Raw genomic sequence first — 72,089 nt, 5'->3', positions numbered from 1 at the left:
TGCTTATTAGCAACACAGTATATGGTTAAACTAACTACATTTTCTTTTTTTAAACAGTTCTGGCTTCAAAAATTACTCATCTAGAACTTATTTAGACTTAATTACAAAGTACTGTTACCTTATTCTTTTTGCTCATGTGATAGTTGGGATTAGGTCAGCTATGACAAATAAATATTAAAAATCTATTCTAGATAAAGGAGTAGGGTGATCCTTAAAATGTATGTGATAGAAAGATCATTTGAAGAATATATCTACAATACTATTACAGCCAGTGTACAAATTAATACATATGTTCATCCTTATCAAAATGTAGTATTATTCTACCACCTCACAAATATTAGTTGTGCCTTTCCCAGACAATTCCAATAGGCCACCTCTACATCACTCCTTTCCACAATTCTGATTTAAACTATACGCTAGAATGCTTTGTTCTAGAATTTTTTAAGATTTATTAAGATATAATTGACATACAATAAACTGCATATATTTGAAGTGTACATTTGAAAAATTTTGGAGTATGTTTACATTCATGCCCCACCACCACAATCAACATAATGAATATATCTATCACCCCCAAAAGATTCCTCATGTTTCTTTGTAATCTCTTTCACATTCTTTCCAGCCCATAGGCAATAATGGAATGATATTCTTGACGTCACTATACACTAGTTTTCTTATCCCAGAATTTTAGATAAATGGGAAATCATACCATATGTGCTATTTTGTTTGGCTTCTTTCACTTAAAATAATTATTTAGAGATTCATACAGCCCTGGCTGGTTTGCTCAGCGGTTGGAGCATCGGCCTGCGGTACAGAGAGACCCGGGTTTGGTTCCCCCTAAGGGCATGTACCTCGGTTGCAGTTTGTTCCCGGCCCTGGTTGGTCGTGTGGGTGGCAGCCACTCGATGTGTCCCTTCACATCGATGTTTCTCTCTCTCTCTCTCCCTCCCGCTCTATCTGAACAAAAAATAAAAATGGAAAAATGTCCTCGGGTGAGGATAAAAAAAAAAAAAAAAATAGAGATTCATACATGTTACAGGATGCACTGATAGTTCATATTTTTCTCATTAATATGTCAGTGTAGTATGCCAGTCCTGCCTTAATTGTTCTCAGATCATTTCTTACACTATCCTTGCTCTGCTGTCTAGTGTTCAGGAGATAACTTCTGCAGGCTACAATTCCTAGGTTTTCCAATATTTGGATGCTGTCATGGTTCAGGCAACAAAGGCACTAGCTGATTATAGCTCAAGCGGACAGGAATAGCCACAATTTTCTTCCTCTTCCCCATTTGCATCATGTGGCTTCTCAGTCAATGGCTATATCTTCATGGTTCTAGACCCCATCATTTTGGTTAACTATGGTTCATGATCCTGTTGACCCCAACTCCAAGTCTCCAGAAACATTACCTCCTCTTCTTGTCCCTCATCCCTAGAGATGAGCGTGAGTTCCTCAAGTTGTTAAGTATTGGTATGCCTGACTGTACCTTATTTGGCTTCTTCATCACTTGAGTACCAATTTCTTGCATTAAATTCTGAATTATAGATTAAGAGTAGTTACTGTTTTCCTGAATAATCTCTGACACTTGCACTTAGCTAATTATGTTGTTTGATTTTCTAATGTGGAACTGTTTTCATCTCTATGAAAACCTTAACTCAATCACAAGCCATTAAATGTGCTCAAGTCCCTTATGTCAAATATAACCAAAATAAAACACCCCTGAAAGTCTGAAACTACCTCTAAATAATTCCGTTTTTGTCCTCCTTTAAACATTCTCCTCATAAATAACGTTTTGCATTCACTAGTATTTGAGTGTTTATGTATATTCAAATATTCTAAGACAGTAAGTGATGCAGAGACATAATCAGCTTGTAAAACATTTGAGCACTACATATAAAGCTCTGAAGCATATGTGAGAAACAGCCAAGTAGTACTTAGAGGAATATTTATAGCCTTAAATAAAGTGATTTTAAAAATAGCTCAACCACTATGAAAAACAGTATGGATGTCCCACAAAATATTAAAAATAAAATTACCACCTAATCCAGTATTTCTTTTTCTGGGTATTTACACACAACCAGAATAACACACGCAATAATACAAACATGAAAAGAGATATGCACTCCCATGTTCATTGCAGCATTTACAATAGACAAGACATGGAAATAACCTAACTGCCTTTTGATGAATGAAGAAATAAAGAAAATGTTATAGCTCAGCCGGTATGACTCAGTGGATTGAGCATTGTCCCATGGACTGAGAAGTCCTGGTTTGATTCCCAGTCAGGGCACATGCCCCGGTTGCAGATTTGATCCCCAGTAGGGAACGTGCAGGAGGCAGCTGATAGATGTTTCTCTCTTACATTGGTGTTTCTATCTCTCTCTCTTCCTTCCTCTCTCTCTAAAAAAATCAATAAAAACACATTAAAAAAAAAAAAAAAAGAAAATGTGAGATAGACATTATTCAGCAATAAGAAGAAGGAAATCTTGCCATTTGCAACAACATGGATGGACATTGAGGGCATTATGCTGGGTGAAATAAGTCAGACAGAGAAAGAAAAATACTGTAATTCCCACTTATATGTAGTGTCTTAAAAAAAATAGAACATAGATAAAATAAATTGATTAGTAGTGGTTGCCAGAAGCAGGGGCTGGGGAGTTGGCAACATGGGTAAAGGTGGTCAAAGGTACAAACTTTCATTTAGAAATAAATTAAGTCCTGGGGATGTAATGTACAGCATGGTTACTCTGGTTCCTGACAGTTCCTCCAGAGCTATGTTGAGAGAAGCCTTCCAGTGATGGAGAGAGAGAGCAAAACCATATTTCCATGTCAACAGGCATCTCCCCTTATATGGAGGTGACGTGTGTCCACTCTCACAAGCACAGTGTTTCCAATAGGTAACACAAATGCAGAACAGATGAGACCAGCTGTCTACTTTGAAAGCCTAAGAGTCCTCTGACAGCAATGTGGTCTGGACAATACAAAGGAAGAGCACTAACATCTGTTGACCTCTCTGCTGTCCATACCAGCAGTTACTACCGTTGCCTCCTCCATATACAAAGTGCACAGCAAGCTCTCTCACCTCTGGTGACATGGAACCAACACCAGCATTTAGACCTGAATTCTAACTAGATACACTCTTCAGGAACCATAACTACACCCTCCTTATCCACAGCTAACATTGATGATTTGAAAAAAATGCTGGAGAAAGTAACTCTAAAAAGAACAACAAACAAAGCCCAAAGTGAGTAGAAGGAGGGAAATGATAAATATCAGCATGGAAATAAATGAAATAGAGGCTAAAGACAAACACAATTAATCCAAAATATCAATGAAACCAAGAGCTGGTTCTTTGAAAAGGTAGACAAAATTGATAAACCTTTAACCAGACTCATCAAGAAAAAAAGAAAGAGGAGCCAACTATATAAAATCTGAAATGAAAGAGTAGAAGTAATGACTGACACTACAGAAATATTAAATATTGTAAGAAAATATTAAGAATATCTATATGCCAACAAATTGGACAATCTGAAAGAAATGGATAAATTCCTGTAAATATATAATCTTCCAAAAGCAAATAAAAAATAAACAGATAATCTGAACAGACCTATTACAATTAATGAAATTAAAGCAGTAAGCAGAAAACTCCCAGCAAACAAAAGTCCTGGACTAGATAAGTTCACAAGTGAATTTTACCAAACATTCAAAGGAGAGCTTACACCTATCCTTCTCAAATTATTCCAAAAAGTTCAAGAGGAGGGAAGGCACACAAGCTCATTTTATGAGGCCAACATTATCCTAATTCCAAAGCCAGATAAAGACACTAGAAAGAAAGTAAATGATAAGCCAATATTCTTGTTGAATATAGATGCTAAAATTCTCAACAAAATATTAGCAAACAGGATCCAGCAATACATTAAAAAGATCATACATCCTGGACTTCCGGTCAAGATGGTGGCATAGGTAAATGCGGTATTGCGTCCTCCCAAACCACATCAGAGTTACAACTAAACTACAGAACAACCATCATTCAAAACTGCCTGAAATCACACTGAATGGAAGTCCTACAACTATGGAATTAAAGAAGCAGTCACATCGAGACTGGTAGGAGGGGCGGAGGCAGACAGGCTGGTCTCACACCCACGTGTGGCAGATAGGAATCAGGAGGACAGCTCAGCTAAGAGGGCCCTCCCTGAGGACTCAGGGGTCCCTGGACCACACCAGGCGCCCTGCTCAGGGTTCCAGCGCCAGGAAGAGAAGTCCCCATAACTTCTGGCTGGAAAAACCAGCGGGAACTGAGGGTCAGAGGGGCTGATGCGGCTGGAGCCCCAGGCAGCTCCATAAAGGGCCCGCGCATGGACTTATCGGACTCACTCCCTCTAAGCTTGGAGGGGAGGCAGCTCGAGGGGCGCCAGAGACATACAGGGAAGAACTAAGCTGTTTGGCACTGGAGCAAAGGCTGGAGAGGGGGCTTTCTCCGGGACAGGTGTGCTGTCAGAGGCCTTTGTTCCCCTGGGGCGGTCGACAGCTGCCATATCTGGGACTCCAGCAACCTGGCTCACACTGGTAGCCCCGCCCTGTTAATTCCCTGATGCCCCACCCCACCCAACTTTCAGGCCCACCCAAGCTGTTGCCAGTTGCTTAACCATAGGATTAGCCTGTCTTGGATCCTGCTTCAGGTTTTCCTAAATTCTTTCAAACAAGCAGCATCTGGTCTCAGCTAGCCCCATACCGCTTGTTAAGTAATACATAGAAACATACTCAGGGAGGCAGTCAAAATGAGGAGACAAAGAAACAGGTCCCAAATGAAAGAACAGAACAGAGCCCCAACAAAAGAACTAAGCGAAATGGAGATAAGCAACCTAACAGATGCTTATAAGGATGCTCAATAAACTTAATGAGGGCCTCAAGAGCGTAAAAAAGGACCAGTCAGAAATGATGGATGCACAGTCAGAAATGAAGGAAGCATTAACTGAAATAAAGAATAATTTACACAGATTCAATAGTATAGTACGTAAATCCAAGAAGCAAACCATCGATTTGGAATATAAGGAAGCAAAAAACACCCAATCAGAACAGCATAAAGAAAAAAGAATCCAAAAAAATGAGGATAGTGTAAGGAATTTCTGGGACAACATCAAGTGTGCCAACATTTGCATCTTGGGGGTGCCAGAAGAAGAGAGAGAACAAGTAATTGAAAACCCGTTTGAAACAATAATGGCAGAAAACTTTCCTAACTTGGTGAAGGAAACAGACATACAAGTCCAGGAAGCACATAGAGTCCCAAACAAGATGAACCCCAAGAGGCCCACACCAAGACACATCATCATCAAAATGCAAAAGGTTCAAGACAAAGAGAGAATCTTAAAGCAGCAAGAGAAAAGCAGTTAGTTACCTACAAGGGAGTTCCCATAAGGCTGTCAGCTGATTTCTCAAGAGAAACTTTGCAGGCCAGAAGGGAGTGGCAAGAAATATTCAGAGTGATGAAAAACAAGAACCTGCAACCAAGATTACTCTATCCTGCAAAGCTGTCATTTAGAATCGATGGGCATGTAAAGACTTTCCCAGACAACAAAAAGTTAAAGTAGTTCATCACTACCAAACCATTATTATATAAAATGATGAAGGGTCTTTTTGAAGAAAAAGATATAATATATGAACAAACAAAATGGCAATGAATACATATCTGTCGACAATGGAGTCTACAAACAAAATGAACAGGCAGAGCAGAAACATTCTCATAGATACAGAGAACATTTTGTTGGTTGCCAGATGGGAGTGGGGTTGGGGGAATGGGTGAAAAAGGTGAGGGGATTAAGAAGTACAAATTCATTGGTAGACTGACAAACCTCAAAGGGAAAGGGGTTGGGGGGTGGGAAGAAAGGGAGGTGGGAAGAAATAAACCAAAGAACTTATATGCGTAACCAATGGACACAGACAATAGTGTAGGAAAAGGCGGGAGGGGGGCAGGAGGGGGGAGAAGGGGGTCAATGGGGGAAAAATGAGGAACATCTGTAATACATTCAACAATAAAGATTTAAAAAATAATAATAATAAAATGAGTTTTACCATGAAAAAAAAAAAAAAAAGATCATACACTCTGACCAATTGGGAGTTATTGTGGGGATGCAAGGCTGGTACAATATCTGTAAATTAATTAACATGACATACCACATAAACAAAATGAAGAATAAAAATAATATGATCATATCAATAGATGCAGAAAAGCATTTGACAAAATTCAATACCTATTTATGACAAAAATCTCTCAGCAAATTGGGACTAGAGAGAACATACCTCAACATAATGAAAGCCATATATGATAAAACCATAGCCAACATCATACTCATAGAGAAAAACTAAAAGAACTTCCCTTAAGATCAGGACCAAGACGGGGATGTCCACTTTCACCACTCTTATTCACCATAGAACTTGAAGTCCTAGCCACAGCAATCAGTCAAGAAGTAAAAACATAAGACATCTAAACTGGAAAGGAATTTAGTAAAGTAGCAGGATACAAAATTAGTATTTATGAATCACTTGCATTTTTATACACCAACAATGAACTATCAGAAAAAGAAACTAAGAAAACAATTCCATTTACAATTGCATAAAAAACAAACAAACAAACAAACAAAAAAAACCTAAGAATGAATGTGACTGAGGAGGTAAAAGACCTGTACTCAGAAAATGATAAGATATTGAAGAAGAAATCAAAGAAGATACCAATAAATGCAAACATATACTGTGTTCATCTATGGGAAGAATTAATATGAATAAAATCTTAATACTACCCAAAGCAATCTAAACATTCATCACAATTCCTACCAAGATCCCAGTGGCATATTTCACAGGACTAGAATAATCCAAAAATTTATGTAAAAACACAAAAGACCAAAAATAGTGACAGAAATCTTGAAAAGAAAAAACAAAGTGAGAGGTATCACAGTACCTAATGTCAACATGTACTACAAGGCTATCATAATTAAAATAGCACTGTACTGGCATAAAAAAAAAAAACAGATACATAGATCAATGGAACAAAATTGAGAGCCCAGAGATAACTCCATGCCTATATGATCAACTAATCTATGACAAAGGGATCAAGAACATACAGTGGGGTAAAGACAATCTCTTCAATAAATGATGTTGGGGAAATTAGACAGATACATGCATAAAAAATGAAACTAGAACACATTCTTACACCATATGCAAGAATAAACTCAAAATGTATTAAAGACTTAAATGTAAGACCTAAAACCATGAAACTCCTAGAAGAAAACATACGCAGTAAAATCTCAAACATTTCTCTTAGCAATATTTTTTTAACATATCATTTTGGACAAAGGAAACAAAAGAAAACAATTAAATGGGAATATATCAAACTAAAAAGTGTTTGCACAGCGAGGAAAACCATCAACAAAATGAAAAGACAACCCACTGAATGGGAGAACATATTTTCCAGTGATACATCTGGTAAGTGGTCAATATCTATATTTTATAAAGAACCCAGACAACTCAACACCAGAAAAAGAAACAGCCTAAATTAAAAAGTGGGCAGAAGACCTGAATAGATACTTCTCCAAAGAAGACATACAGATGGCCAACAGACATGAAAAGTTGTTCAACATCACTAATCATCAGAGAAATGCAAATCAAAACTACAATAAAATACTACTTCACACCTCTCAGGTTGTCTATCATCAACAAATCAACAAAGAAACAAAAAGTGCTGGTGAGGATGTGGAGAAAATGGAATCTTACTGCACTGTTGGTGGGAATGTAGTATGGTGCAACCACTATGGAAGACAGTGTGAAGGTACCTCAAAAAATTAAAAATGAACCCTGGCTGGTTTGGCTCAGCAGTTAGAGCGTTGGCCTACGGACCAGAGAGACCTGGGTCTGGTTCCCGCTAAGAGCACATACCTTGGTTATGGTTTGTACCCCGGCCCTGGTGGGTGCGACCACTCGATGTGTCCCTCTCACATCAATGTTTCTCTCTCTCTTCCTCCCTCTCTCCCTCCTGCTCTATCTGAAGATAAATGCAAAAATGTCCTCGGGTGAGGATAAAAAAAAAAAAAAATTAAAAATGAAACTGCCTTATGGCCCAGGGATTCCACTTCTGGGTATATATACAACAACACTAATTTGAAATAACATTGAACCCCCACTCATGATGTATATTGAAGCATTATTTACAATAGTTGAGATATGGAAGCAATCCAAGTGCCCATCAATAGATAAGTAGCTAATAAAGTTGTGGTACTTATACACAATGGAATATTGTTTGTCCATAAAAAGAAACAAAATCTTACCTTTTATGACAGCATGGATGAACCTAGAGGGTATTATGCTAAGTAAAATAAATCAGAGAAAGGCATCTACTTAACATTAATATCATAGTAATTATACATAGGACCAAGTGCGTACTTGAAATATTGAGGGGATCACTCTGGAAAGTATGTGACTATCTAACCACTATGTGGTGTGTATGAAGCTAATAGAGAACAATATTGAATGTAAACTGTAATTGAGAGAGTCAAGAGCAGTCGCAAATGAGACTGCCCCACTCCTGACATCCTGTAACTTCAAATTAGCAAATTAGAGTCCTCATGTTTTAAAGTGGCCTCCTGGCCCTGGCCGGTTTGGCTCAGTGGTTGGAGCGTCAGCCTGCGGTCCCAAGAGACCCGGGTTCGGTTCCCGCTAAGGGCATGTACCTCGGTTGCAGTTTGTCCCCGGCCCTGGTTGGTCATGCGGGTGGCAGCCACTTGATGTGTCGATGTTTCTCTTTCTCTCTCTCTCTCTCTCTCTCTCTCTCTCTCTCTCTCTCTCTCTCCCCTTCCTGCTCTAAAATAAAATAATAATAAAGTGGCCTCCTAGGTAGGCCTAGTATGCACAAACTGGTTGAATGTATCCTACCATGGAAATGGGGAGGAGTTGTTGTGGCACAAGTATTTGTACATACTGTGCTTCTCCATCAACACCTGCCTGTCTAGAAGATTGTGTTCTAGTTTAGTGTACAAACTTGTGAACAGCTGCCTCCTCTCAGCTCAGACTAATTTTCATATCCTTTTTCTTTTGTTTTATTTTTAATTGCTCATCTGGAAAATGTTCCTAATCTTCCCTAGCTTTTAACTGTGAGAAACTCTTTACTGGAGTTTCCTTTGAATTTGTGAGCTCTTCTCCTTCTAGCCCTGAAGAGTAGGTCACTGTATTCTGCATAAATGCAATGGTATGGTACAACTAATTTAAGAGTCCTTTATAAAGAAAGTTTGCATTAACTAAAAAAAAATAATAATAATAGCATTGTATTTTTGAAAGTTGCTGAAAAGGTAGATCATAAAAGTTCTCATCACAAGAAAAATAATTTATGTGTGATGATGGATATTAACTAGATTTACTATGGTAATCAGTTATATATACAAAATCATTATGAAACCAATATAATGTTATGTATCAATTATATCTCAATTTAAAAATCCATTAAAGAGACAAGAAAACATAGAGACCATAAGAACAAGAAATTAGGAAAAATAACTGGCTAATTTGAAAACTAACTTAAATACTATCTAGAAATAAAAATATAGTTGTTAAAATTAGAATGTCAATGGACAAAACAAAATATTTAAAACAGGCAAATTTCTCAAGAAATTGGAGAAAGAATACTATACTGAACCCAAAGAAATAGAACATAGGAAACAATGAAGAAAAATACAGAAAGGATGAATTAGAAGACAATGGAGCCAACTAAGAAAAGCATATTCTTTGAAAAGATTGATATAACTGACAGTTGTACAGGTATCATCACTTACAAAAGAAACAGAAGTGACATTAGTTAAACAATTTTGTACAAAATATAGGTGCAGAAGATTTTGAATATTATAAGAGAACACTCTAAATATCATTACCAAATGGTTGGTTTTTGCATGAAGATACAATTCATCTAATAAATTCACAAGAAATAATAGAAATAGAAAATTAATGCTGTGTAACCCTAAATTAATTAATGGATAAATATGCTAATCTTCTAACACTGCAAACATTAAACAGAAAGGGAGACAGATATGTTCTTCATAAAAAAAGTTCACAGTATCACCTATGGAGTAGTCTTGACAAACAAAAAAAGAAGTAAGACAAAAGTTAAACCTCAATCGGATCAAACTTCTGCTGATTTAAAGAAATACAAGCAACCCTGGCCAGTTTGACTCAGTGGATAGAGCATTGGCTCATGGACTGAAGGGTCTCGGGTTTGATTTCCGGTTAAGTGCACATACCTGGGTTGCAGGCTCAATCCTCACTTTGATGTCTCTCTCTCTCTCTCTCTCTCTCTCTCTCTCTCTCTCTCTCTCTCTCTCTCTCTCTCTCTCTCCCCTCCTCTCCTCTCTCCCTCTCTCCTCTCTTCCTCCCTCACTTCCCACTTTTTTTTTTTTGCTAAAAAAAGCAAAAAAAGAAAGAAATCCAGGCGGAGAAGGACCCCAGTGTTGCACTCAGCAAAATCCAGGCTATGTGAAATGAGACAGAGCATAAGATGTGCAAATTAAAGGACATAAAAAGCAATGAAAATGAATAGACTGTATTTGACCATAATTCAAGGAAAAAAAACATTTAAAAATATGTCATTCCAAAAAATTTAATTTAAAAAATCTGTCAACCAGGTAAATGTGAAAAATAGGACATCTGGACATTTGATAACATTAGGAGTTAATTTATTAAGGTAGGATATATGCTGTTTGTTTATACTTCATAAAGACTACTTACATTTGTCTGGCTGGTGTGGCTCAGTGATTCAGCATCAACCCATGCACCAAGAGGTCACCAGTTCGATTCCCGGTCAGGGCACATGCCTAGGTTGTGGGCCCGATCCCCAATGGGGGGCATGCAGGAGGAGGCCAATCAATGTTCTCTCTCACTGATGTTTCTATCTCTCTCTCCCTCTCACTTCCTCTCTCTGTAAAATCAATAAAAGAAAACAAAAAAGAATACTTTTATTTTAGAAATAGATACTGAAATATTTAAAGTTGAAATGGTACATTATCTAGGATTTGTGTCTCATCATTTCAGTGGCAAGAGATCAGGGTAGGTATGCATATAAATGGAACCCTATTGGCCATGTGTTAACGATTGATTCTTGTTTCTGATGTCAGGTATATTGGTTTTATTGTACTGTTTTCTCTACTGTTGTATATGTTTCAGAATGTGTACAATAGATAAAATATGTATGTAGCCATTAAATTGGAAACCTCAAGTAAAAATGGACCATCATTTAGAAAAAACTAATTACCAAATTGGGCCAAACAGAAATACAAAACTGTAATTGAGAAATACAAATTGAAACTATCCTCAAAACTCCAGACACTTTCAAATGTTTCTGGACAAGGCAGTTGAAGGCTAGTTGTATCAAATCATAAGCAAAAATAAAACACCATATTATGTAAACACACTCCAAAAGTATACCAAAGATGGGAAAGTTTTCAACTCATTTTCCCAAGCTAGCTCTTTTTGATAAGAAAATCAAATGAGGACATCCTGAAAACAGAACTCTCAATCCAAGCTCGCTCACATAAAGGCAAATATCCTAAAGAAATTCCTAGAAGGCTCAATACAGCAGTGAATTAAAGGGGGAAAAGAGGCTGAATTAAAAAAAAAAAAAAAAAGTAAATAAGATATAATGTCAGAAAAAAATCTGTCTAAAATATTACCACAACTTTTGAAGAAAAGTTCAACATGAAAGCATGATAATGCCATTTATCAAACCAACATAAGAGAGAAATGTCCATTTCTTAAAATGCATAGCAATCTCCAATGTGAAATGTTAGTAGTATCCCCATTAATGAAAGGAATGAGACACTGCAGTATGCTACCAACTCTACTGTTCAAAATTGTACCAGAAGGCATAGCCTGTGGATAAAAATACAAAAATAAATAAAAGCTAGGAATATTTTTAAAAGATTGAAAATATTTGTCATAAACACGATCATCATTTAAGAAAAACACCACGGATTATGCAAATGGATATGTAACTAAACACTTACAGACAATGATAATAAAATCAAGAGCCTTGCCTTACAATGTACTAATTATTTAGCAAATGTATATATTTGTTATGAATGAGAGTCAAAATGAATTTCACCACTACACTCTGCAATGTTATTTAAGATCAAATGATGTGAGTCTCACAATTGTGCCAAACGGTTTCTTCCCTGTACAAAGCAGATCTTTTTGAATAGAAAGTTGCCAAAGTCTCCATCTGAATAGTGACGAGATCCCATCATCACTGTTCATTTTCTCTAACAGCTCGGAACCTTTCCTGGCCTGCTTAGCTTACGCTGCAGCTCCTCGATCTCACATCATGCCTGGGATGCGGACGCATTGTCTGCAGGGGTTTAGTTGAGAAACTGTCCAGAGCTTACAGGGAGATGATATTTCCCAAGCAGCCTTTAGTTTAAGAACCAAGAGACACATGACAACCTGGCTCTGAAGGGAGAAATTTGGGTACCACCCACACCATAAGACAGGGTATATCACGGCATTAAGCTCCCGGGGCCAGGAGAAGCCAACTCATGGTGCATTTACTTCCATCTCTGGCGTTTATAGTAGGTGAGACCACATGTGAGAAGGAACACGTTCATTCTCTGCCACAGGTAAGGCGGGGATACAGAGTAAGGTGTGAAGGAATCCCCTATCCCAAGAGACAGAAAGCCCCACTGCTCTGCCCCACCGCCCCTCAGTCCTATAAGGTTCCAGAAAGGTATGGCCTGATCCATTGCCTTCAGAATTCTCTTTCTGGAAACTCTGAAAAGTGATAGCATTGGACCATTGGGTCAGCATCAAGTCAGCAGCGAAGATTCCGGCTCCCTTGGGCAGTCCATGAGGACCCTAAGGCAATATGGCGGCAGAGCTCCCCTCCCCCACAGCAGAGTCATCGCCGGGGGAGCCTGGCCTCTGCCTTTAGCTCTGGGATACTCTGGGGGGTGGGGGCTGAAAGTGGCACACCTGACTTCCCTGGCTGGTGACTCCAGAAGGTGAGGAGAATATTGACCAAGGTGTCTGCCTTGGGCCAGGCTCTGCCCATGCTCTGCCCCTCCCCCATAGTAGAATAAGGGCCTTAGAGCCGGGCCCCTGCCGTCAGCCCTGGAAGACCCCACGCAGGGATACAACCCACACCGCCAGACAGGGGGCACCAGAGCATTACGCTCCCAGGGTGGCCGGAGCAGGAAGAGTCGGATGTGTGGTGAATCTACTTCCATCTCTGGAATCTGTGGTAGGTGAGAGCACTGTGAGAAGGGGAGCATCTGGTAACCGGAGAGAGGAATCCGTCTGCGCCTACTGAGTAAGGGTTGAGGGAATCCCCTACCCCGAGACAGAAGGCCCCACTGCCCTGCCCCCGCCATCAGCCCTAGAAAGTTATAGGCACGGAAGGCCCAAACCATTGCCCTCAGAATTCTGGGATCTCAGAGAATTAGGGGGTCAGCCGACAGCAGCGAAGACTCCGGCTCCCTTGGGCAGTCCATGAGGACCCTAAGCAATATGGCGGCAGAGCTCCCCTCCCCCACAGCAGAGTCATCGCCTGGGGAGCCTGGCCTCTGCCTTTAGCTCTGGAATACTCTGGGGGGTGGGGGCTGAAAGTGGCACACCTGACTTCACTGGCTGGTGACTCCAGAAGGTGTGGAGAGTATTGACCAAGGTGTCTGCCTCGGGCCAGGCTCTGCCCCTCCCCCATAGTAGAATAAGGGCCTTAGAGCCGGGCCCCTGCCGTCAGCCCTGGAAGACCCCATGCAGGGATACAACCCACACCGCCAGACAGGGGGCACCAGAGCATTATGCTCCCAGGATGGCCATGGGGGAGGGGGGGGCGTAGGCGTAGGAGTCGGATGTGTGGTGCATCTACTTCCATCTCTGGAATCTGTTGTAGGTGAGAGCACTGTGAGAAGGCGAGTGTCTGGTCACCAGAGAGAGGAATCCGTCTCTGCCAAGGGTAAGGTAAGGATACTAAGGGTTGAGGGAATCCCCTACCCTGAGACAGAAGGCCCCACTCTCCTGCCCCGCCATCAGCCCTAGAAAGTTATAGGCACAGAAGGCCCGAGCCATGGCCCTCAGACTTCTGGGATCTCAGAGAATTGGGGAGTCGGCAGTCAGCAGCGAAGATTCTGGCTTCCTTTGGCAGTCCATGGAGGCAATATGGCGGCATAAGGCAATATGGTACCCCACGCAGGTGTAACCACCCACACCATCCGACAGAGGCCACCAGAGCCTTATGCTCCCAGGGTGGCTGGGGCAGGAGGAGCCGGTGTGTGGCACATTTTTTTGTGTCTTTATTGTGTGTAGTAGGTGAGTGTACTGTGAGAAAGAACGTGTCCAGTATTTGTCATGGGTAAGGTAAGGATGCTGATTAAACTTTAAAGGAACCCCATATAAAAAGAGACAAAATGCCCCACAACCTCACCCCAAAGTCAGCTTTAGAAGGTTCCAGGCAGGGATGGTCCAATCCATTACCCTCAGAATTATCCTTCTGGGAACTCCAAGAATGAATAACATTGGATCAGCAGGCAGGAGTCCAGCTCCTTTTGGGAGTCCATGAAGGATCTTATGGAAATTTGCTGGGCAGAATTCCCCTCCCACATAACGGAGGATGTGCCAAAAAGCTCAGCCTCTGATTTCAGTTCTAGGGGACCCCAGGCAGGGGTGATTGGAAGTAGCACACCTGACTTACCCACTGGCTGCTCCAGGGCCTGAGAAAGATTTTCCCCAGGGTATCTGCCTTGGGCCAGGCTCTGCCAGGAATCAGTGAATGCTCCTATTTGCATTCTGAGGGAAATACCTCTCCCCAACACAGTGAAGGCCCTACAGACTCACTTCATCTATTGGTCTGGGCGAATGTGTTTGGGGAAGATGAGTGCATAAAAACCTTGGTCTAAGGCTAGACAATTCAGGTTAGCAGAGGGAGGAGTCCTGTGGGTGGCTTTGAGTTTAGTTCAGAACCTTGAGCTAGGACCGAGGTGAATTCCACCTTCAGGACCAGGGAGCCCCATAAAGCAGGACCCCTACTATATGCCCTGGTATCTCCTCAGCAGGGTTGCCAGGGTAAGATGCCCCTAACTTTATCCTCAGTAGTCACAGGGAGATGAGGATTCAATTAAAAGGAGGTTACTCAGGCCCTTCTAGATATTGAAGCGAGGATGGGTGCACATAGTGTCAGGCCCTTTCTCTGTGGTAAGCCCTGGGAAGCCTTGGGGAGATGTGCTATTCTGACCCCCACCCCCACATGCATATTCCAGAATATCAGGTAGATGACCACCTTGATTTGAGTGCTCTACGCCTCTAGTCTGTAGAAGGGAAGATACCAGGCAGTCAAGGGAAGGAGCCACATAAGCAATCTATTTCAGAGCCCTATATGTGATATCATCCCTGCCAGGATCCCTGGGGAAGATATGTAAAACTGAGGCCTTCTTAAACTCCTTTTCTGGACTTTGAGGAATATGAAGGCCTAACTACAAGGGGATAAGTCTAAGATCAGCTTAGGGAACAGTTCAAGGTCCTGCAAGAAAACAAGGTGAGAACTCTGAATGAGAAATGAGAGCCCTATTTATCCCAGGACGGAGAGGGTCCCACAGAGCTCTACCATTGCTATCATCCCAGGGTATCCTCAGGCAGGTGTGCTCAGATGAGGTTCCTCCTCAGTTCCTCACCCAAGGGTGTCAGGGAGGTAAGGGCTTTAAAAAGCGTGTCAGGGAGGTAAGGGCTTTAAAAAAGGGTGTCAGGGAGGTAAGGGCTTTAAAAAGGGTGTCAGGGAGGTAAGGGCTTTAAAAAGGGTGTCAGGGAGGTAAGGGCTTTAAAAAGGGTGTCAGGGAGGTAAGGGCTTTGGAATGAGGGGTCAGGCACTTCAGTTGAGAGAGCACCACAGATCCTGCCATAAGTGGAGGCAATGGCCCTGAATGTGAATGAGAGAAACACCTAGTGCTCTAGAACTTGGGAAGCTCCACAAGGCCTGAACTTGTCAGACCCTGTGTTGGCTCCAGTAAGACCTAGGTAGGGATAGAAGGCTGAACCCTAAGACAAACTCTAGTTACCCTCAGGGTCCTCAAAAGAAAGGCTGCTCAGAGAAGAGCAGCCTCAAGGGTTTCTAGAACAGTGCCCTCAAGTGAACCTGCAGAGATAGCTAGCTGTCGATAAAGCCCCAGGTGATATCTCCCTGCTAAGGTTATCACACCATTTCATCCTCTTTCCTTCAGGTCACCTTTTCCACACTCCTGCTTGCTGTCCCTGACCAGAGTCATCATGCCTCGGGGACAGAAGAGTAAAGTTCGTGCCCGTGAGAAACGTCGCCAGGCCCGAGACGAGATCAGGGATCCAGTGGGTGCTCAGGCCACTATACCAGATGAAGAGTCCCCTTCTCCCCCATCTCCTGGTTTCAAAGATCCTCAGAATTCACCTGTCACTGGAACACCCAGCAATCCTCAAGTGCCTGGGGCAGCCTGCTCCACCACCGCTAGTGCTGCGGCTGTTTCAAGCACAAGATATGACGAAGATGCTAATAATCAAATGCAGGAAATGCTAATTGCCTTACATGTCAGTGATATCACTGAGCCCTGGTGTAGAGGCCCTCTGGATGAAAAGGTGGTTGTGTTGGTGCACTACCTGCTGGACAAATATCAAAGGAAAGAGCCTATTACCAAGGTAGATATGCTGAGAAATGTAATCCAGGTGTACAAGCATCATTTCCATGAGATCCTCAGGAGAGCTTCTGAGCATTTGGAGCTGGTCTTTGGCCTTGATATTAAGGAAATGGATCCCAACAGGAATACTTATGTTCTCATCAACAAACTAGAACTAAGCTGTGATACGGGAGAACACAGAGGTGTGCCCAGGACTGGTGTGCTGATGACTGTCCTGGGCGTGATTTTCATGGAGGGCAACTGCGCCACTGAAGAGGAAGTCTGGAAAGTGCTGAATATGATGGGGTTACATGCTGGGAGGAAGCACTTCATCTTTGGGGATCCCAAGAAGCTCATCACAGAAGAGTTGGTGAAAAAAAAATACCTGGTGTACCGCCAGGTGCCCGACAGTGATCCTCCATGCCACGAATTCCTGTGGGGCCCAAGAGCCCATGCTGAAACCAGCAAGATGAAAGTCCTGGAGTTTGTGGCCAAGATTAATCATACCATCCCCAGTGCCTTCCCATGCCATTATGAAGAGGCTTTGAGAGATGAGGAAGAGAGAGCCCAAGCCAGATCTACAGCCAAGGCTCGTATTGCTGCCGTGGCCAGTGCACGCACCAAGGCCGTACCCAGAAGCTTTTTCTGCCCCAAGTGAATGCTGAGGAAGGTTCTATACCATGTGTTTGAGGAGAACAGCTAAGGTTTTCATTAGTAGAAGGTTGGGGTAGGTCTAGAGACAAGATAGTTTAACATGTTCGTGTTTCTTTTTCTGTGTAATAACGTATGTTTGTCTAAATGTTTTTTTCTTTTAATAGAAGGTTTAACTAACTTCAGAATCTGAATTAACTTCTGATATGTCACACATTTATTTATGTTTATGAGCTTTAAGACTGTGAGTTTTACTATTTTAGTATGTCAAGTATAATTTTAAATTTTAACAAAATGAAAAAAGTTAAACCTATTTTTCATTTGGGAAAGGATATTACAATTTAGAATTTTTTTCAGTAGCTCATGCATCTAATAATTAGCTTAATAAAATTATATGTTGAAATTTTTTTTTAATCCTCACCCGATGACATTTTCCCATTTTTTGTTCAGATAGAATGGGAAGGAGAGAGAGAGAGAGAGACAAACATCGACGTGAAAGGGACACATCAAGTAGTTGCCACCCACACGACCCCAACCAGGGCTGGGGACAAACTGCAACCGAGGTACGTGCCCTTAGCGGGAACCGAACCCGGGTCTCTCTGGACCACAGGCCAGTGCTCCAACCGCTGAGCCAAACCAGCCAGGGCTGTTGAATTTTTTTTAAGTTTTGTTATTTTATGAAGAAATGGGAAAATTTTCTTTGTTTAGTTATTTGGGACAAGATAACAGTGGTGTATTGATTGGGCATGTCCTTGGAGATGTTAAAGAGCTCAGCAGTATAATAGTTGGGATGAAGAAGAACAGAAATAAAGAAAAAGATGATAAAGTTTTGCATTCACTTACCAATTTTAATCTGTTCTGTAACATTAAGAGATATGTTCTTGGTTGTGCTTAGATTATTTAAGAATGAGGACTGAATTTTATCATAATAAATTAGATCTTTTGCACACTTTTTCATTTATTTCTCAAACATTTCTTGAGCATCTGCTCTTTGGGAAGCCCCATGCTACTTCTGGGGATGTCAAAATCAACGAAGTCCACCATGGCCAGACAATATTTGAGTCTAGGAGTAGCTTTCAAGTCGGGAAGATGGTGATATACACCATAAGAACTAAGGACAAGTCCAGAGAAGGAGCGAAGATATGGGAGGATCTAGATGTGAGCAATCAAGTGTAAATGTCCTGAAGCAAGCAGGTTTGGGGCCTTGGGAAACTAAATCTTTTGGTATGAGTCAATTTTATGTTAAGCTGGGTGGTGGTTCAGATGAGGAGGCTGTGGAAGTGGCAGGCAGTGGCCAGTCCCTCTGAAGGCGTGTCCAGAGTTGAGAGACTAAACCCTGCTTATAGCAGTCACTTCAAGATCTAAAATTAACCAGCGAGATATTTCCACCTGAGGTGGGAATGGGATTTGTCTTGTTCTTTTGTCCCAGTGCAGGTGAAAGTACATAAATTACCTATTTTAGATACATTTTCTATACAGAGCCTCTGAGAAATAATGGTGATACTGCCTTAACATGTGGTGGTCAAAGGCCACCCTGCTGGCACTTTTGGCCTCAGGCTGGAAAAGACAGCTCACTGTTTATAGGGTGTTTAAATTAGATTATCTTGAGTATAAATTGCCAAACTAAATGAGGGATGGATGTTTTGATGAGAGTAAACCAGTTAGCCCTTGACTCATTTTACAGGAGCCTTGTATGTATCCATTGGGACGTTTTTCTTAATTGCTTATAAACTATTCTAAAATGTTCCTTAGCAAGTTATTTAATTTTCTTGGCAAGAAGCATTTTGGCTGCGTTGATGTAGTATGTCCTACAGGGATGTACATTGTGATATCTTCAGGATAAAAATAACTTAAAAAATTTCAAGATTCGAGATTGGTGGTGTTTGAGGTCAGAAATGTAATACTAGTAATTGCAATTATCAAAGACCCAATACATACCTGGACCAGGTGCCTTACATAAATTAATTACATTCCAGCATCCAACTTCACAAGGTATACATGAGCCAAGGAGCAAGATGACTGCATCAAGCCCATTTCAGATGAGGAACCTGAGGCACATGTAGCTTTGCAATTTTCATGAGTTCACATTGCTCCTAAGAGACGAGCCTCAGAATGAAACCCTGGTCTGATACTTCTAGAGCCCACTTGGTTCCACTCCTCCCAGCCTAAGGCAGACCTTGTCTCTATTAATTCATTCCTCTTCTCACTATTCCATGATGTTTTTCAGGCAGTGAGAAGCAAAAGCCTGTGGCTAAAGTACTGAGAACAGGCCTAAAGAAGGAAGGGGAAAATGGGAATCAAACATGATTTGGGAATTGTCTGAGAGCTTCATTTACCCAGGGTCCTCCTGCCTCAGCCCCACCCCAGGGTTCCTTGAAAGCTGACTCTGCCCTGGTCTCAGCACAGGTGCCCATTCCCAGGGCCCTTTGCTGCATTACAGCGCCCGTCCCCTGCGTCTTTCCCAGTGTGTCTCCTGTCCAGAGTGGAACCTGTCCTGCCAGCCAGCTCTTCTTTGCATCCTCCTCTGCAGGCTGCACCCCTGTTCCCCGTGGAACACACAACCCATACCCCCTGCCATCCCCAAAGTAGAGCATCCAACTCCTGCAGATCCCATCCTTCACTGTGGACCCTCTGATAGCAGCAGCCCCTTCCATGCAGTCACTCATTCAGACAGTGAAGTTTAGACACCACTTCATCCCCTCTGGGTACCTCCACCAAACTCAGAGTTTTTTCCCAAATCAGTTGGTAGGTAGACACTGGTTTGGCATGAAATCTGTAGTGCCTTAGTTTATAACCTTGAGGCTAGAGAGGACTTTTAAAAACAACAGTGATAATTGCTACAGAATTTTTAAAATTGTTTTCTACTTTTTTCAATCACAGTTTATATTCAGTATTACTTGGTACTAGTTTCAGGTGTACAGCATAGTGGTTAGACAATTATATACTTCACAGCATTTCCCTGATATTTCCATTACCCACTATAGAGAGTTTTGATTGGGATTGCATGAAATCTATAAACCAAGTTAGAAATAAATGACATCTTAATAATAGTGTCTTTACTAATTATAAACAGAATATTTTTCCATTTAGTTCGGTCCTCTTAGGCAAGTATTTTGGAGTTTTCCACAAATGAATCTGGTATATATTTTCTTAGGTTTATATCTAACAATTATTGTGCGTTTGTAAGTATTTTTGCTTTTTAAAATGTCTAACTCTTATTTTTATACTGAAAGTATATAGTAAAGCAACTATACTCAGTTATTATTTCCGAGAGGTTTCCTTCATAGAGTCTTAGAGATTTCCACATAGACAATCATTTCCTCTACAAAGCATATATTTTTTTTTATCCCTTCAGTATTTGTATACCTTGTATTTATTTGTTACGGCTTGTCTTGCACAAGATAGGACTTCCATATGACACTGAATAGGAGTAATGAGAGGACATCCTTGTTATGTTTTCAATCTTAGGAGGAAAGTATTCACTCTCTCATTATGAGGTATAATGTTAGCTATGGGTTTTCTTACATACCATTAACCAGATTAAGAAAGTTCCCTTCTAATGCTAATTTAAAAAATTTTTGATATGAATAGGTAATACAATTTCAAAATTATTTTTCTACATTAGTTGATGTGATTATTTTAAAATTCAGTCTGTTATATGATGAAGTACACGAATTAATTTATAAATGTTGAATTAGGCCTGAATTCAGGAAATTAGCACCACCACATAATGAAGTATTATTCTTTTTGCATATTGCTAAATTTTGCTTGCTATTGTTTTGTTAAAGATATTTTAAATCTATATGCATGAGGCATATCTGTTTATAATTTTCTTTTCCAGTAATGTATTTATTTGGCTTTGGGCTTAGGGTGATCCTGGCCTCATTCAAAGAATTAAGAATGCTTCCCTCTTTGATCTTCTGAAAAAGATTGCAGACTATGTATATTATTTCATCCTCAAATGTTTCCTTACTGTTGAGTTTAAAGGCAGGTGTGCTCACCTTGAGACAAAGACCAGATAAACTTACTGACTCCCCCTCCCCAAATTGCTCTAGCCAAACACAGTCACTTAGAAGCATCTACCCTAAATAAATTCATAGCATCTCAAGTATACCAGTGAACAAATAGGTTAAGTTAAAGAAATCCAAATATATCACAACATCAGTAAAATAACTGTCAATTGGTATGTCTCTATAGTAATAGATTACAAGATAAAATGCATTTGATCATGTCCAGGGGTGCAGCAATTCATGGTAAAAATTTTTTTAGCAAAATAAGAAGTGATGTCTTGAAAATATTATTTTCCTCATGAATAAAAATAGTGTATTCCTGTATTTATTTGGGACTTCTTTCCCTAAGTCTGTCACTCTATCAGAGATTTCCATTTCTTAAAACCTCCAGCAAACTCACATAAATGTGAAATGTTACCAACATTCCCACTAAAGTCAAGATAAAGACACAGATGTTATGGTACAATATCTACTGTTTAAAAGCAGACTGTAATACATTAAAAGAGGAATAAAAGTATCGAAATAAATAAGAGCAAGGAATATTAAAAGGACAGATAGTAAGTGGTGACAATATGATCCTCTAATTAGAATTCCAAAGGAACCATTGCACAAACTATTCAAATGAATAAGAGACCCCAAAAGCTACTGAAGAGAAGACGACTGTGCCAAAATCAGGAACCTAGACATACAAAAGCAGTAGCTAATTAAGATAATTAATAGAAAATATCCCAAGAACAAAAAGAAACCTAACAAAAATGTACACTGTCTTTTTGGAGGTAGCTATAAAAATGTATTGATACACCTAGGGAAAGAAGTCCCAAGTACATACAGGAGTGCACTATTTTTATTCATGAGGAAAATAATATTTTCAAGATGTCAGTTCTCCTTATTTATAGATTCATTACCTGCTCTAGATGGAATTTTGCCCCACCCCTCATTCATATGTTGAGCCCTAATCCTCAATGTGACTGTATTTGGAGATAGGGGTCTTTAAGGAGGTAGTTAAGGCTAACTGAAGGCATATAAGAGTGGAGCCCTAATCCAATAGGGCTGATGACCCTGTAAGAAAAGGAAGATGCCAAAGATCACTCTCTTTTTTATCTGTGCATTTACGGAGAAGAGTCCATGTGAGGACACAGCAAGAAGGTGCCCATGTGCAAAGCCAAGAAGAGAGAGCTCTCAACAGAATGTGAATGTGCCAGTGCCTCTGTCTGGGACTACTAGCCTCTAGAACTGTGAGGGGGAAAATATCTATTGTTAAGATTCCCTGACTGTAGTATTTTGTTATTCCTTTGCCCGCGGTGATGAATACCTTGCCTCATAGGTATGTAGCTTGCAAGGTGGCCACTAGACTCGGGCTGCTATTTCCTGGAATCAACCCCGAGAAACTGTAAAAGGGGAAATGAAAGAGTAACACCAGCCACAAAACATAAAAAGAGAAACCCCTAGAAGAGACTGTATGTACTGAACTAGCACCTGTGTGTGGACATGACCTGGAGTTGAGACAGGTCTGTAGCCCGGGAGAGGGTCAGATGACAGAATTGGTTGGAGGAAAGATTTTAAAGTTCAGCCCTTGTTTCTTCCACTCTGCCCTGACACAATGCATTTCTCCTGCTTCACTGAAGAACCCAGAGCAGCTCCTCAGAGCCCGTGTGCCAAGATCATGGGTAATATCAGCATGGCGCCAACATTTGGGGTTGTTTGGAACAGTGTGAGTCCAGAAACTGTGCAGTAACCACCTGAGACCTCCTTACAGGGCGAGGACAGGCCTTTTAAAAAAGTTACATTATTCTCAAACATAAGGAATTACCAAGATATACATCCTCCCATGAAAACACACACACACACGTTAGAGATGTGAATATATTTCTTACTATGAATGAGGGGAAAAAAATAAAATAAACATCCCTGCACAGGACTGAGCAATGTGAGATAATGTCAAAAGATCTGGGTCTCACAAAATCACGCAGCTCAGCCTCTTCCCCTTAGAAAGGAGATGATTTACAGTAGAAGGTTTCTCAAGTTTGGCTGGGGAACAAATACTGTGGGTCAGCGAGTTTCCCTTACAGCCCACCAGCCTTAATGAGACCCTGCCTTGCACTGTGACTTCCCCATCTCATATCTAGCCTGGGGCTCTTACCCATTTTCTGCATAAGGTCTGCAGTAGGGAAACAGCTCAGAGCTTTCAGAGTAGGTATTTCCCAGGAGCCTTTAAAGGAGCAGCCCAGAGACACCCTCTTCCCTGCATTCCAGCAGAGAACTAACAGGACAAGCCACACAGAACAGAAGGCCATCCCAGAGCCCCTCCTCTGCTTTCAGACCTGGGAAGCCCTGGACAGAGCTGTCTGCAGAAGGGGCTCCCAGCTGACTTCCACCTGCAGGGTCCCAGGTCCTGGATAGGCTGTCAGCAGCACAGAAACGTGACCCCCGCCCCTCCCGCCCTCCGGACGAAGGAGCTCTCGCAGACAGAACGCCGCGTGGACCCAGGCACGCTCACCATGACCCACCCCGTGCGCGAGCTAAGAGGCCTGGAGCTCTCGCAGACAGAAGGCCACGTGGACCCGGCCCGCGCGCACCATGACCCACCCCGCGCGCGAGCTAAGAGGCCCGAGGCGTGACTGTTAACGCCAACGACCTACCGCTAAGTTCTGACTGGATGTTCCCGGAAATGAACACTTTGATCTGAATCTGGTAGACTCAGATCAAAGAGAGAAAACCCCCAGGCTTTATTCGGAGGCCAGGAGTCAAGGAGAAGACCCTGAGTAAGGACTGGGGGTACCCTCAACCCCGCACAGACCCCTGCCCCCACGGTCTACCTTGGGAGCCACCTGGCAGGGCTGTCAAACTGGGGTGGGGGTGGGTCGGGGCGGTCTTTGGTCTCACGGGGGTGGCCACAGGACTGAGTACTGTAAACCGTAATTATTCAGGGCATGGGGGATCCCGTAAGACCCTGCTCCTGTAGTCAGCTCTGGAAGGCCCCAGCAGGGTGGGGAGATAAGGCTCTCCCTCGTTTCCTCCCCAGGCCTCTCAGGAAGCTAAGGCCATTGGTGTAAGGAGTTGAGCCTCACAGTCGCAGAGGGGAGGATGCTGGGCCCTGCCCACAGTGGTTGACAGGATGATCCTACATGTGAAGGAGGAGAGGATTCTCCACCTCAGAGCACAGGGGACCCCACAGCCCCTGCTCTCAGCCTAGGGCACACTCTAACTTCCTCTGTGGGTTGTCCGGGCAGAATCTGATTGGAACAGGAGCCCTGTGGGTTCCCAGAGTGCTGCCCTCAGACCCTGCAGAGATGGCCTTGGTTAAAGCCAAGGTACAATGTCCCTGCTGAGGGTGCACACACCATGTCATTCCCCCTCCTCCAGGTGCCCTCTTTGCCTGCCCTCCTGCCTGCTTGTGCCTGCTGTCCCTGACCAGTGTCATCATGCCTCGGGGGCGGAAGAGTAAGCGCAGAGCCCGTGAGAGACGCCGCCGGGCCCAAAGGCAGGCTCAGAGGCTCCAGGGTGCTCAGGCCCCTGCGGCAGAGGTGGAAGAGTCCCCCTCCTCTGCTGCTTCGGAAAGTTCTTCCCTGAGCTCCCCTTCTCCTGGCCCATTCCAGGAGCCTCAGGGAGCCACAGCCACTTGCTCTCCTGAGGCAGATGTCTCATGCCCAAGGTCTGGTGATGGTGCCAAGAGCCAAGATGAGGAAAGTGCAAGTGCCTCCGGGGCGGCGCCCAGCACTTCCAGTCCCCGCAGGAGCCCTCTAGATCAGAAGGCATTTCTGTTGGTGCAATTCATGCTGCGCAAGTATAACCTGAAGGAGCCCATAACAAAGGAAGACATGATGAAGCATGTCATCAAACAGCACCAGCACTACTTCCATGAGATCCTCAAGAAAGCCTCCGAGCTAATGGTGCTGGCCTTTGGCATTGATGTAAAGGAAGTCGACCCTGCCAGGCACTGCTATGGCCTGGTCAACAAGTTGCGCCACGCTGGCGATGAGAGCCTGAGGGGAGAGATCATGCCCAAGATGGGCCTCCTGATGACCATCCTCTGTGTGATCTTCATGAAGGGCAACTGTGCCAGTGAGCAGGAGATCTGGGATGTCCTGAATGCGATGGGTGTACATGCTGGAGAGGAGCACTTCGTCCACGGGGAGCCCATGAAGCTCATCACAGAAGACCTGGTGCAAGAAGGTTACCTGGTGTACCGCCAGGTGGCTGGCAGCAATCCTCCACACTACCAGTTCCTGTGGGGCCCACGGGCCCATGCCGAGATAACCAAGATGGAAGTCCTGAAGTTCTTAGCCAAGCTGCACGATACCCACCCCGGTGCCTTCCCAGTCTGGTACGAGGAGGCGCTGAGAGATGAAGAAGAGAGAACCCGAGCCAGATTTGCAGCTATGGCTCGCACCGGGGCCCCGGCCAGTGTGCCTTCCAGGGCCAATTTCAACAGGTTCTCCCACATGTATTGAAATCTGAAGCACTCTCTTCACTTTGTGCTTCAAGTAGTGGGGGGGGGGGTGTGGAGGGGCTTAGGTGGTGCTGGAGGGAACACAGTGCACATCATCTCTGTGTTCTATGTTAGTAACTCGTAGCTTTATCTTGTTGTTGCTGAATGTTTTCAAATGTCGTTCTATAAAAAGAAAAAAAAAGTTTAGCTTTAGAACCTAAGTGTATGAATGATATTGGTTACATATTTAACTTTGTTTATGAGGCTTAAGAGTAAGAGTTTTGCTATTTTACTAAACAAATTGGGTAACCTTCCATCTCATTTAGTGATCTGGAACAAGAAGACATGCCATTGAAAAGGCATTTGGTTAGAAATGTGAAAGGAATTAGTGGTAAGAGTTGAGATCAAAAACTAGAGAACAAAGTAAAAGATGGTCAATTGTTGGTTCCCCTTATTCTTTGTATTCTGCCGTTCTGTGAAATAAAAGTTATAGACCTGCACTTGCTTCATTTATTCAAGTACATAGGAGAAATTAAATCATAATGAACTGCTTCCTGCCTTTTTTTACTCCTCAAACATTAATTGAGCATCTACTCTTGGGAAGGCTCCATGGTGGTAGGGGGGATGGTAAGAAAAAGAAGACAGAGCCACTGCCCCTAGAATGATCAAGGCGGGAACCAGCTACCATAAAAGGAAGATGGTGAGATACCCTCTAAGACAAAAATACAAGTGGAAAGAAGTATGAGGAGGGGAGGAGGGAGGGTCCTGATGAGGGCAGTCAAGTGTAAATGTCCTGAGGCAAGATAATCTGAGGCCTTGGTAAACCTCAATTCCTTCAATGGCAGGCAATTTGCAGTTAAGGTGGGTGGTGCCTCAGAGGAGGGTGTGAGGGTGGTGCCTCAGAAGGGGGTGTGAGGGGGGTGCCTCAGAGGGGGGTGCCTCAGAGGGGGGGTGTGAGGGGGGTGCCTCACAGGGGGGTGTGAGGGGGGTGCCTCAGAGGGGGGTGTGAGGGTGGTGAGCAAGAGCCAGACCCTTGGGTGGTGGGTCTCAGACTTGAGAGGCTGAGACCCTAATGGAGAACTGCTTTTAGCAGTGACTTTGGGGTCATGGATAAAGCAGAGAGAACTTTCTGCCAGGGGCAGGGATGTAAGGTGCCCTGAGCTTTTGTCCCAGTGCAGAAAAACGCAGTCCACAGAATAGGTATTTTATCCCCATCATCTCCAGGGAATTTCTGAGAAATCAGGGTAATACTTCCTCGAGGTGGGATCCAAGCAGCCACTGTGCTGGCACTCATTCCTGGGCTGGGAGAAGCAGTGTGTGCTCCATAAAAAGGGCATTTTAGCTAGCTATCTGGAGTAAAAATTGGCAAACTCTAAGGGAGGGCTTGATTTCGGTAGAGGTAAATGAATGAAAATAGGTGATTTGGATCAAAGGGCATTTGGAAGAGGGGAAAGGGAGTTGTTTTATGACACACATGTTAGGTAGGAGCTTTGGGTTATATCCAGAGGAGTGGGATTCCCCAACATCGAAATTACATACTATTTCCTCTAAGAGGAATGATTTGCTAAGGTATTTTTCTTGCTAAACAGAATTTTTGGCAAAGTTATCCACTGTTCTTCAGCACTGCATATTCTCAGACATATCCTGGATTAACATAATAATACAAAACAAATCCCCCCAAAATAAAAATCTCAACGGGAGAGTGGGTCATATCTGGGGTTCAAACAAAATCATAGCAATAATTGCCATTCTCAATGCACACTGTTCACTGTGCCAGGTGCTTCACATTCGTTACACTCATCCAGCAGTCCTAGAAGGAAGGATGCACCAAACCCACTCCATGGATGTAGAATCTGAGGCTCAGGGAGTTTGCTGAGGTGCTGAATTCACAAGGCCGGTGAATGATAGAGCTCTAGTTTGAATTTGTTAAGTACTCACACTACTCCACTCCTCCCAGCCTTGTGTATTAATTCATTCCTCTTCTCACTATTCCATGATGTTTCTCAGGCAGTGAGACGCAAAAGCCTGTGGCTAAAGTACTGAGGACAGGCCTAAGGAAGGAAGGGGAACATGGGAATCAAACACAATTTGGAAACTGTCTGGGAGCTTCATTTAGCCTGGGTCCTCCTGCCCCAACCCCACCCCAGGGTTCCTTGAGAGCTGACTCTGTACTGGTCCCAGCTCAAGTACCCATTCCCAGCCCTTGGGTCCATTACAGTGCCCTTCCCCTGCGTCTTCCCCACAGTGTCTCCTGCCCACACTGGAACCTGTCCTGTCTTGCCGGTTCTTCTCTGCATCCTCCTCTGCAGGCTGCACTCCTGCTCCCTGTGGAACATACAGCCCACATCTCCAGCCATCCCCAAAGTAGAGCATCCAACTCCTGCAGATCCCGTCCTTCACTATGGACCCTCTGATAGCAGCAGCCCCTTCCATGCAGTCACTCATTCAGACAGTGAATTTTAGACACCACTTCAACCCTATTGCTACCTCCACCAAATTTATTTTTTGCCAGATAAGCTGGTAGATAGACACTGATTTGGCATGAAATCTGCAGGGCCTTGGTTTATCATCATGAGGCTAAAGTATACTTTTTGAAACAACCTTGATAAATGCAGTAAAATTCTGTATTTTTTTTTTTACTTTACATTTTATTCAATTATAATTTATATTCAGTATTTTTTTTTAGGTTCATTTGTACAGCATAGTGATTACACAATGGTATAGTTTACAATGTGTTCCTCTGATATTTTCAGTTCGACAAGGCACCTTACATAGTTATTACAGTATATTGACTGTATTTCCTTCTGTAGAATGTTAATGGAGTATCTTATTTGGAACAGACCACTAATTCTGTACAATGATTTGTGAGCTTAACTAAGTGACCAAGAAGCAAAGCCTCCCTCCTAATTGGGAGATGGGGTCGACCGAGGAACCATCAGCAGGGTCTGGATCCTAACATACCCTGTAGTCTTCTCAGGAAGTTACAGTAGTTTTCTATGGCTGCTGTAACAAATTACCAGAAATTTAGTGGTTTACAACAGCACACATTATTAACTTGGTAGGTATTATTATCTACATTTCTGTAGGGATAAAGGCTGGGATGGTTCTGCTAGAGTCTGTGCTTGGATTTTTACAGGTCCAAGTTAAGCTTTCAGTTGGTGGGCCTCTCAGTTATGAACTCTGGGAAGGCTCTCCTTCTAATATTATTCAGGTTGGTGGCAGAATCCAGGTCTTTGTGGTAGTAAGACTAAGGCCCTGTGTCCTTGCTGACAGTTTCACCTGGCCTCTCTCCAGTCCTTGCAGGCAGGTCCATACATTCTGAGTTAGCAATTAAATGTTGAATTCTTCTCACACTTGGCTTCTCTCTAACTTTCCTTCTGCTGCATCTCTCTTCTGCCGCTAGTCAGAGAATCTTCTCTGCTGATAAGGGCTCATGTCATATATTGGGCCCTCCCAGATAATCCAGTGTATCTTTATTTCAAAGTTGGTTTCATGCATTTTCTACAGCTGCAAAGTACCTTTGGCCATATAACATAACATGTTTACAAGTTTCAGGGATAATATACAGGCATTTCCGTGCAGCAATTATTCAGTCTACCACCAAGGTAGAAAAAGCCTCCAAATGATCAATATTCTCCTGATTCTTTTCTGTATCTGCCCCAGGGGAAAACCCAGACTTTTCAGTGTGCATAAAGACATCTGCACAAGTGGTCAGGCATGTTCTTCAGGTGGTGGGTAGCAGAAACTCACAAGTGGTGATTTTGACCATGCAGCAAGAGGAAGAAGAGGATTCTCATTGTATTAGGACTAGAGAGGTTATTGAAAAGGTCAGTGCAGAAAGGTGCCATAGAGTGGAGAAGAGTGACCCCTCCCTGCTGAGATTTACATTGTCTTTAGAAAATGGGGTGATTCTAAACTTGAAAACACTGGTCACATAGTAGGCACGAGAAAAATTTGGAGTGTTGCAAGGCAATTTGGGCCTTCTCAGAAACTCCTCCAACAATGCAGAGGACTTTTCTGCAAAGATTATAAGTGCTGGACTTTACTCATCGCCTGCTTTGTAATTGTTGATGGGGAGACAGCAAGTGCTCATGCGAGCTGTGTCTTGCTTTTTCTCCTTCCTGGGCACATGGGGAGACTATATTGTCCAGTCCACTCACATTAAGAAGGGTTCTAGGATACCCTTGGCCATTGGAATATAAACAGAAGCAAAGTTTATCATTTCAAGACCAAGGCATTGAGAGTCAGTGTGCCACTTTCTGCTTTCTGTTCAATTCAGCAGCAAACACTGAGGGCCTGTGTTGAGGTGTGGAGTCACATGAATGGAGAAGCCTTCATCCCTGGGCCACTTGCCAGTGTAGATCCCACCTCCCCATGTTAGATTTAATGTGCATAAAAACAACTTTTACAGTGTTAGTTCATCCAGATTCCAGGCTTCTTCCCTTTCATTGATAGCTATTTATCGCAATAACACACAGCCACTATTTCCGTTGTTAGTCTTGCTTAAATAAACTCATTACAATAGAAATAGTACATATATTATTGATTCTAAAAAAATTCTAAAAATACAAAATAATCACAATCCTGCCTCCTTTTTATGGTCCTGTAAAATTTAGGCCCTACTAAGTAACCACAAATGAAAACCCTGTGTGTATAATTTTAAGTTCATTCTAGACTTTTTGTTACATATATGTGTTTGAATAATACACTTTTGATAATTCCCTTTCAAAACATCTCCAGTGAGTAGGGAGACAAACTCTTGAGGGATCACAGTAGGGTGGGAACCCCATTATTACTGAAGCTTACCATACATTTTTTTAATCTATATTGCTTCTACAATATACCTCACTTGTGAATAATAGGTTTTATCACTCCTTCCCGATCAGAAGTTCTTGAGGATTCATGTTGGCATCTCTCTACTCTTCTCCATATTCACTCTCAATATGTTACATATATATAGTCTATGAACTGAGGTGTGACTGATGGTGTAAGGTGTGGCGCTCAGACAGTGGAGAAGGAATGTTCAGTTGAGAAGCAAAAGCAAAGTTTCTCTCACTGTAGAACGTGAACCACAGGCTTCTCAGTGATCGACCTTAGAAGCATGGGACACACAGCATAAGCATGAACATCTTCCTGAAATATTATCATTAACATAAATTTATGTAACATGTACAGGAGTGGGGAAAAAAGTCGGTTTACAGTTGTGAGTATGTGAAACACAGAGTTGATAAAGTTTTTGTGATAATCATAACCTGAATGTCTTTTTTCATAGGAACAACTGTAAACCTACTTTTGCCAACCTCTGTTTTGAGTGCTTACTAGATACCAGAGCCTTTTCTCTGACCTCTCTTTTCTAATCCTTTTCTGATGTCCTACTAAGTAAGGACAGTCATTAATATGTATTTTTCAGATGAGGAAATTGAGATACATAGAACATGTCCAAACTGAAAGGGCAGAATTTAAAAAAAGAAATTAAAAAAAGGAAAAAGACACCGTGAGTTTGTATACATATGTAACAATGTACATCACATTCTGCCTCTTGCCCTTGTCACTTAATAAAATAAATGCAGGATCTTTCTGTGAGAGCACATATAGACCACCTCACTCTTTTAACTACTCCCTAGAACTCTAAGGTGTATGTGTTGTAGATAATGTACCCATTCTCCTCCTAATGGACAAATAAGTTGTTTCTCATTTGTTACTATGATTAATAGAACTGATATCAACATCATTGAATGTGGTTGTTGGTAAAATGTGGGTGTTTTCTGACAGGAAACAGATAGAAATAAACCAGTTGGATTGAAGTAAAAGTAGTTTGATGAGTGTAAATATTTTAAATATTTCTGAAATTGTATTCCAATGTTGCTTTACTAGTTCATATTCTCCCAAATTAATTTATGTGAATAACCAGCATTCTCAAAGGCATTTAATATTATGAATGTTAAATTTGGAGCAAAATTTTTGCCATAATTATATTTTCTCAGTTTTAATTTGTATTTCCCTATTTTGTAATTAACTAGCAGAAAATTAACATAATCTCTCATTCATATGAAGCAGAATTTCTACGGCAATGTCTTGAGTACCAGAATGCCTCTGGGTACATGCTCTCAGAATTCTGATATGCCATTTAAACATTTCCCTTTATTTTGAGAAGCAAAGATTTGTCAGAATGACCAAGTGCCAGTACTTGAGCCTGGGCAAGAAAACACCAATAACTGAGGTTAAGAAGAGCAATTTCTAGAGAGATCATATATTAAAACAAATCCAGAGAGCTTAGGGCAGCTGGTAGTCAGGGATCTGTATGCAGACTTCATCAAAAGGTAGAAAAGTTACCGGGAGGAGAGAAGGTAGAGAGTCTTGTGGAAGGTACCAGATAACTTATATGGATAATATAGGGAATATTGAATGATCATTACCAGCCTCAATTTGTAAAGTGATCTGTGTGGGTAGATTTATTGGATGGAAGTACCAGAGGCAGGCTTGATATTCCTTTCTACCTTAGAACACTCTCTTGCCCACTGTCAGGCAGAGGTTAGTTAAATCCCCGGTGTCACCAACCAAGTGATGTTACTGATGGAATCTGGGAGAGCTACATGTCTTTACTACTCTGGGGATTCTGTGCAACCTCGCCAGTGTAGCAGGACTGAGAGCCGTCTTGTTGCCAAGTAAAGAATGTGATTTTTTCCTGTGTGTATGTGGCATTCCTGCTCCTGAGATTGAGGCTGTGCAAGTGGGTGGGATTGGTTGGTGATTCAGGAGAGTTAAAATAGGGCAAGTATTACCAATGAGTAGTGGAAGGGGATGTGCTGCTGCAAGGAGGGAAATATTGAATGGGGAAACCCCTAAGGCTAATTACCTCAGTGGCTCTGGGAATAAAGGGATGAGTGTGAACATGTCTTTGAAAAACAATCCAGGTGTTATTCTAGCTCAGATTGCCTCCCATGGTTCCTGAATTATTTGCACAGCAGAGAAAGATGTACTTTGGCTGTGTTTGGTGGTCTATGTTGCTACCAGGTACTGACTAGAGTAGGGGGCTGGCCTATGATGCAAACATTTACAAGGTGAATGGAGAGCCATTGTGGTCAGTGTAGTTCCTTGTTACATTGCCTGGGGGTGACAGATATATGTGGCGTTTGAAGCTTTTTTTTTTTATTATAATAACTTTAACTTGATTAAATTAAAATAAAATATTAGATCTGTGCTAGCCATTCCCAAAGTCATCACAGTATTTGTAGTAAATATAGTAAAATCTAAAACTTTGAAGTAAGGACAATGGACTAGCCTGTCAGACACCATCAGCAGATGGAGGAAGCCCAAGTCCTAACAGAAGTAAAGGTGAAGAATCTGGATAATGTCAGAGGGAGCCTAGTAAGGTTCTTGGTTGAGTTTGAGGGACCCTCCACCCCAGAAGAGAGTGGACCCCACAGAGTCTAGTCCTTGTTTTAAGTTCTATCAGGCTCTGTGTAAGGATTACCTGCAGTAGTGCCCTCTGAATTTCCCTTCTGGGGATTCAGGATTTGAAGGGTTTGAATCTGGGGTTGGCCTCAGGACCACAGAAAATGGGGTCCCAGGCACTAATATGAGTAAAGCAAATGACTCTGTGACTCTGTTTAATTTTTGAGGGCCCATCAACCCCAGAGGAGGTGGGCAGCACAGTAGCCTTCCCCTCCTGTAAATTCTGGGAGGCCCTGGTATGGCTGTGAGGCTCATATGCCCTTCACTTCATGCCTTAGAAACTGGAGAGTAACATGGGAAGGGCCTTAGTTTAAGACTTGTTAACCAGAAAGACGATACCCAGGGCCAGCTTAGAGGGGCAAAAAAAGCCCCTATGTGAGTTCCAAGGGACTTCCCCATCCCTAGACTAAAGTCAACCTCATAGAACCCTGCTCCCGTGTCAGCACTGTCAAAGTTGGCTTTAAGTGGTGTTCTCTGATATGTGACTCTGGGTCTCAGCTAAGCAAAAGCATTGATCTGTGCCGAGTGGTGTCACATACACTGAGGGAGGAGCTCTGGGTTCTGGTCAGAATTAAGGTAAAGATCCTGAGTTAGGTGTGAGGGTACTACCCATCCCAGACCAGAAAGGCTCCCAGAGAGTGTTTCTTCTGCTCTCAGAGTACTCTTAGAGTGCGACCCTTGCTGTCTACCTTGGGCGGCACCAAAGGTGGTTTAAGGATGTGATGCACCCTGACTTTTGTTTCTGGTGTATGAGCAAAATCATAGCTTTGCTCTGAGGAGGGCAGCATAGGGCAGGAGACAGAGGAGCTCCAGGCTCTGCCTGGAATTAATGTAAAGACCCTGGTTTACATGTGATAGGGGTTTCCAGAGAGTTCCTGCTATCAGCCCTGATAGAATTCAGACAGTAATTGTCTGACATGGCAACCTCCTAGAACATTCTGAATTTCCCCTGAGAGGACTGAAGCGGGTGAGGGCATCAGACCAGGGTGTCAGTTTTAGGCCAGCATAGGGACAGGTCCTAGGCCCCAACAGGAGTAAGGCAAGACCCCTGAGTAAGGTCTGAGGAAACCGTATACCCCAGAACATACGGGGCCTCACACAACTGCACCCATACTTTCTGTCAGAGAGGCTGCAGTTTAGGTGAGATTGACGTAAGCCAGACATACTTCTGTTTTTGGAGTCTCAGTGGCACTGAGTACCTTCAAATGGGAGGAAGATGATGTCAGGCCAGGATAGGGAGGAATTTTCAAGCCCTACTGCACTTATCACAGATAGGAAACTGAATGAGGTCTCAGGGAAACACCCACTTCAAACAAAGGGGACCTCACAAAGTCCCACCAATGCTCTCAGCTGTGGGAGGCCTTAGTTAAGGGTGTGATGCTGAAGCACCCTCTTATATTTTCCTTGGGCTATCTCAGGAAGATAAGTCTGGTCTAAGAGGGCAGATTTATTGTCATTAAAGGGAGGGAACCCAAGAATTTCCAGCAGTTAATGTGAGGACCCTGAGTGAGGACTGAGGGGACCAACTATCTCAGAACAGTGGGAATCAGAGTCCTATCCACACCATTAGTACCAAGGATACCTCTGTGCCCATGAGAAATGCAGCCCGGGAAGGTATGTCAGACTGAGATCTCCATAACTTTGTCCTCTGGACATTCAAGTATTGGAGGGCTTTACTCTGAGGATATAGCTCTTAGCTCAGCAGAGGGGAGGAGTCCCAGACCCTACCAAAAGTAAAAGTGAGGGCACTGAGTGAGAACTGAGCCCCCTAAGTACACTAAGATAGAGAGGTTACCATAGAGTTCTACTTGCACTTTCTTCCCTGTGCATCTCTTGGCAGGTGTGATAAGATGAAGTTCCCTTAGTTCCCCCTGTGGGGCCTCAGTGTGATGATGGCTTTGAAATGAGTGGTCAGCATTGGAACAGTAGAGCACAGGAAACTTAGGTCCTGCAAAAAGTGGAAGGATGGCCCTTAATATGAAATAAAATACTCCCTAACTCAGAACAGTGCCACTGCTCTAAGCCCTAGTGAGCCCCAAGAAGATCTGATAGGTTGAAGCTAAGGCACACCTGAGTTATTTCCATGGGGTCCTTAGGGTGGAGGCAAATCAGGGAATAGCCTGTGGGTTCCTAGAGCAGTGCTCTCAAGGAAACCTGCAGAGGTAGCTGTCAATAAGGCCAAAGTTTTGTCTCCCTGGTGAAGTTGTCCAAAAAAATCTCATCCTCTCTTCTTAAGGTCACCGAGTCACCTGCCCACTAACCTGCTGCCCTTGTTGAAAGTCACCATGCCTCAGGGTCAGAGGGTAAGCTCTGTGCCCATAAAAAGTGACACTAGGCCCAAGAAGAGCCTGAGAATCCAGTAGTTGTTCAGGTCACAAGGTTGAATTAAGGTACCAACTACCAGAAGGAAGAGAGGCTAAGATCCTTCCACGCCCCTCCTACAACTGAGCCCTTCCACAGAGACACTCTAAATGACAAGGTGAGTATTTTGGTGTATTATCTTCTGTACAAGTATCAAATCAAAGAGCATATTATCAAGGGAGAGATGCTTATATATGTAATCTAAATGTACAGAAATCACTTCCTTGAGATCTTCAAGAGAGCCTCTCAGCACCTGGAAATGGTCTTTGGCCTTGACATGAAGGAAGTGGATCCCTACTGGCACATCCATATCGTCATCAACCACTGGAACCAGGCTATGATGCAATGCTTAGTGATGACAGAGGGGTTCCAAAGACTGGATTTCTGGTGACTGTTCTGGTTGTGATTTTCATGAATGACAATTGTGTCACTGAAAAGCAAGTCACCTAGAATACCACCAAGTGCCTGACAGTGATCCTCCATGCTACAAGTTCCTGTGGGGTCCAAGAGTCCAGGCTAAAATCACCAAGATGAAAGTGCTGGAATTTTTTTACCAAGGTCCATGATACCATCCCCACTCCCTTCCCATACCTTTGTGAGGAGGCTTTAAGAGATGAGGAGGAGAGAGCCCAAGACCAAGCTGCAGCCAGGGCTAATAAGGCTTCCATGGCCAGGGCTCACTCCAGGGCCAAGGTCACCAGCTCCTCCCATCCCTCATAAAGTTTGAGAAAGATTCTTCACTTTGTTGTTAAAAAGAGAATTCCACCTTCTAAGAAGTAAAATGTTAGAGTGGTGCTGAAGACAACACAGTATATAACCTATTTGTTTCTGTTCTGTATAGTAAAAGATAACTTTTAAAATATTTTTCCTTTTAATTGAAGGTTTAAATAGCTTCATAATCCAAATTTATGTAGGCTATGTTCCAACATTTTTTGCTGTGAATGGGATCTAAGAGTAAGAGTTTTATTATTTTGTGACACAAATTGGAAAAGTTTCATTTTATTTAGTGATTTGGAACAAGACAATGTGGCAGTAGATGAGGCATTTCCTTGCAAATGTGAAACAACACAACAATGTAATGGGTGGGATCAGGAAATAGAGAAATAAAAGATAAAAAATTCTTGCTATTATTTATGACTTTTAGTCTGTTGTTTTGTTTATATATATATATGAACATCTATGGATATATTTAGCTTATTCAAGAATGTAAGAGAAATTAGATTGTAATAAGTTAGACCTCTTTCTCAGTGGCCCATTTTTTTTCTCCAACATTAATTGAGCATCTACTCTGCAAACTCTGTGTTAGTACTGAGAATGCTAAGATGTACAAGAACCATCCGTGCGCATAGAATTTTAAAGTCTTAGAGTAGCTGTGATGTGAGGAATATTTAAGACACTCCCTGTGGCCAAAATGACAAGTCAAAATGGTGTGAGGACTTGGGGCTTTTTGGTGTGAACAGTGAAGTGTAAATGCCTGGGCAAGGGGGTTTCAGGCTTTGGGAAACTGTGAGTCCTTTGGTGTGAGGTAATGTTTAAAAAATATTTTCATCGATTTTTTAGAGAGGGGAAGGAAAAGGGAGGGACAGAGAGAGAGAGAGAGCTCAGAGAGAGAGAGAGAGAGAGATGAGAAAGAGAGAGAGAGAGATCAATATGAGAGCAAAATATCAATTGGTTGCCTCCTGCACATCCCCTACCAGGGGACTAAACCCATAACCTGGGCATGTGCCCTGACTGAAAATTGAAACGGCAACCTTTTTGTGCATGGGACCATGCCCAACCAACTGAGCCACACTGGCCAGGGCAGTGTGAGGTAATTTTAATTAAATTGAGTGGTGAGTTAGATAAGTTTGTATGAGTGGTGGCCAGGGGCTAAAATCTCAGAAAATGTGTCTTAGATAAAAAGACAAGTCTGGAGCCCTGGCAGGTTTGGCTCAGCGGTTAAAGCGTCGGCCTGCGGTCCAGAGAGACCCGGGTTCGGTTCCCACAAAGGGCGCGAGCCTCGGTTGCCGCTCGATGTGTCCCTTTCACGTCGATGTTTCTCTCTCTCCCTCCCTCCCACTCTATCTGAACAAAAAATAAAAATATTTCCTCCAGTGAGGATTAAAAAAAAAAAAAAATACAAGTCTGGAATGGAAAACTGCTTCTAGGATTGACTTTAAGATTATGGATAAAGCAGAGAGAAATCTTAACCTGGGACAGAAATGGAAGAGGTCCTGTGCTCTTGTCCCAGTGAAAGAGAATGAAGTCCACAAAATAGATGATTTGTGCACATTATAATAAGGCAGTGTCTGAGAAAGAGGGTAAGACTCACATGAGACAGGATGCTCAGAAGCCACTGTGCTGGCACTCTTTGCCCTAGGCTGGAACAGGTATATCCCATCTAGTAAATGGCAATTTTAATTAGGTTACCTGGAATGTAATTTGGTAAACTCTAAGCTAGAACTTGATTTTGTGATGTAGGTGAAATAATTGCAAACACAAGTGTTTTGGATGGAAGGGCAGATGTAAGGAAGGGATGGAAACAGGCATTGACACAAATTTTAGGAGTTTTGAGTTGCATCAACCTGGAGTAGATTCCTCCACCCAACAATAAATAACATATGCTCAAAAAATTTATGCAGCAAGTAACTTAGTTTAACTTGTTAAGCAACATATTGGCTGCTTTCTGGTGCCATATTCCAGAGCAATATGCATTTTCTGATAATTATTAGATTAAAAGAGAATCCAGAGGAGAGATTGGTAGGTTTTAGGGTGAAGATAATACTAGTAATAATTAAAATTTATCAAAACACAATACATGCCAGACACTGTGTCCTCCTGCCCCTATCCACAGGTTATTTTAGAGTTGACTTCTTGGTGCTGGGACCACGCAGCACTTTCTGAATTACATCACTCTTCTCCTAGGTCTTCCCCAGTGTAGCTTCATGTCCGAATCTGGATCCTAACCTGCTGTCCAGCTCTCCCCTGCTTCCTTTCATAAGTCTGCACTCTGCCCCCAATGGAACAGAGAGTCCACAATCATTCCCCTTTCCCCTGACTTAGAGCCCTCCAACTCCCTGCAGAAGTCTGCTATCCTGTACCTGACCACGGAACCCCTCTGAGAACAACAGTCCTGTCCATGTGGTTATTTACTTTGGCACTGAAGTTTAGATGTCTGCTCATGTGTTCTGGGTGCTTCCACCACACTTCCAAAGTTTTGTTTGTTTGTTTGTTTTAATCTAAATTGGCTGTGAGTAGAATCTGATTTGGAACAGCATGAGAGGAGATTTCAGAAAGCAGATGAGGTAATAAAGAAAAGATAATTTAATTTGGTGACTTATTTGAGACAGGCCATTGAATCTGTGCACTGATAGTGAGCTTAAGTAAGTGGCAAAGAACCAAAGCCTCCCTCCTAAGTGGTAGTAGATGGGAAGGCCTGAGGAAACCACTATGTAGCAACAAACCAATAGAGGCTGTATTCTAACACACCTTGTAGTTCTTTCGGGAGGTTGTAGTAGTATTCCACAGTTGCCATAACAAATTAGTAAAAATTTAGCAGTTTACAACACACATGAATTAGCTCACATGTCTGTGGGTGAGAAATCCAAATTGCTTCTTCTGATTTCTCTGTTCTGGCTTTCACAAGGCCCAAGTCAAGCTTTCAGTTGGCGGGCCTCTTGATCACAAGCTCTGGGAAGAATCTCCTTCCAAGATTGTTCAGGTTAATGGCAGAATTCAGTTCTTTGTGGTAGTAAGACTGAAGCCCTGTTTCCTTGCTGACAGTTTCTCCTGGCCTTTCTCTAGTCCTTACAAGTGGACCCATATATTTTGAGTTAGCAATTAAATGTTGAATCCTTCTCACACATGACATCTCTCTAACATTTTCTCTGCTGCATCTCTCTTCTGCCTCCAGCCAGAGAACCTTCTCTGCTAGTAATGGCTCATGTCATTATATTGGCCCACTCAGATAATCCAGTGTATCTTTATTTCAAAGTTGGTTTTATACCCATTGTACATCTGAAGAGTGCCTTTGGCCATGTAACATAACATGTTCACAGGTTTCAGGGATAAGGTATGGGCATCTCTGTGCAGCAATTATTCAGTCCACCACCAAGGTAAGAAATGTCTTCCTGGCAGACAAACCAGCTTTGATAAGAAAAAACAAATGACCACCATTCTCCTGACACTTGTCTATACCTTCCCCAGGGGAAAACCCAGGCTTTTCAGTGTACCTAAAGACATCTGCACAAGTGGTCAGGCATGCTCTTCAGGTGGTGGGTAGCAGAGACTCACAAGTGGTGATTTTGACTATGCAGCAAGAGGAAGAAGAGCATTCTCAGTATATTGGGACCATAGAGGTTATTGAAGAGGTCAGTGCAGAAAAGTGCCATAGAGTGCAGAAAGTTGACCCCTCCTTGCTGAGAATTACATTGTCTTTAGAAAATTGGGGTGATCTCAATACCAGATATCAGGTTATAGTACAAAGCGACTGTAACCAAAACAGCCTGGTACTGGCACAAGAACAGGCATATAGACCAGTGGAACAGAACTGAAAACCCAGAAATGGACCCAAGGCAATACGCTCAATTAATATTTGACAAAGGGTGCAAGAGCATACAGTGGAGTAAAGACAGCCTCTTTAATAAATGGTGTTGGGAAAATTGGACAGCTACATGCAAAAAAATGAAACTAGACCATCAACATACACCATACACAAAAATAAACTCAAAATGGATAAAAGACTTAAATGTGACCCGTGAATCCATAAAAATTCTAGAAGAAAATGTAGGCAACAAAATTTCGGACATCATACGGAGCAGAATTTTCACTGATACATCACCTAAGGCAACAGAAATAAAGGAGAAAATGAACACATGGGACTACATCAAACTCAAAAGCTTCTGCACAGCAAAAGAAACAATCATCAAAATGGAAAGGCAACCCACTGTATGGGAGAACATCATTGCCAATGATGTATCAGATAAGGGGTTAATTTCCAATATATATAGAGTGCTCATACAAAAGGAAGACAAAGAACCCAATTAAACAATGGGCAGAGGAGCTGAATAGACACCTCTCCAAACAGGACATACAAATGGCCAAGAGACATATGAAGAAATGCTCCACATCACTAATCATCAGAGAGATGCAAATTAAAACAACAATGAAGTATCACCTCACACCTGTCAGAATGGCCGCCATCAACAAATCATCAAACAACAAGTGTTGGCGAGGGTGTGGAGAAAAGGGGACTCTAATACACTGCTGGTGGGAATGCAGACTGGTGCAGCTGCTATGGAAAACAATATGGTGCTACCTCAAAAAATTAAAAATTGAACTTCCATTTGACCCAGTGATCCCACTTCTAGGAATATACCCTAGGAAGCCTGAAACACCAATCAGAAAGAATATATGTACCCCCATGTTCATAGCAGCACTATTTACAATAGCTAAGATCTGGAAACAGCCCAAGTGTCCACCAGTAGACGAATGGATAAAAAAGCAGTGGTACATATACACAATGGAGTACTATGCAGCGGTAAGAAAGAAAGATCTCTTATCCTTTGAGAGGACATGGAGGGACCTGGAAAGTATTATCCTAAGTGAAAGAAGCCAAGCAGAAAAAGACAAATACCACATGATCTCACTTATATACGGAATATAATGAACATAACAGTCTGAGGAATACAGTAGACCCAGAAACATGGAAGTAGGGCACAGACTGACATCCCTCAGAAGAGGGGGTGGGGGGGTGGGGGGGTGGGAAGAGATAAACCACAGAACTTATATGCATGTATGCATGACCAATGGACATGGACAACTAAGCCGGGGACAGGGCGGAGGTGGGGTGGGGTGGGGGGTGCCAATGGGGTAAAAAGGTAAAATATCTGTAACAAAAAAATAAATAAAAAATTCATAAAAAAAAGAAAAGAAAATTGGGGTGATCCTGTATTTGAAAACACTGGTCACATAGTAGGCACAAGAAAAATTTGGAGTGTTGCAAGGCAATTTGGGCCTTCTCAGAAACTCCTCCAACAAAGCAGAGGCTCTTCTGTACAGATTATAAATGCTGCACTTTACTGATCACCTGCTCTGTAATTGTTGATGGGGAGACAGAAAGTGCTCATGTGAGCTGTGTCTTGCTCTTTCTCCTTCCTGGGCACATGGGGATACTATATTGTCCAATCTACTCATACTAAAAAGGGTTTTTGGATGACCTTGGCCACTGGAATATAAACAGAATCAAAGTTTATCATTTCGAGACCAAGGCATTGAGAGTCAGTGTGCCACTTTCTGCTTTCTGTTCAATTCAGCAGCAAACACTGAGGGCCTGTGTTGAAGTGTGGAGTCACATGAATGGAGCAGCCTTTATCCCTGGGCCACTTGCCGGTGTATATCCCACCTCCCCATGTTAGATTTACTGTGCATACAAACAACTTTTGTGCCCTGGCCAGTTTGGTTCAGCAGTTAGAGCATCCATCCGCCCCTGGACTGATGGGTCTAGAGTTTGATTCCCAGTCAAGGTCATATACCGGCTTCCAGATTAGATCCCCCACCCCAGTTGGGGTCATGCAGGAGGCAACCAATTGATGTATCTTTTTCACATCTCACATCGATGTCTCTCTCTCTCCTTTTCCCCTCCTCCCTTCCACTCTAAACAAAAAAACAAAAAAACAAAAAAACTTTTATAGTGTTAGATTATCCAGATTTCAGTCTTCTTCCCTTACATTCACTAATAACATAGATGTAGTATTTCTGTTGTTAGTCTTACTTAAATAAAATAATTACAATAGAAATAGTGCATGTATTGTTGACTCTAAAAATATTATAAAAATATGGATGATTCTAAAATCTTATTCTTTATCCTCTAAAATTCAGACCTCCTCAGAAGTAACCATAATTTTAAAATGTTGTATATATTACATGAAAATACGTTCTGGGATTTTTCTTACATAAGCTATACTAGAAAAATGCAATGTGAGTTGTTTTTTTGTGTTTTTTTTTTTACATAAATGGATAATAACGTACATATTGTCTTCCTCTTGCTCCTGCCATTTAATGAAATAATATAGTATCTTTCCCTGAGAACACTCATGGATCCACCTCACTCTTTTAACTACTCCCAAGTATTCTAAAGTGTATGTGCCATAAGTAATTTAACAATTCTCCTCCTGATGGAAGCATAAGTTGTTTTCCATTTTTTGTTATGACTAATATAACTTATATCAATATCATGAAACATAAATTATTGGGCAAATATGGATGCTTTCTTATAGTAACAACATAAAAGTGAACATTGGGTTAATGTGGAAATAGCATAATGATCATAAATTTTTAAAATATTGCTGATATTCTGATTCAATAATTTAGCAATATATTATTATCACTAACTGAGGGTATCATCCCTATATTACTATAGTGAGAATCATCAGGAAGCCTAGGAGGTAAAAAAATTTCCAGAGTCCATAAGAGAGACCACATATTAATCAAGTCCAGATAGCCCAGGGCAGGCTGATAGGTTTCTGAATTTAGAACACAACATATAGTGTAAAAGGGAACAGAAGAAGAGAGCCTGTGGAATCTTGGGCAGTCCTGGACAACTTCCAGAAAAAGGGTTGGGGATTATATGAATAGTTATCATCAGCCTAAAGTTGCAGAACAATCTAATTGGGCAGATTTTTTTGGATGAATGGACCAGTGGCATGGCTGAGTCTCCTTTTTAACCTTAGAACCACCCCCTTCACCTAATATTAGGCAGAGGACAGCTGGTTCCCCTGTGTCACCCAGCAAGAGACGTTATTGATGGATTCAGGCAAAGTTACACCACTTCATTACTCTGGGGGTTCCATGCATTCTTGCGAGTGTAGCATGGCTGAGAACTGCCTTGATGCCTGATGGAGGAAGCTATTACTTCTCCTATGCAGAGTGTCCTTCCAGCACTGAAGTTGGAGCTAGATTGTATAGCCACCTCAGACTACCTCCTTTAGTCCTGAGTTTCTGCAGCCACATGGCAGATGTTCTGTGGTCTATGTTGCCACCGGATACTGTCTGAGCTAGAGTGCTGGCCGAAGGTGGGGAAACATTTTTCAGAATGTATGGAAAGAATCATCACAGATGGTGTAGTTTCTCGTTAATTTGACTGGAGTGGACGGTGATATGTAGTGTCTAAAGTTCTTTACTATTGTAGTAAGTGTAGCTTGATTGAATTAAAATTCTTTTTATTTAAATTCTGTATCAGCTACTCCCAACATTTTCACATGATCTGTAGTAAATTTTGTATGCATTCAATGACAGATGATGTAATTATACCAGAGTGTCAACCTCAAGCCAGCAGAGTGAAGGATCCCAGGACCTAACAGAAATAAAGATGAGGAGCAGGGGGAAAGTCTGGGGGACCTGCCCACCCTAGAACAGACTGGTCCACACATAGCCCTGTTCCTGGTGTCAGCCTCAGGAGCACTGGGCACAGTTGCTAAGTGTAGGCACCCCTTCAGAGCACCCTCACCTGTTAAAGGAATCCTTATTTGGGATGATTATGAATAATTCTGCCATATGCATTTATGTGTGATCATTTTTGTTGATATAAGTTTTCAAATCACTTGAATAAATATCTAGGAACATAGTTTCTGGGTTGGATGATAAGGTTATGTTTAGTTTTACAAGAAACTGCCAAACTATTTCCAAAATGGTACACCATTTTGCATTTTCAACATCAATGTGTGAGAGATCCAGCTGCATTTTTGCAAGCAACTGATACTTTAAATTTTCTAATAGGTGTATACTGGCAACTAATTGTTTTAACTCGCACTTCCTTAATACAAAATTATGTTGTGCATCCTTTCATATGCCTATTTTCCATCTGTATATCTTCTATTGTGAGATATTTTTTCAGATCTTTTGCCCACTTTTAAAATAGAGTTGTATATTACTTTCCCAGGGCAACTGTAATAAATACAAATTGGGTGACTTAAGAACAAAATAAATTTGTTCTTTCATAGTTGTGGGGGCCAGAAGTCTGAAGTCAAGCTGTCAGAATTGTTGATTCCTTCTGGAGGCTCTGAAGGAGAATCTATTTCAGGCCTTTCTCTTATCTTCTGGCAATTTTTGGTATTTCTTGGCTTGTTAATGCATCCCTCCAATCTCTGCCTCTACCTCCATCTTCACATAGCGTTCCCATCTGTATGCCTGTGTTACAATTCTCCCTTTATCTTTCTTTTACGACACCTGCCTTTGGATGGAGGGCCCACCCTAAATCCAGCATGATCACATATTTTTATTTAATATTTTTTCTTTATTGATTTTAGAGAGAGAGGAAGGGAGGGGGAGAGAGAGAGAGATAAAAAAAATCAATGAGAGAGAGCATCGGTTGACCACCTCTTGCATGCTCCCCACTGGGGACTACGCCTACAACTTGGGCATATGCACTGACTGAGAATTGAACCAGCGACCTCGTGGTGCATGAGTTGATGCTCAACCAGTGAGCCACACGAGCCAGGCTTGATAACATCTTAATTATATTAACTTCATTATGTATGAAAAGACTTTTTCCAAATGAGGTAACATTCAGAGGTTTCAGGGATCAGGAAATAGACATACTTTTTTTTTTTTTTAACATCAAAATTTTTTTCAGTTACATTTTACAATCAATATTATTTTGTGTTAGTTTCAGGTGTACAACATAGCGGTTGGACAATCATATATTTTACAAAGTGTTCCCCTTGATAGTTCCAGTACCTACCTGGCACCATACATAGTTATTACAATATTATTAACTATATATCCTATGGTGTACTTTACATCCCTGTGACTATTTTGCAACTACCAATTTGTACTTCTCAATCCCTTCACTGTTTTCATCCAGTCCCTCAATCTCCCTCCCCTCTGGCAACCATCAGTCTGTTCTGTTTCTATGAAACTGTTTCTCTTCTGTTTGTTCATTTATTTTGCTCTTTAGATTCCACATATAAGTAAAATCATTTGTCTTTCTCTGTCTGACTTACTTGACTTAGCATAATATCTTCTAGGTTCATCCATACTGTCACAAATGGTAAGATTTCTTTCCTTTTTATGGCCAATTAATATTTCATTGTATTTATATACCTCTGTGTTAGTTTTTAAAATAACATGTGAATTAAAACACACACACACACACACACACACACACCAAATCAAGCCCTGGCCGATTTAGCTCAGCCCTTGGAGCATCGGCCTGTGGACCAGAGAGTCCTGGGTTCAGTTACCACTAGGGGCACGTACCATAAAAAAATAAAATAAAATAAAAGTTAAGGAAAAAAAAACATGTTTTTACTAATGACTTAAGCAAATATTTCATTGCATTTTTTTCCCACTGAGTGTACAAAGATGCCTCTATGATTTGTTGGGGCTCATTCTAGATGTTAAACTACAAAGTATAATATGGAGAATGTGATTCATGTGAACAATTACCATATCCCTTTTGTTTACAAGTGATTTTAAATGAAACATGCTATAATTCTATTCAAAATACTTTTCAATTCTTGATATGATATATATATATATATATATATATATATATATATATATATATATATGTTTTAGATTTAAAATTAGTTGTTTCTCTATTTCCAGAACAAAATGTGAGAGAAGAAAATACTCATAAGTTATGCCAAAGGGAGGTTTTGACTCTATGACAAGTTGAGGATTAGCACTTTGAACATCATGACACTTTTATTTTATTTCATTTATTTATTTTATCTTCACCTGAGGACATTTTTTCTTTTTTTTGTTCAGATAGAGTGGGAGGGAGAGAGAGGAACAGAGAGAGAGAGAAAAAAAAATTGATGTGAAAAGGACACATCGAGTGGCTGCCACCTGCATGACCAACCAGGGGCGGGAACAAACTGCAACCGAGGTACATGCCCTTAGCGGGAACCAAACCCAGGTCTCCCTGGACCACAGGCCGACGCTCTATCTGCTGAGCCAAACCTGCCAGGGCCATCATGACACTTTTAAATGAAAACAAAAATTCTGGATATGGTAAGTAACTTGATCATAATAATCATTTCACAATACATATGTATATCAAAACATCATGTTATATACCTTAATAAAATTTTTATTTAAAAACAAAACAGTCTAAAGTTGTTAGATAGGACAGGAAAAAGATGGCAGCAGGCAGAACCGGGGAGACGGTGAGTGTATGAGAGAGTGTGAGTGGACGTGAAGGTGGACGACTAAACCCCAGAAAAGTAGAGCCACAGAACAGAAGGTTCCTGTGCTGTGGACAGGAGCAGCCAGCTACCACAGTAAGTGGCCCTTCAGGGCGCTTCTCCCTGCACTGTGGTGAGGTCTCACCATTTTGGAAGATCCTGGGTCTTCCCTGGAAGGAGGCAGTGGGAACAGTTAGAGCCCAGCAACCTGAGCCCACCAGTGCACCTGGCACCACCAGACTACTGGACACTGTGTCAACACAGACCGGTGTTCAGTAATGGAGCTCCCAAGATGCCAATCATGAAAGCTGCAGACAGCCCAGAGCTCAGCACCATCTCCCATAGTAGCAGCCCGATCAGAGTCCAGATATACCGCCAGCAACACAGGTTGGGGAGCAGACATGCATCCCTAGGCAACAGATGCACAGACCAGCAGCTGAGACCCATCCCCAAACACTACAGCAAAAGCTAAGCAGGAGTTGAGCCCCCACGGGGCAGCAGCACTCCCCAGCCTCCAGTGGCGGGACCTGGGGCTCCACAGAGGCCTGTGAAGTTCAGTAGCCCACAAGAGTGGTGGGAAGCCTGAGCCCTAGAGAAACTGGTGCAATCTAGCTGCCCACCCACAGGAGCTGCAGGGTGCTGAAACACCAGAGGCCTGTGCGACCCAGCCAGGACTGTGCCATTCAGTTACCCGTGGGCCCTGTGGGGTGCTGAAGCACCAGAGAGGCCTGTGAGACCCAGCAGCCCATAACATAGGCATAGACCCAGGTCCCCAAAGGAACTGTGCGATCCAGTTACCCGCAGGACCTGCAGGGTGTGGAGCACCTGAAAGACCTGTGCAACCCAGTTGCACACAAGATAGGCATAGAGGGTGTGAAAATGGAGGCAGAGTGAATAGAAGCTACACAGTTTCCGAGGACCAAAGGGGAATTACAACTAAAATATAGAAAAATTATCTGAAAAAAGAAACAGAAAAGCAGCAGGACAGGACCATATAACCAGGGACACTGGGAGGATCTGTGGAGGTGAGAGAGGGTGGCCAGCTGGCAGCCCAGGGCAGGTAGCAGTCTTAGCTGTGAGCAGCGCCCTTGGGGAATAAAGACCAAGCCCCCTCCACAACGCAGAGAGACAGGACAGAGAGCGAAAATAGCCATAACCACTCACCTGGGGGCTACAGCAGAGAGAGAGCAGACTGGGCTGGAACTCTGTGGGGACACCCAGGACTTGAAGGACAAATAAAGAGCTTCTGAGACAAAAAAATGCTAAAAGAATATATTAGCGCCAAACCAGCATGGCAAGCAAGATATGCTACAAGGACTGCTGTAATTAGTAGAAGAAATAGACAGAAAAATAGAACCACACTAAAACAAAAATGGCAATAAATAAGTAAATATTAATTATCATCTTAAATATGAATGGGTTGAATGCTCCGATAAAAAGACACAGAGTAGCTGACTGGTTAAGAAAGCATGACTCACATATATGTTGTTTACAAGAGACTCACCTCACAACAAAAGACTCACCTAGGTTGAAAGTGAAAAGATGGGAAAAAATCTTTCAAGCAAACAGAAAGCAAAAATAAGCTGGGGTAGCAATACTCATGTCTGATAAAGTAGATTTCAAAATGAAGGCCACAACTTGAGACAAAGAAGGCCACAACAAAATATTGAAAGGATCTATCCAACAGGAAGATATAACCTTGGTAAACATATATGCACCCAAACCACAGAACTTATATGCATGTATGCATGACCAATGGACATGGACAACTAAGCCGGGGACGGGGCGGGGGTGGGGTGGGGAGGGGGGTGCCAATGGGGTTAAAAAGGTAAAATATCTGTAACAAAAAAATAAATAAAAAATTTATATTAAAAAAAAAAATCTTCGCCCTGGCCGGTTTGGCTCAGCGGTTAGAGCGTCAGCCTGCGGTCCACAGAGACCCGGGTTCGGTTCCCGCTAAGGGCATGTACCTTGGCTGCAGTTTGTCCCCGGCCCTGGTTGGGTCGTGTGGGTGGCGACCACTCGATGTGTCCCTTTCACATCGATGTTCCTCTCTCTTCCTCTCTCTCCTTCCCGCTCTATCTGAGTGAAAAATGGAAAAATGTCCTCGGGTGAGGATAAAAAAAAAAAAAAAAAAAAAATCTTCTGGAAGACTTCAAAGGAAAAATCAACAGCAATACAATCATAACAGGGGACTTCACTACCCCCACTGAAATCACTGGATAGATCTAGACAAAAATTAACAAGGAAACAGAGACTGTAAATGAAGCTCTAGATTAAATGGATTTAATAGATATCTACAGAGAATTACACCTCAAAACTGCAGAAGTCACATTCTTCTCAAGTGCACATGGGACATTCTCAAAGATAGGCCACATGTTAGGGCACAAACTAAGTCTCTACAAGTTCAAGAAGATTGAAATCATATCAAGCATCTTCTCAGATCACAGTGGCTTGAAACTAGAAATCAATTGCAATAAGAACATGCAAAGACATTTGAAAACATGGACGATAAATAGCATGTTATTGAACAATGAATGGGTTACCATGGATATCAAGAACAAAATGAAAAACTTCCTGGAAACTAATGAAAATGAACACACAACAACACAAAATCTATGGGATGCAGCGAAAGCAGTTCTGAGAGGGAAGTTCATAGCATTACAGGCCTCAAGATGCAAGAAAAAATTATAATAAACTATCTAACCTCACAACTTAAAGAACTGGAAAGCAAACAAAAAGAAAACCCCAGAGAAAGTAGAAGGAAGAAATAGTAAAGATCAGAGCAGAAATAAATGACATGGAGACCAAAAAAACAAACAAACAAACAAACAAAAAAAACAATTCATAGGATCAATAAAACAAAGAGCTGGTTCTTTGAAAAGATAAACAAGATTTAGGGACCCTTAGCTAGACTCATGAGGAAACAGAGAGAGAGAACCCAAATACACAAAATCAGAAATGAAAGAGGAGAAATAATAACTGACACGACAGAAATACAAAGGATTGTTAACAAATATGAACAATTATACGGCAACAAATTCGACAATCTAAGCCAAATGGACAAATTTCTAGAAACACATAATCTCCCAAAACTGGACCAAGAAGAGATAGAAAACTTGAACAGACCAATAACAACAGAAGAAATTGAAGATGTAATCAAGACTCTCCCAGTAAACAAAAGCCCAGACCCGGACAGCTTCATGGGGAAATTTTACCGAACATTCAAAGAACTAATATCTATTCTCTTCAAACTATTTCAAAAAATTCAAGAAGGAAGACTTCCAAACTTATTTTTTGAGCTAGCATAATTCTAATTCCAAAACCAGAAAAATACACTACAGAGAAAGAAAACTACACATCAATATCCCTGATGAACATAGATGCCAAAATCCTGAACAAAATACTCGCAAATCAAATCCAGTAATACATCAAAAAACTTATTCACTGTGACCTAGTGGGATTTATCCCAGGGATGCAAGGCTGGAAAAGTATTCGCAAATCAATAAATGTGATACACTGCATAAACAAAATCAAAGATAAAACCCACATAATCATATCAATAGATGCTGAAAAAGCATTTGACAAAATTCTGCACCCATTTCTGATAAAAAAAAAAAAAAAAGCTCAGCAATCTGGGAATAGAGGGATCAAATCTTGACATAATAAAGGCCATATATGAAAGACCTACAGCCAACATCATACTCAATGGGCAAAAACTAAAAGCATTTCCCTTAAGAACAGGAACAAGACAAGAATGCCCACTTTTTCCACTCTTATTCAACATAGTACTGGAAGTCTTAGCCACAGCAATCAGACAGGAAGAAAAAATAAAAGGGATCCAAATTGGAAAGGAGGAAGTGAAACTGTCATTATTCACAGATGACATGATACTACACGTAGAAAATCCCAAAGTCTCCATCAAAAATCACTAGACTTAATAAATGAATTTGGCATAGTAGCAGGATACAAAACTAAAATCAAGAAATAGATGGCATTCTTATTCACCAATGATGTACTCACCGAAAGAGAAACTAAAAAAAAATCCCATTTATCATCGTGGCAAAAAATTAAGATACCTAGGAATAAACTTAACCAAAGAAATAAAGGACCTATTTGCAGAAAACTACAGGTCATTGAAAAAAGAAATAGAGGAAGATATAAAAAAGTGGAAGCACATACCTTATTCATGGATTGGAAGAATTAAGATCATTAAAATGTCCATACTACCCAAAGCAATCTATAGATTCAATGCATTCCCTATCAAAATACCAATGACATACTTCACAGAACTAGAACAAATTTTTCAAAAGTTCATATGGAATAAAAAATGGCCATGAATAGCCACAGAAATCTTGAAAAAGAAGAACAAAGTTGGATGGGTCACATTATCAGATTTCAGGTTATACTACAAAGCCACTGTAATCACAACAGCCCGGTACTGGCACAAGAACAGGCACATAAACCATTGGAACAGAACAGAAAACCCAGAAATGGACCCAAGGCAATGTGCTCAATTAATATTTGACAAAGGTCACAAGATATTTGACAGTGAAGTAAAGACGGCCTCTTTAATAAATGGTGCTGGGAAAATTGGACAGCTATATGCAAAGAAATGAAACTGGACCATCAACATACACCATACACATCAATAAACTCAAAATGAATAAAAGACTTAAATGTGACTCATGAATCTATAAAAATCCTAGAAGAAAATGTAGACCACAAAATTTCAGACATCATATGCAGCAGAAATTTCATGGATACATCGCCTAAGGCAACAGAAACAAAGGAGAAAATGAACTTATGGGACTACATCAAACTCATAGCTTCTGCACAGCAAAAGATACAATCATCAAAATGGAAAGGCAACTCACTATGGGAGAGCATAATTGCCAATGATACATCAGATAAGCTGTTGCCCTGGCCGGTTTGGCTCAGTAGTTAGAGCATTGGCCTGCGGTCTGGAGGAGATAAGCGGTTAATTTCCAATATATATAGAGTGCTCATACAACTCAACAAAAGGAAGACAAAGAACCCAATTAAAAAATGGGCAGTGGAACTAAATAGACACCTCTCCAAACAGGACATACAAATGGCTAAGAGACATATAAAGAAATGCTCAACATCACTAATCATCAGAGAGATGCAAATTAAAACAACAATGAGGTATCACCTCACACCTGTCAGATTGACCACCATGAGCAAGTCATCAAACAACAAGTGTTGGTGAGGGTGTGAAGAAAAGGGGACTCTGGTACACTGCTGGTGGGAATGCAGATTGGTGCAGCCACTATGGAAAACAATATGGTGTTACCTCAAAAAATTAAAAATTGAACTTTCATTTGACCCAGTGATCCCACTTCTAGGAATATACCCTAAGAAGCCTGAAACACCAATCAGAAAGAACATATGTACCCCCATGTTTGTAGCAGCACTATTTACAATAGCTAAGATCTGGATAGAGCCCAAGTGTCCATCAGTAGACAAATGGATAAAAAAAAAAGCAGTGGTACATATACACCATGGAGTACTACGCAGCTGTGAGAAAGAAAGATCTCTTATTCTTTGAGACGACATGGAGGGACCTGGAAAGTATTATCCTAAGTGAAATAAGCCAAACAGAGAAAGACAAGTGTCATATGATCTCACTTATTTGTGGAATATAATGAACATAACAGTCTGAGGAATGTGGTTGTCCCAGAGATGTGGAAGTGGGGTACAGACTGACAATCTGTGGGGGAGAGATAAGCCACAGAACTTATATGCATATATGCATGAACAATGGACATGAACAACAAAGCTGGGGACAGGGCGGGGAGGTAGGGGAAGGGTGGAACCAGTGTGGGATAAAGGAATAACATCTGTAACAAAAATAATTCATTAATTAAAGGGGAAAAATAAGAAACCATTGAGAAAATGAAAAGACAACGCACCGAATGGAAGAACATATTCACCAATGATACATCTAATAAGGAGTTAATATATAAAATTAAAAAAAAACAAAAAACTTATACAACTCAACACCAAAAACAAACACAAAAAATCTAATTTAAAAATGGGCAAAGTACCAGAATAGACACTTCTCTAAAGAGGTTATACAGATGGCCAATAGTCAAATGAAAAGATGTTCAAGTCACTAATCATCAGAGAAATGCAAGCTAAAACCACAATATGGTATCACCTCACACCTGTCAGAATAGCTATCATCAATAAATCAACAAATAACAAGTGTTGGTTAGGAGGTTCACAAAAGAGAACCCTAGTGCACTGTTGGTGGGAATAAAAATTGGGGCAGCCACTGTTGAATGCAGTACGGAGTTAGCTCAGAAAATTAAAAGTGGAACCATCCAGTGATTCCACTACTGGGAATATATCCAAAGAAAACTGAAACATAAATTTGAAAGAATATATGCACACCTATGTACATTGCAGTATTATTTACAATAGGTAAGATTTGGAAGCAGCCCAAGTGCCCATCAGTACAAGAGTGGATAAAAAAAAATCAATAGTACATTTACACAGTGGAATGGTACTCAGCCTTAAAAAAGAAGGAAATTTTACTTTTTGCTGCAGCATGCATGGACCTTGAGAGAATTATGCTAAGTGAAATAAGCCAGTCAGAAAAATACAAATACCATATTATTTTACTTATCTATTAGGTAGACTCATAGACACAGCGAACTGACAGCTGTCAGAGGGGAGAGGTTAGGGAGGCCCGGTGTAAAAGGTGAAGGGATTAAGCAAAGAAAAAACAACAACAACAACAACAACAACTTAGAGACACAGACAATAGTATGATGATTACCAGAGGGAAAGGAGTTGGGAAGAGGTAGGAGAGGGTAAAGTGGGGGAAAAGGGTGATGGAAGGAGACTTGACTTGGTTGAGGTAGAGAAGACACAATGCAATATATATATATGATGTTATTACCTGACAGGGTATGGGCCTGGGGTTGGTCTGTCTAGGGCCGACCAGTAGTGTGTGGGTTCTTGACTTCATGCAGGAAAGGTTTTGCAACAGGAGTCCAGGTGGCTGTTGAGAGTATGTTTATTAAAGCTGGGGACAGTAAAATTAAAGAAAGCCTTAAGGTAGAAGAAGCAACAGGAAAGAGCCTAGGCAGGCTGCTTTAGCTCTCTGAGATAGTGAAGTCACAGTGACTAAAGTGAGTTCACTGGGAAGTCAGAGAAATAAGAGGGCCTTGGAGAAAGGTTCAGGGGATAAGCATGAGACAAGCTATCACTGCCCACTGCTCCCCTGGCAGCAAGTCTCTTGGGGACTCTTAGAGTTTAGGAGAAAGAGAGCAGAGATTCAATGCATGTGCATGCTGTAGCAAGAGCAATCTTTGAGTTAATAAAGCTTCACAAAGTGAAAAGAAGGAAGGGTTTAGGACAGAAAGAGTAACACGAAAGAGCCTCGAGGGACTGCTTTGGCTCTCTAGAAAAGTTATAAGAAAGAAGTGGGCCAGGCTGGGTGGTGACTTTCACTAGGAAGTAAAAGTCACAGTAAGAGAAGTGAGCCAAGGTAGGGCTGCGGTTAGCACAATGGAAAGTCAGAGAAAAGGGGGGCCTTGGAGACAAGTTTAAGGGGTAAGCCTGGGATGAACTGCTGCTGCCTGCTACTCCCCTGGTTTCAAGTCTCCTGGGGACCCTTAGAGTTTAGGAGAAAGAGAGCAGAGATACAAGGCGTGGGCATGCTCTATCGAGAGTGCGTGTGGGTTAATAAAGCTGTGTAAAGTGAAATGAAGGAAGGTTTTTAGGATAGTAAAAGTAACAGAGGAGACCAAGGCAGCGCTGCTTTGATTCTCTAGAAAAGTTATACGAAAAAATTAGGCCATGCTGGGTGACATGAACTCACTGAGAAGTAAAAATCACAGTAACAGAAGTGAGCTAAGGCAGGGCTGCTATTAGCTCACAGGAAAGTGAGGGAAACAAGGGGGCCTTGGAGACAGGTACCAGGGGTAAGCCTGGAACGAGCTGTCACTACCCACCACTCCCCTGGCTGCAAGTCTTGCTGGGCCTTTGGAGTTCAGGAGATGCATGCCTGTGGAAGAAGAAGTCGAAGTTGAGGAAGGGAAAGGTGTGGGAGGGTGTGCTCCAGGGAGTGAGAGCGCACCCCGGATTCTTTATCTTGAAGCTTTTTTATCTTTCCTTGGCTGGCTGGAATCCTGGGGGTGGGGGTGGGGTCTCTGGGGAGAGTCTTAACATAATATTCATTATCTTTTCAGATGTGCTTCATGTTGATTCATCAAAATTGTGTATAGAGCCTTGGCTGGTTTGGCTCAGCTATTAGAGCGTGGGCCTGTGGTCCAGAGAGACCCGGGTTCAGTTCCCGCTAAGGGCACGTGCCTCAGTTGCAGTTTGTCCCCGGCCCTGGCTGGTCATGTGGGTGGCAACCACTCGACCTGTCCCTTTCTCATCGATGTTTCACTCTCTCTCTCTCTTCCTCTCTCTCCCTCCCACTCTATCCGAACAAAAAAATGGAAAATAAATGTCCTCGGGTGAGGATTAAAAAAAAAAATGTGTATAGAGAGACTAGGGTCATTTTCTGGTTAGTTTTATTTTTAAAGAATGTTATTGAAGAGGAACTGGGATCAAGGGCTGTCTGCTTGGAATGGTGTGGAATGTGTAAACCACTTGCTCCTAAGTGTCCTTGATTAGGGAAGATAAAATCTTGTGATTTGTTAGCTAGCTGTAAATTGCTCAAATTGTTTGTCCTTGTCTAATTATTTTGTCTGTTTCCCTTTTTCCACTTCTCAAGAAATTTCCCTAGCTTCTTATTATACTGCCTCAATGTATTATGGAATTGTATACCTGAAACCTATATAAATTCAATATAAATTTAAATAAACAAATAAGTAAATAATTTGGGCTAAATAAAAAAAATTGAAATTTTGGAGGTGTAGGCAAGAAATTGGGCATCGTAGATTATATTATTACTCGCAGTTGTAAAACATGGTGTTTTAAATAATTTGAATCTTTAAAAGGTAGTCAACTTTTAAGAAAATGTGCAAAATTAAGTTTATATAACTGCCGTTTCAAATATATCATTATAAAACAACAATGAGGTAGCACCTCACACCTGTCAGAATGGCCACCAGCAAATCATCAAACAACAAGTGTTGGCGAGGGTGTGGAGAAAAGGGGACTCTAGTACACTGCTGGTGGGAATGCAGACTGGTGCAGCCACTATGGGAAACAATATGGTGTTACCTCAAAAAATTAAAAATTGAACTCCCATTTGACCCAGTGATCCCACTTCTAGGAATATACCCTAAGAAGCCTGAAACACCAATCAGAAAGAATATATGTACCCCTATGTTTGTAGCAGCACTATTTACAATAGCTAAGATCTGGAAACAGCCCAAGTGTCCATCAGTAGACAAATGGATAAAAAGTAGTGCTACATATACACAATACAGTAGTATGCAGCTGTAAGAAAGATCTCTTATCCTTTGAGACGACATGGAGGGACCTAGAAAGTATTATCCTAAGCAAAACAAGCCAAGCAGAGAAAGACAAATATCACATGATCTCACTTATTTGTGGAATATAACGAACGTAACAGTCTGAGGAACGGGGTAGTCCCAGAGACATGGAAGTGGGGTACAGACTGACAATCCCCTGAAGAGGGGGTGAGGGGGAGAGATAAACCACAGAACTTATATGCATGTATGTATGAACAATGGACATGGACAACAAAGGTGGGGACAGGGTGGGAGGGAGGGCAAGGGGAGAATCAATGGGTGAAAAAAGAGAAACATCTGTAACAAAAATAAATTAATTTTAAAAAAGTGTGAAGTTTCTAATAACATATCTAAAATGCTAAATTTTCATCTGATAAAGTGCCACTTTTTATTCCCCAGTTCAAATCTTTCTTTACCATAATGGCATATCAGTTTCTCAAAATAAAAATTATTTTCAGTTATGTCCATCCTTTGATAATGGCATAGAGTCTCATGCCTGGTCTTTCAGAAACTACCATAGACATCAAATTAGTATGGAAAAATGGAGGGGGAAAAGATTAATCAGGTACTTATTTCATTCAAGTTATTATTCTGATTTTTTAAATAATTTTTTTTCTTATACTTTTCAGAATGGGCATGGGGAGAGATAAGTGAAATGTCTTAACATTTTTAGCAATAAGCTACCCAATTCTAGCTCCAAAAGTTCTAACCACTCTTTATATAATTAAATTATAAATTGAAAGATTAGATTATAAAATGAAAGACTCAGTAAACATTTCTACTTTTAATCTTAGCTAAGCAGTAATTCTCTGAGTTTCACAAAAAGCTCTTTACTCCGGAAATATAGAAAAACCAATGCTTGCGTTATCTTCAATAACTCTATCGGTTTATAGTTATCCAAATTCTTATGAAGAATTGAAGCAATCCTAAAAAAATGATAAAACACATATTACAACCAGACCATACATTTATTTATTAAACTTTTATTGAGGAGCGCCTTCATACCAGACATGCTCTGTGCTGGACAAACAGCAATGAATGAGACAAGGTTTTCTCTTCTTGAAGAACTGTCTCCGGATGCTGATAGAAATAATGCTAGATGGGTACTAGACTTATAGGGAGGAGGGATCACTTTGTAAATTATATAAGTATAATTTATATAAGTATAAATTATATAAGTATAATTTATATAATATAAATTATATATAAGTATACAAATTATATATAAGTATAAGTATATAGGTATATATTTATATATTTATATATAAGTATATAAATTATTATATATGAATTATATACGTATAATTTATATAAATATGCTGTACACCCAAAACTAATATAATATTGAATATCAAATGTAACTGAAAAATAAAAATAAATTAATTTTAAAAAATCACTAAATTTTTCATTGATAATGTTGGCATCATACATAAGGTGGGGATCAACATGAAGAGTTTTTTAAGAATGAGTAGGGAACACTGAGCAACAGAGTCAGCTTAATTATTTTCTCCATTTTTCTGGATAAAAATAGTTTGGCTGGATTAAGTGCGCTACTGTGATGTACACACAGACTGAATATGTAAAAAAAAGTCTCAGAAAATAAAGTATTTCCCACAGTGTTAATATTTATTACTATTATAAGAATTTAGGAATGTTAATATATTTGGATAAATAGAAGATTTAATTTCCATAAAGTACATCTATATTGGGATATAATCCCTAAATTCTAGAATTGATATAATTAAAAATAACTTTATTTCAGTGGTATTGGAAGACCCCAAATATTCAGATGAATACATGTTGATCACCTTCAGGAAGTCATTTCCTAGGTTGGTTGTGAGGACTAAAAATAGCTTCAAGACATGAAATTACTTGATTATAGCAGTTTTATAGAACACCTGTAATTATAATGGTAAGGGAACTTTTTAGAGTTGGAGGGGTATCAGTTGGGAGTTTGTGCTTTGCAATGAACAGAAGCCCAAAGAAATCTGCAAATCCCAGCCAAACAAATTACACAGATGCTATTTTCCCCTCTGGTGTGGGTGGAGGAGGACTTACTAAGTAGTCACTTTCTGTCAGAGACTATAGATGTAGTCTATAATGGGACTACATGTAGTTTACATGTACTACTTTATTTAAAGTTTATGGAGCAGGTGCGACTTGCTTCTTGAATTTGAAATCAAATCAAACACCCAAGTCCTCAAGTGTTTATGTCTACAGGAAACTAATTTTTGTTTCTTAAGTTAAATAGCTCTTTCTCTAATATAGGGTCCAGATCTTCAAATCCCTTACCTCTTTTTATATGGCACATATGACTTTGTGCTACATGAACTTTTTCTGGCAGCAGATCTTGCCCCAAAACATCACTGAGTTTCTAACAATATTTTACCTCCAAAGGTATGTTGCAAGAGTTTCACTCTTTCCCTCCTATGTGGCTCACTAGCTCTTGGGCACATTTATCCATCTCTCCCCAGTGAATAGGATCTATAACCAAGGGCTATTGAGAGGAAACTTCTTTGCTAGGCTATAGTGCAGATATATACATATCCCAAAATTACAGGTGCCTCCTTTCTTTGTATTTGCATTATTGATATGGAACATGTAAGAAGAAAGAGAAGGTAAAGGTGAAAAAACAAAGAGACAAAGAAGGAGAGGAAAGAGAAGGAAGAGAAAGTACTCAAAGATGAATTGCTTTATAGAAGAATTTTGCAGTTTTTTTCTTTAAAAAGAATCAGGTTTACTTTAAACATAATACATCCCTGCAAGGTGGACCAGGTTCTCTGTTTCCAATATGCTTAAGGCTACATGTAAGGGAATATAGTGAAGAAAGTTATGTCCCATAGTATTAAGCAGTATGTCATTTCAGTAAAAATAAGAGTGATATCTAGTAGATTCTTTCCAAAATTACTTTATTTCTGTAGCTCCAAAAAATTCTCTGTTTTCATTTGCATGCCATTGATTAAAAAATAGATGGCATATGATGTATGAGAGAGATAAAGAAAATGAAAAATTATTTTTTTCTGTAGTAATGGAAATAGAGTCAAATCATTTCTAGTGCAAGAATGAGACACTATATGAAAAAATTTAAAACAAAGATTAATACAGAAAGAAAATGTTTCAGACATAATTAATCAAAAACAAAATAAATGCCTTTCTAATTAAAGAGAGATTAGAGGTTAATATACCGATTTAAAGGGCTGATACAAAAAAGATTAAAAAGCAGAAAATTTAGAATTACTACCCCTGGGGTAGAATTTACAGGGACCACAATCCATTCATTATATCATGCTCAATTGACTTTTGTTGTTGTTGTTGTTAATCCTCACCTGAGGATATTTTTCCATTGATTTTTAGAGAGAGTGAAAGGGAGGGAGAGAGGGAGAGAGAGAAGGACAGAGAGAGAGAAAGAGAGAGAGAGAGATGTGTGAGAGACACATCTATTGGTTGTTTCCTGCACAACTCTGACTGGGGCAGGGTATTGAACCTGCAAACCAGGTATATGCCCTTGACCAGAATCAAACCCATGACCCTTTGGTCCACAGGCCAAAACTCTAACTACTGTACCAAATCAGCCAAGGCTCAATTGACTTATTTTTAAGAGAACATTTGGTCAAATGATTTGGGGACTGACTATTTGACATCTGCAAAATCTCTTCAAAGCACTACCTAAATTACTGTTATACTGAGTAACTGGGAGAAGGTACATATATACCAGGAGATGAGAATCTTGGGGAGATATCTTAGTATTCTGCCAATAGTCTAAAGGTTGATAATTTACCTCCTAGAGGAACTATTACAAATATGCCCCAAAAATACATGTAGAAAAATTTTTATAAAAAATGAACAAAATGGAAACAACTTCATTGTAAATATTTATCAACAAAATGTGTTATTTTCATAAAATGTGAAATATGAAATTAAGCCACATGTTTTAATATGGATGAATTTCAGAAATACATTGAACAAAACAGCCAGTTATAGCAGAATTTATAAAGAATGATATCATATACAACAGATATTATCTGCAAAACATATATACGTGTTAGATATACCAAAGCAAATAACTCCTATAAATCATTAATAATAACCTAATACAGACTTTTGGTCAAGATGGTGGTGTAGGTAAATTTGGTACTGGCATCCTCCCATAACCACATCAAAATTACAACTAAACTAAAGTATAACCATCACTCAGAACTGCCTGAAATCTAGCTGAAAGGAAGTCCTACGACTAGGCATTTAAAGAAGAAGCCACATCGAGACTGGTAGGAGAGGCAGAAGTGAAGACAGGTTGGTCCCACACCCACATGTGGAGGATTAAAATCAGGAGAGATATCTTGGCTGCATAGGTCCCCTGTGAGGAACAAGAGGTCCCAGCCCCGCACCAGGACCCCACAGCCCATAATTCCAGTGCCAGGAAGAAAAGCCCTCATATCTTCTGGCTCTAAAAACCAGCAGGGATTGAGGCTGAATGAGACAGAAAGCCTCTGAAGTCCCAGGCAGTTCATGTTAAATGGCCTGCACAAGAACTTACTCAGACTCACTCTCTGAGCTCCAGCACAGAGGCAGCAGCTTGAAAGGCACCAGGGATATATGGGGAGGAACTGAATTGTCTGGCATTAGGGCAAGAGCTGTGGTGGGGCGGGGGGGGGGGGGGGGGAGGTACAGATTTCTTCCAAATAAAAGTGCTAGCAGAGACCATTGTTCCTTTTCTGAGCCCTTCCCCAACAAAGCCTGCAGGTGGGACCCATATCTGAATCTCCATCAAACTGGCTCACACTGTTTACCCCACCTTGGTGATTCCCTAAAACCCTGCCCCAACCAACTTACAGGTCCACCCAAGTTGTTTCCAGTGGCTTTGCATACAAATGGCCTCTCTTGGCTCATGCTTCCGACTTTCCTAAAATCTCTCAGACAAGCAGCATCTGGCCTCAGCATGCCTGTACCCATCGCTGGGTGCACCAAGAACCTACACTACTGACAGCTGGTTTTGGTTTGCAACTTGGCCTCTCCTGGACACCCCCAAGCCCAGCACAAATAGCAGCCATCTGAAGATCATTTTGTAGCTCATGCCATGTGGCCTCAGGCAGAACACACGCAGTGGCTGACTTTAGCCTGCACCTCTTGGTAGGCCCCACAGCCAGCGCACCCAGTGGACAGCTTCAGACTATGTCAAAGCACTACCACCCATCCACCTCCACAAGTAACACACTCAAAGGGTGGACTCAGTGGGTACCAGAGCTCCGCTGAAGTCTCTGTGGGTGGGCCCCTGCACAGCTGATCATCCAAGGTGGTCAGTGGTTGCAGCCAGTCTTTGCAGCCCATCATACTAGGGGTAAATCACTCCCATTGATATGCCAATAGTAATCAAGGCTCAACTACAATATCTATCATTCTAATAGATGCAGAATTCAAAACATTAATTATAAGGATGAACTTAGTGAAAACTTCAACAGCACAAAAAATGACATGGAAACTATAAAAAAGAACCAGTCAGAAATGAACAATACACTAACTGAAATGAAGAATAATTTACAGGAATTCAATAGTAAAATAGATGAAACTGAGAATCAAATCAGCAATTTGGAATATAAGGAATAAAAAACAAAACAAACAAACAAACAAACAAAACACCCAATCAGAACAACAAAAGAAAAAAAGAATTAAAAATGAAGATAATATAAAGAACATCTAGTACAACTCCAAGCATACCAATATTCATATTATGGGGGTGCTGGAAGGAGAAGAGAGAAAGCAAGAAATTGAAAACTTATTTGAAAAAATAATGACAGAAAACTTCCCTAACCTATTGAGAGAAATAAACATACAAGTCCAGGAAGCCCAGAGAGTCCCAAAGAAGATGAACCCAAAGAGGCTCACACCACGACACAATGTAATTAAAATACCAAAGATTAAAGACAAAGAGAAAAATCTTAAAAACCAGCAAGAGAAGAGCAATTAGTTATCTACAAGGAAGCTCTCATAAAATTGTCAGCTTATTTGTGACAGAGACTTTGCAGGCAAGAAGGGATTGGCAAGTAATATTTAAAGTGATGAAAAGCAAGGACCTGCAACCAAGATTATTCTACCCAGCAAAGTTATCATTTAGAATGGAAGGACCTATAAAGAGCTTTTCATCAAGAAAAAGCTAAAGGAATTCATCACTACCAAACTAGTGTTACAGGAAATGTTAATGGGTCTTCTTTAAGAAGAATAAAATAAAGGTAAAAAATATAAACAATAAAATGGCAATAAATACATACCTATCAACAACTGAATTTGAAAATCAAAATAAACAAACAAGCAGAACAGAATCAGATTCATAGATATAGAGAACATTTTCATGGTTGCCAGATGGGGGGGGGGGGTTGAGGATGATGGGTGAAAATGGTAAATGGATTAAGAAATATAAATTGGTTGTTACAGAATAGTCATGGGGATGTAAAGTACAGCATAGGAAATACAGTCAGTAATATTCTAATAACTATGTATTCTGTCAGATGGATATAAGATTAACTGGGATGATCACTTAGTAAGTTATATTATATCTAACCACTAGGGTGTACACCTGAAACTAATGTAATATTGTATGTCAACTATAACTGAAAATTAAAATGATTTAAATAAATAATAATAAATTTTAAAATGTGAACAAATAAATCAGAAAAAAAAGAGAAAGGACTCAAAGAGATTCAAATCATGAAGAGTATCTTTTCTGGTTTTAGTTTCTTCATCTATAAAGTGGAATGGTTGTATGTGTCCAAAATTCCAAGAATGATTTGGTAACTTAAAGTAGATCAGGACAATAGACTATCATGCAAACATACAAATATAAGTAACAAAAACTGTATAATATTTAAAGTTTTTTTCTAATTCAATGTTAAATAATAGCAGAAAACTATTTTATTGTATTTTTACTTCATTAGTCATATAAACATATGTGTGCGTATATGTGGAAGACACTATGCAAAAAGTGAAAACTGTTTTAGAGTAGTTCAGTAATGGGTGAATTATTTGGATAACAGCTTGAACAATGATAGTCTTTTAGATTAACACTAAAGTGATTGGGATGACTGAAAAACAACTAACACAAATAAGATATGAGCAAGAATTCCACAAAATAGAAAACTTGAATTTAATGTGAAAATATATTCTCACTAGAAATTTAGAAAATGCAAATCAATACAGTAGAAACTACTTCACTCCCCTCTAAGGGTCAAAAACTATAAAGGTTGAAGGCCTAGTATTAGTTAAGAACATTAATGGACAGGTATATTGATGTAATTACTTTGTTTCAACACTTGCAAATCAGTGTAATCCATCATATCAACAGACTAATGAATAAATATCATATAATCGTATCTATTAACACATGGAAGACAGGACAAAATCCAACATCTATTCATGATAAAAAAAAAAAAATACTTAGCAGACTGAATAGAGTGGAATGTTCATTTGATAAAGAACATCTACAAAAAACCTATAGCTAACATCTTTAACAGTGAAATACACTGTTTTTCTCCTAATATCAGGAAATAGACAGAGACACCTACTTTCGTTACTCTTATTCAACATAGTACCAGACATTCTAGCCACTGAAATAAGGCATGATGATGATGATAATTAATAAATAAAAGGCATACAGACTGGTTGGAGAGGAAAAAATAAAGTTGTCATTATTTGCAGATAGCATGCATGACTATATCAAAAATACCAAATAATTTGAAAGAAAAAGTAAAAAACTTAGAACTAACAAATTAGATTAGTAACGTAGGATATAAAATTAACACACAAAAGTCAACTGCATATCTATATTAACTGTCACCATGTGAAAAGCAAAATTTAAAAGGCAATGTCATTTACAATTAAAAAGAAAATGACATAGCTAAAATTTAATAAATCATGAACAGAATATATATACTGAAAATTCCTGTGAGAATTATTCATCCATTCTGGTCAACAGCCCCAAGACACCCTGGGCAGATAAAATGCCGGTCTGTGATCCCTCCTTGTGAGGATCCTCCTCCTTCCTGGAATGTTACTATTACCTGAATTCCTCTCCTGTAGTCCTTTTTAAAAGTCATTTTGGAGGGTTGGGGCTGGTAGGGACACCTGTCCAAAATAGGGCTTCCATTTACACTTATCTAGATTTTGAGGAGATTTCTGATGCTCAAGAGCCTCGCTTTTTCATCCTTATTTTTCTTGTTCAGCATGCCAGATAAAAATATTTCTTGAATATTATCCATGAATCTCCAGTATTTTTTTCACTTCATTGTTTTAAAAAAATATGAAATACATAAACCACAGAACTTATATGCATGTATGCATAACCGATGGACACGGACAACAAAGCCGGGTATGGGGTGAGGGTGATGGGGAGGAGGGTGTCAATGGGGAAAAAAAGGAGAAACATCTGTAACAAAAATAAATTAATAAAAAGATTTTTTAAAAAAGAAAAAAATATGCAATACATAGAATTCATCTTGGTGTCTGGGTTTGTGGCTTCCCAGTACAGCCTCACTTTTTTTGTTCTTCCTCTTATCTTTCTTGGTCCCATTGTGTCTCCTGTGCCTGCTCTGCATAATTGAGGTGTGGTGTGTTCACGTAGATCTAACAGTCCCAGCTAAGTAAATAGGAGGCTATTTATGTGTTTCACAATGGCCAAGATCCCCTTGATGGGTGTCTGGATATATTTAGTGTAGTGTGTGTGTGTGTGTGTGTGTGTGTGTGTGAAGCTTTATGAAACCTGTTCTCTTTTTGAAGTTTAGCAATAGCTAGCTATAGTACATGCTGCTACAGTTTTTATTTAGCATGAAGATTGAAGAGTGACCACCATAGTGGACATTAAGGTAGTTCAGATGAGGCAAAGGGGAGGAATGATCATTGTATTCACAAAATGCTTAGAGTGCTTACAAGATAACTGGAGAAATAAACCAAAGAATACTTCAATAAATGGAGATACATACTGTTTTCATAGATTTGAAGACTGAACAAAGTAAACATGGATACAATGTAATTACTATAAAAATCCCCACAAGTATACTGGAGACATAATAAAGCTTATTCTAAAATTTATATGGAAAGGCGTAGGCTTTAAAATAGCTAAAACAGTGAAAAATAATAAAGTGAGAGAAATCTTTCTACCCAATATTATGGCCTGCTATATAATTATAATAATCAAGACACTGTTGTCTTAACAGAAGAACAGAATAGAGAACCCAGAGGTAGGCCTACATAATATGCCCAACTGATTTTTACAATATTCCTAAAGCAATTTAATGGAGGAAGCAAAACCTTTTCAATAAATGGTGCTATAGCAAATGTACATCCCTTGGCAAAACAACCATAAAAGATCTTGACCTTTTATACCTCACTAAGTTATTCAAAAATTAATAAAAACAGAGCAACCACTTAAATGTTAAATGAAAATGATATAACTTTTTTTTTTAAAAAAAGAGGAGAAAAATTTTTGGAATTTATGGCTAGACAAAGACTTCTTACACTTTAGACCAAAATCATGATCCATAAAAGGCAAAACTGATACATTAGGCATCATTAAAATTAAAACATTTGCTCCATGAACAATCCTGTTAAGAGGATGGAAAGACAAGATATCCAACAAGAACTAGTCTCTAGAATATGTAAACAACTCTCAAATATCAACAGTAAAAACAATTGATCCAATCAGAAAATGGGCAAAAGACATGAAGTGAGATTTCACTGAAGAGAACATATGGATGGCAAATAATCATATAAAAAGATGTTCAACCTCATTAGCCATTAGACGAATGCAGCTTAAGGCCACAGTGCAATATCACAAACACTTTTCATAATGCATAAAATTTTAAAAATAATGAAAATGCCGAATACTGTTGAGGATCACTGTGGAGAAACTAGATCGCTCGTATATTGCTGGCGAGGATGTAAAATAGTACAGCCATTCTGGAAAATGGTTTGACAGTATCTTATAAAACTAAGCATGCAATTACTGAAACAAAAACTTATGTTTACACTAAGCCTGTATACTAATTGTGCATAATAGCTTTAGTTTTAATAACCAAAAACTAGAAACCCAGATGTCCCTCGATGAGTAAATGGCTAAACAAACAATGGTACATCCATATCATGGAATACCACTGATCAATAAAAAAGAATGAGATATTGATGCACAAACTATTGGACAATGTCCAGGGAATTATGCTGACTGACAAAAGCCAATTCTCCAAAGATTACAAATTATATTATTCCATTTATATAACAATATTTAAATGACAAGATTTTAAACATGAGACTAGTGGTTTCCATGGCCCAGGAGCAGGGGAGTGATAGATCGGGCTACACAATGGATCCTTGTGGTGATGAATAATTTGTATTTTGACTGTATTAATTTCAATATCCTATTTGACACATGATAGTAATGTTTTATGAGTGTTGTCATTGGGAGAAACTAGGTAAAGGGTACATAGAATCTTTCTGCATTGTTTCCTTATAGCTCAATATGAACCTAAAATTATCTCAAAATAAAAATTTTAATTTTAAAAAATAGCAGGGAGGGGGATATCAATGAGAGAAAAGAGGGACATTTATAATACTTTGAACAATAAAGACATATATAAAAATTACAAAAAATAGTGTAATTAATGGCTAAAATTACAGGCTGCAGAGACAGACTATCCGGATTCAAATCCTGATTCTATATCCTGTCATCTGATATAAGTTTACTTATCTTCTCTGTACCTTAATTTCACCTTTAAAATAGAAATAATAAGCCCTGGCTGGTTTTCTCAGTGGTTAGAGCATCGACCCATGGACCACTGAGTCATGGGTTCGATTCCAGTCAAGGTCAAATACCTTGGTTACGGTTCGTCCTAGGCCCTGGTCGGGTGGTGCGGGAGGCAGCCAGTCGATGTGGTTCTATCACATCAATGTTTTTCTCTCTCTCTCTCCTCCTCCTCCCTCCCTCCCTCCCACTCTATCTGATGATAAATAAAAAAATATCCTTGGGTGAGGAATAAAAATAAATAAATAAAAATAAAATAGGAATAATAATAGAATTTACCTCATAAAGAGTTATTTATATAACTTAAATAAATTAATTCCTGTAAAGTACATAAAACAGTGCTTTTCACAAATTTATCCTCAATAAATATCAGCTTTATTTATTATGATTATTATGGTTGTATGTATGCTCATGCTTATGAAAAATGTAAAAACCTGCATGGGATGGGTATATATCAACTGCAATATAAGGGCTATTTTAGGAGATAGAAATGGGAATGAGACGAAAGGTAAAACTTCATCTGTGAATATTTTATACCTTTAAGAAATAGCAGTAAAGCAAATATTGCAAGTACTCAGTAGAAAAAGTTGGGTTCTAATTATTCTTTATCTTATTATATGGTTATATGATTTATTAATTTATATTTTATTATTAAAAGCAGGTAACTATATTTTATATTTGTCTTATATATTTTATATTATCTATCTATTTTAAATTATTGTTTTAGAAGGAACTGTAGTTTTTAATATTTGTTTTACAAGTACATTGTCATGTAATTTAGAAACAACACATTCTTTGATGAACTCATTGCTTAACTAAGTCTTCAATGTTTTTCAGAAATAAACTCTTTTTAATGTGTTCTCTTGATTTTCAATTACTTTATAACACAGAGTACCCTAAACATAATTTTACTTTTTATTAATGACTGAAGAAAGTATTATGAAATTAATTTATTTTGTTGTGCTAGAAATCAATAATATTTCCTGGCATAGTAAATTTTTTTCAGAGTCTAAATTACTCTGAATTCTCTCTTGTAATGTTTTTTGGCATAGTTGTTGCCCTCTCCAGTTTCACCATTCTTGTCAATTGTCACTCTCAGTTGTAGGCTTCTCTCATTTCTCTTTCATCCACATCTATAATGTTCTTGTTTGTATAGCAAGATATTAAGGGTGCTAAAAACTAAACAGATCAACAATCCTACTTAATATTTTAGACACTATTCTAAGTTAATGGCCTCACTGTCCTGGTATATATCTCCCCACCCCCGACCCCATTCCCCAGAAAAGTGTTTCATTGGATTAGTTATTCTCTCACTTCTTAGACATTGATGTCACTAACTACCATGGTTGTGACCTTGATCGATATTATTAAAATTTGTTGCAATCCAACTAAGTTACAATGTACAGTTAATTAAAACATATTTTAGTCTTTTACTGTTTATTTTCTCAGATAATAGGATCAGAACTCAAACCTTAAGTGAATGATAATCTACTTATATTAGCCCAAATATAATGTGTTCAGGGGTATAATTGTACTTTTTGATCCAATTTGCTCTTGTTCAAACCATATTTATGGAGTATCTACTAAAGGTTAGGCATTTTTTAGGTCCTGAATGTACAGAAATGATTGTCATAATTCCTGAAATACATATGTTTGTATGTATTGTGCACTAAGTATTATAAAATTTTATCAGTTTACACTGATAATTAAAGAAGTGGAAAATATATAATTATATTTATTGTTTGACTTGAAATGCTGAAATTGTTACTACATATCTCATTAAAAATAAGGAAATAAAATTTAGATAATATATTCTGATTAACTCAGAATACTGTAAAGAAGCTACTATGTAAGAAAAATCTATTTAAAATCGAACTATGTATAATCTATTGTCTTAGTTACAGGACTCACTTATGCTTAATAAGTAGTAAAAATAAGTAAATGTATAACTCTAACTTACGTTTATCCATTCAATCATGTATGTTACAGAAAATATTTGCTTACCAACTTATTACATATTTATTCTAGAAACGTTAATTGATCCCTTAGAATATAAAATGAGCCACTGGCCTTGTATTAATTTGATCCACCACTATTTCTATTTCTATCTAAATCTGTCTTCTCTCTCTCTCTTTCTCATATATAACTTTTTCTGCTGTTCAGAACACCTTACTCATGAGTTTATTTGTTCCATTAGAAGGCTCGCAAACTACAAGTAAAGCATACAACTATAGATTTCCATTCAAAAGCAATGAGAAGATTTGTTCTTATATACTGTCTTAGTCTGTTTGGGCTGCTATAACAAAAATACCATAAACAGGGTAACCTAAACAATAAACAGTTATTTCTCATAAGCCTGGAGGATAGAAGTCTGTTTTTGGGGCGCTAGCATGGTCAAGTTCTGGTGAGGTCCCTCTTCCAGGCTGCAGACTGTTGACTTTTCCTTTTATTGTCACATGGTGGAAAAAGATTTAGAGAGTTCATTAGGATCCCTTTTACAAGGGCACTAATCCCATTCATAAGCTGTCTATACCATGACCTATTTATCTCAAAGAGATCCCACCTCCTAATATCATCACAATGGGGGTTAGGATTTCAACATATGGTTTTAGGAACACACAAACATTCAGTATATTGCACACATAGAGTAATGGGAAGAAACACATACTTAAAGAATTTTATCGTGACATAATAAGTGCTACAATAGAGGGATTTAAAAAGTCCTAAAGGTTAACAAATGAGTGTATTTAATAGGAGTTATGGAAGTTTACCTGGAGGAAATGATTTTTGAGTTAGGTCTCAAAAATTGATAATGAATTAGTCAAGAAAAAGATGACAGGTTTGTAAGAAGAGGAGACTTAGGAGAAATGACACAGAAGTATATAGCTTCTAGGTATCAAGGTCTAAAAACAATTCAATATATCTATTGTACAAAATGAGTTCTGAGAAATAGTAAGAAATAAAGCAGGAGCCCTGGCTGGTTTGGTTCAGCGGTTAGAGCGTTGACCTGTGGACCAGAGGGTCCTGGGTTCGGTTCCCGCTAAGGGCACATACCTCAGTTGCAGTTTGTCCCTGGCCCCGGTTGGGTGGCAAACAATCGATGGGTCTCTCTCACATTGATGTTTCTCTCTTTCTCTTTCCCCCTCTCTCTCTCCCGCTCTATCTGAACATGAATGCAGAAATGTCCTCGGGTGAGGATAAAAAAATTAAAAAAAAAAAAAAAAAAAGAAAGAAAGAAAGAAAGTAGGAGAGGAAAATGAAAAGTTTCAGGTTGCTTAAGACTTTTTACATCATAACAAAGACTTTTGTATTAATATCTAAGAATCATTGGAGGTTTTTAAGTTTAAAAGTGGAATAGTTAATTTAAATTATGTAGATTACTTAGAAAGTAGAATGGGGAATGGATTTGAAAAGTACCACACTTGAAGAAGAGATCATTTTGAGGGTTAAATCCAAGCCACAGCTGATGAGGACCTGACTAGAACAAGAGTATTTGAATATTAAAGTGTGGATTCCAGAAATATTTGGGCAATGATATTGACAAGATTTGGTGATTAGTAAGGAGTGAGTGAGATAGAGTAGTTATTTTGGTTATCCACTGTGGCATAGCAAATTACCCCAAAACTTAGCAGCTAGAAACAACAATAAACATTCATTGTCTCATATAGTTTTTGCGGGTCAGCATTTTGAAGCAGCTTACCTTGGTAGTTCTGGCTCTGGTCTTCTCTTTTGTAGTTGCAGTCATGATGTCAACTAGTGCTGCATGTCAACTGGCCTGACTGGCATTGAAGGATCTGCTTCCAAGATAGCTCACTCACATGGCTATTGGAAGGAGTCCTGTTTCTTGCTGGCTCTGGAAGGAGGACTAACCTCCGTGCCAATGAGCATCTCCATAGGGTTGCTTGAGTGCCTTCATGAAATGGCAGCTGCCTTTCCCTACAACCAGTTATACAGGGAAAAGGAAGAGAAAAGCTGAAAACCTAGCTTTGAAGTTAAATACAGTCTTTTATGCAATATCTTATTGGTTACATAAATGGAAGATGACAATACGGGGTCAAAAATAACATGAGGCAACACTCATTGCAGACACAGTGCTAAATAATATATCCCTAATTTTTGTCTTTGGTGTTTAGTTAGATTATCATGACATCTATAAAATAATAAAAAGGAACAAGGTTATTGCAGTTTGTTCGGAGTCCGTATGTGCATGCTCACACACACACACACACGTGTGTGTTTGTGTGTGTGTCTATGTGTATCTGTGTTCAGAAAGTAGAAGGTAATAAGTTTAATTTTTGACATTATCCAGAAAATGCTAGGTAATATGTTTTGGAAGAGCAATTATATGTTTAGTGATAAAGAAATGAATTTAAGAACCACCAGAATTTAAATGGTATTTTAAATCTTAAGATTAGGAAAGTTTATTCCAGTAGAGCATAAAAATGAGGTGAACAAAAGAACATTGTTTAATTTCCATTTGGATGGTTTTTATTGTTTCTGTTTGTCTGGTTGTGGTGGCTAAGACTTCCAGTACTGTTAAATAAGAGTGGTGAAAGCGGACATTCTGTCTTGTTCCTGTTCTTAAGGGAAATGTTTTTAGTTTTTGCCCATTGAGTATGATGTTGGCTGTAGGTTTGTCATATATGGCCTTTATTATATTGAGGTATGGTCCCTCTATTCCCACTTTGCTGAGAGTTTTATAAAAAAATGGGTGCTTTTACTGCACCTATTGATATGATCATATGATTTTTGTAAAATGGAACTGCCATTTAACCCAGTGATCCCACTGCTAGGAATATATCCTAAGAATCCTGAAACACCAGTCAGAAATAATGTATATACCCCTATGTTCATAGCAGTGCTATTTATAATAGCTAAGACCTGGAAACAGCCCAAGTGTCCATCAGTAGATGAATGGATAAAAAAAACTATGGCACATTTACACAATGGAATACTATGCAGCTGTAAAAAAGAAGGATCTCTTAACCTTTGAGACAACATCGAGAGATCTGGAGAGCATTATGCTAAGTGAAATAAGCCAGTCAGGGAAAAATAAGTATTATATAAGTTCACTTATATGTGGAATTTAGTGAACAAAATAAACTGATGAACAAAATAGATC

The 72,089-nt window shown here is 40.1% G+C and overlaps 2 protein-coding genes and 1 pseudogene across 2 annotated transcripts; all 3 read left to right on the top strand.

Annotated features, from left to right (window-relative positions):
- Positions 1 to 16,272: 16,272 nt before the first annotated feature.
- On the top strand, positions 16,273 to 17,307 carry LOC118635508 (melanoma-associated antigen B10-like). Its single transcript, XM_036270163.1, has one exon. It carries the CDS (start codon positions 16,273 to 16,275, stop codon positions 17,305 to 17,307), a length of 1,035 nt encoding a protein of 344 aa, XP_036126056.1.
- Positions 17,308 to 24,732: 7,425 nt separating this feature from the next.
- Positions 24,733 to 25,761, top strand: LOC118636673 (melanoma-associated antigen B10-like). The gene is made up of 2 exons (XM_036271801.1): positions 24,733 to 24,834; positions 24,907 to 25,761. The coding sequence occupies exons 1-2, from the start codon at positions 24,733 to 24,735 to the stop codon at positions 25,759 to 25,761; spliced, it is 957 nt and encodes a 318-aa protein (XP_036127694.1).
- A 9,025-nt stretch (positions 25,762 to 34,786) lies between these two features.
- Positions 34,787 to 36,275, top strand: LOC118635507 (annotated as a pseudogene).
- Positions 36,276 to 72,089: the final 35,814 nt, after the last annotated feature.

Source organism: Molossus molossus, unplaced genomic scaffold (genome assembly GCF_014108415.1).
Source record: "Molossus molossus isolate mMolMol1 unplaced genomic scaffold, mMolMol1.p scaffold_m16_p_2, whole genome shotgun sequence".
Taxonomy (NCBI): Eukaryota; Metazoa; Chordata; class Mammalia; order Chiroptera; family Molossidae; genus Molossus; species Molossus molossus.
Note: the sequence above shows the minus strand (reverse complement) of the source record. Positions and strands in the feature narration are given on the sequence as shown.

Coding starts and splice junctions, on each gene's coding strand:
- LOC118635508 (XM_036270163.1), top strand. CDS start 16,273: ATGCCTCGGGGACAGAAGAGTAAAGTTCGTGCCCGTGAGAAACGTCGC.
- LOC118636673 (XM_036271801.1), top strand. CDS start 24,733: ATGCCTCGGGGGCGGAAGAGTAAGCGCAGAGCCCGTGAGAGACGCCGC. Junction 24,835..24,906: donor CTCAGGCCCCTGCGGCAGAG/GTGGAAGAGTCC, acceptor GGCCCATTCCAG/GAGCCTCAGGGAGCCACAGC.